Source organism: Triticum aestivum, chromosome 1D, assembly GCF_018294505.1.
Source record: "Triticum aestivum cultivar Chinese Spring chromosome 1D, IWGSC CS RefSeq v2.1, whole genome shotgun sequence".
NCBI lineage: Eukaryota > Viridiplantae > Streptophyta > Magnoliopsida > Poales > Poaceae > Triticum > Triticum aestivum.
Window position 1 is genome coordinate 75,624,782 of NC_057796.1, and position 57,183 is coordinate 75,681,964.

At 48.5% G+C, this 57,183-nt stretch overlaps 2 protein-coding genes and 1 long non-coding RNA gene across 7 annotated transcripts; 1 reads left to right on the forward strand and 2 right to left on the reverse strand.

Annotated features, from left to right (window-relative positions):
• Window positions 1–1,978: 1,978 nt before the first annotated feature.
• LOC123180391 (putative F-box/FBD/LRR-repeat protein At1g78760) lies at window positions 1,979–12,117 on the reverse strand. 3 transcript variants are annotated; one of them, XM_044592437.1, is made up of 5 exons: window positions 11,025–12,117; window positions 10,810–10,944; window positions 9,365–10,702; window positions 2,732–2,866; window positions 1,979–2,621 (listed from the first exon to the last, which is right to left on the reverse strand). In XM_044592437.1, exons 1-3 carry the CDS (start codon window positions 11,493–11,495, stop codon window positions 10,301–10,303), a joined length of 1,008 nt encoding a protein of 335 aa, XP_044448372.1. In that variant the 5' UTR covers window positions 11,496–12,117; the 3' UTR covers window positions 1,979–2,621; window positions 2,732–2,866; window positions 9,365–10,300. The 3 variants fall into 3 exon arrangements, with proteins under 3 accessions (XP_044448372.1, XP_044448371.1, XP_044448370.1); XM_044592436.1 differs by lacking the exons at window positions 9,365–10,702; window positions 10,810–10,944; window positions 11,025–12,117 and adding an exon at window positions 3,076–7,199; XM_044592435.1 differs by lacking the exons at window positions 9,365–10,702; window positions 10,810–10,944; window positions 11,025–12,117 and having other exon boundaries at window positions 2,732–7,199.
• A 14,245-nt stretch (window positions 12,118–26,362) lies between these two features.
• Window positions 26,363–28,253, reverse strand: LOC123180393 (uncharacterized). Its single transcript, XM_044592438.1, has 3 exons — window positions 27,433–28,253; window positions 27,218–27,352; window positions 26,363–27,110 (listed from the first exon to the last, which is right to left on the reverse strand). The coding sequence occupies exons 1-3, from the start codon at window positions 27,925–27,927 to the stop codon at window positions 26,709–26,711; spliced, it is 1,032 nt and encodes a 343-aa protein (XP_044448373.1). The 5' UTR covers window positions 27,928–28,253; the 3' UTR covers window positions 26,363–26,708.
• An 8,449-nt stretch (window positions 28,254–36,702) lies between these two features.
• On the forward strand, window positions 36,703–39,795 carry LOC123180394 (uncharacterized). 3 transcript variants are annotated; one of them, XR_006490979.1, is made up of 7 exons: window positions 36,706–37,291; window positions 37,490–37,721; window positions 37,805–37,902; window positions 38,138–38,264; window positions 38,902–39,023; window positions 39,176–39,279; window positions 39,366–39,795. It is a non-coding gene; the product is annotated as an uncharacterized lncRNA (long non-coding RNA). The 3 variants fall into 3 exon arrangements; XR_006490980.1 differs by having other exon boundaries at window positions 36,707–37,291; window positions 38,944–39,023; XR_006490978.1 differs by having other exon boundaries at window positions 36,703–37,291; window positions 38,138–39,023.
• Window positions 39,796–57,183: the final 17,388 nt, after the last annotated feature.

Here is a 57,183-nt window from a genome sequence, read left to right on the forward strand (position 1 = left end):
GGGCGCCAGTGGGGTGTGGGGGCGTGGTAGAAAGAGAAAGAAGAGACCGCATGGGGGAGTTAAGTGTTCGCTGACCTTTACCGTGAGTCTGTCGGTGCGGATCTTGGTAAATGTATGAGACCTAGATCTAGGGTTTACACCTTTTCCGAGAGTCACGCTCGGTAAAGGATAAAACCTAAGATCTAGTTTACGTTATCCGAGAGCATCACTCGAAAATGCCACACATACCAAGAGCTGCACTCGGAAATGACACTCCTCCCTCATCTGTGCAAGCCCTAGGCATGCCACAAGGACATCACAAATGTTTTCCATGCCGCTACGGGGCATGATTTCATGTGCCGCCTTGCTGATCTGCAATTCCCGGCGATGGAACCCTAGCAAAGCAATAAATTTCTCGAATATTGCACGCGTCCCCGAAAAATGCGAGGCCGTGGCACATGCCATGCGGTTGCCCCCTATTAGAGCACGAGAAGTTTCGAGGCCAACGAAGCAACAGGACCAGCACTTCCTGCACAAACCGGACACGTTCCCTCTCGGTACCCAGATACTAGCTCGGAGACGGTGCGGTTTACAAGCGACCTTAGGGGAGGCTTACTCGAAACGCATCCAAACTTTTACCACACCCTACAAAGGCCCTATGATGACACCGTGTCAGATTCCGAGCAATCCTACCATCGTACGATTTTCCAAGGATTTCAACGATTGCATCAGGAATGACACCGAGGTACTTTCGGTAACCCGGTGGCAGGGCATATGCCCCTTCCTCGTTTGTGCAAGGTCTAGGCATGCCACAAGGACATCACAAATGATTTCCCATGCCGCTACCGGGCATGATTTCATGTGCCGCCTTGCTGATCTGCAATTCCCGGCGATGAAACCCTAGCAGAGCAATACATTTCTCGAATATTGCATGCGTCCCTGAAAATGCGAGGCCGTGGCACGTGCCATGCGATTGCCCCCTCTTAGAGCACGAGAAGTTTCGAGGCCAATGGAGCAACAGGACCAGCACTTCCTGCACAAACCGGACACGTTCCCTCTCGATACCCAGATACTAGCTCGGAGACGATGCGGTTTACAAGCTCAGGGGCCCTGTGATGACACCATTAATTAAAAAAATACCGGCATCCACCATTAAGAAGATGGCCAATCACTTTGAATGTTCTCTGCTAGAGATAGGTGAACATTCAAAGTGATAGTCCATCTCCTTAACAAGAGTGTAATGAATACCGAAGCTTCCTGCATCTGGACTATCCCACTATTTAAACAGGTTTTGTTGCTTGTCTCTAGGCGAGGTGGGACTAAACTTTGATGGTGGCCTTATCATTACCAAGAGCCACTGTCAGCAACTGCTCGTTTACCGAGAGCGACTCTCGGGTAACTATTGGTCTGCCGAGAGCTCCTCTCGGTAAAGGTGTGGATCATAAATTTAAAAAAACACCGCCATCCTTTTTTAGAATACGACAGCCACTATGAATCTTCTCTGTCCGGAACATGAAGATTCATAGTGACTATACGGACTCTTACTAATGAAGACCGAAGCTTAATGCGGTTGGACTATTGAACTATTTAACAGGTCTTTTTGCTAGTCGCTAGGCTAGGTGGGACTAAATCTTTGCCGAGAGCCACTCTCGGCAACTGTGACCGTGCCGCCGAATGTGCCATGTGGCAAAACTTTACCGTGTGTGACCAGATGGCCCTCGGCAAATAGTGCCTTTGCTGAACATAGCCTGTTTGCCGAGCAATACTGTCGGCATTATCATGTGTTTGCCGATTTATTCCCTTTGCCGAGTGCGGCTCTCGGCGTTCGTTACTGTGCCGAGTGCCCGTGCTTTGGCTCTCGGCGAGGACGCCGACACCTGGCGTATACAAAAATTCCTGTAGTGCGTAAACACTAGGTGAATTGTATCAACGGGGACCAAGGGTGCAATGGCAACATAAAGTAAGAGACTAATAGTACTAGGTTTACTTTCCACAGTCATTAACTCGCAGTAAAAATAAATCACATACATTCTGGTAAAAAAGAAAGGATAGTTCAATTATCAAAACAAGCATAAAACGCCGATTGAAACTAGCAAATTCAAACACAATCATGCACTGTTGACTAATACTTAGAATTAACTAGGTTGCATCCATGCTCTTCCCTTTCAGACGGAAGACAACACAATCATCAGGTACATAATTCATGAACGAAGCAACCAAAGAGATACGCCATTGACAGATCACAGATATGCTTCTGAAAGAGTATCTACCCGTCTAAAACAACAACAGCTGAACGGGTCGGCAACGGATAAGTCCTCGGTATCCAAATAAGTGTCCCAACAAGAAGAACCACTTCTGAATTTGAATACAGTGTCTGGCGAAGGTCTTGTTTCCACTTCTAGCAGCGTGAGTTGATGAGTCATCCATTTCTTGTCGATGTCAATTTTCTTACAAACTCCAAATTTGATTTCCTTTACCACTTTTGCATTCGAAACAAAGAACTTGGCAAAGCCAACATCTTCCTCACCACCTTTGTAATTCTTCAATACCAATACTTTGAGATGGTTCTCAAGGCATTTGATTGGATCTAGTGGATCATACTGACGCACATTTTTTATCTCTGCCTTTACATATTCATCCCACTGGGAAAGAACATAACAAACATATGTTAAAGTAATTACAAACTATAGTTTATTAGATGAGAATCAAATACTCATTATGAGATTTATAGCAAAGAAAGATGAATACTTACAATGACATAGAGCTTTTCCAAGCAGGGAAAGCATCTAAGGATGTCAAGAACTGCATCCAAAGCAGGGTCAGAAAACTTGAGAGCCAAAACCTTTACGGTGCTTATTGAGTTTTCCGAGATGGATGGGATCAATCCCTGAAGAAAACAACGGAGTTTTGAGAAAACTTCCTCTCATAAAAAAAACTTCTAGAAGTGAGAATTCCATTTAATTAAGAGCCTACTAGAGACTAATGCAGCTGTTACCTAGAAGACTATATTAGCAATTTCAATTTATGAGATGCGGGGAGACAAAAGGCCCAACATCTGCAGCTTAGGTGCGCTAACAACCCGGATAATCTCACTACCTGAGCCTGGCGAACGTAACAGCAACCTTTCAAGGCGAGGGGCCTCCATAATGACCAATTCTCCCTCGCCTTCAAACAAACAAGAGATGACAATGATCCTGAGAGTTGGCGAGCATATGCGGAGGCAACCTACATCACGAATCTCCGACAAGTATAAGTTCTCCAAGACATGGCAGCCAGAGAGCACCCCGGAGAAGACATCATCGGAGATGGAAACGCGCCATAGGTGGAGCTGCCTGAGGAGGGGGAAATTCAGCGAAGGTGCGATCTCCTTTGGGAAATCACAGGAGCCAATCCTGGCCAATTGGAGGGTTGGTGCTAAGCGCAGCACCGACGGTGGCAGCGGATAGCGCTTCTCCTTCTCAGACTGTCCAGACGAATATTCTAAGAGCGAGAAGACGATATTGAGTTCCTGGAGGTTGTCCAGGAGCGGGGAGTTGAACCAGCGCTCGAGCTCAGCGGCTTCCTCGGCGTACCTTTTTTCCTCCCTGTGGAGGCGGATGCGGTCGAAAGCGAAGCGGCGGGCCGGGCCAGGGTGATCGCAGAGGATCCTGGAGACGAGGGAGAAGCGCCCGAAGTCGTTGGAGCAGAGGTCGTGGGAGGCGTCGAGGTTGAGAGGCGCTGAGCGCCAGAGAGGACGCCATCTACGGGCGACGGCCTGCGACCAGACGCCGTACTTGGTGGGGAGGAGGGAGACGATGGTGGCGAGGATGGCATCCGGAAGATTGTTGATGAGATCGCCGTCGCAGCCGCTATCACGTGCCAGTTTGTGTGACCTGGACCTGGACCCAGCCGCTTCGTCAGATGCGCGCCTCTTGCGTGCTGGGGGCGCCGCAACCGCCTCATTCTTCTCGGCAGCGGGTCGCGCCGCCGCTGTTTCCTTCATGTCCGGCGAGTAGAGAGACGAGATTTGAGGCAGGAGCGGGGAATTTGGGTAGGGTATTGGTTCCAGCTTCCAACGATGGCACATTCCTGCTCGGCTTGTTGGGCTGGACCGGGCCTGGTTGTTTTTTCTTTATCCAAAAAAAATTGGCATCTTGCGGGTCTCATTTAAAATATATATATATATATATATATATATATATATATATATATATATCATTGCTGCTTATGAGTGTCTACATTTCATGAGGAGAAATAAGGTTGAGAGAAACAGGCATTGTGCCATGAAGCTTGATATGATGAAGGCATATGACAGGGTTGAATGGAATTATTTGAGAGCGATTATGCTTAAGCTGGGATTCACTGAGAGGTGGGTTAACATAGTTATGGACATGGTAACATCAGTTTCATTCTTAGTCCTTTTTAATGGTCATAAGCTGATGAATTTAACCCTACACTGGGTATCCGTCAGGAAGATCCTATTTCACCATACCTCTTTTTGCTGGTAGCAGAGGGCCTTTCATGCCTTTTGAAATCCATATTTCAATCATCTAATCTTGGTGGCATTAAGGTGGCCACATCGGCTCTGCCGGTGAACCACTTGCTATTTGCAGATGACAGCCTGCTGTTTTTTAGAGCAAATACAGAGGGAGCTGAAGAAGTTTCTCACCTTCTGGAAACATATGCACTTGCTTCTGGTCAGAGAATAAATAAAGATAAATACTCTATATTTTTCAGTAAAGGATGTCCTGAAGGAGTGAGGGCGGCAATTAAACAGATTCTGAATGTCCCAAATGAACAGTTGAATGAGAAGTATCTTGGGATGCCTACAGATGTGGGGGCATCAAAGAATGGGGCATTTAAATACCTCAAGGACAGACTATGGAGCAAAATAAAAGGATGGATGGAGAAATTATTATCTGCAGCTAGAAAGGAAGTCTTGATAAAATCAGTGGCTCAGGCTATACCAGTTTACTCCATGTCTTGTTTTAAACTCCCTCGTGGCCTATTACGGCACCTAACTTCTATGATTAAAGCTTTTTGGTAGGGTAGCAAGAGAGGCAAATGAAAACCCTATTGGGTATCTTGGGACACTATGAGCATGCCAAAGTACATGGGAGGACTTGGCTTTCGAGACTTTGAACTTTTTAACTTGGCTTTGTTGGCTCGACAGGCTTGGAGGATACTTGAGAACCCTGAATCATTGAGTGCTAGAATCCTGAAATCGGCATATTTCTCGAATACTGATTTTCTATCAGCCGCAGTAGGCAACCACCCGTCACAAATTTGGAGGGCAGTAATTGAGGGAAGGGATACCTTGAAACAAGGACTGATCGGATGGGGTTTCGAAAACAATGGCATCTTCTCTATACGCTCAGCTTATCGGACGATTGTCGCCACAAAAACCAGGAGAGAAGATTGGCTGGATCAGCGAGCGGGGCCTTCAAACACAGCGGCAGTTGAAAAATCTTGGGAATTCTTATGGGGAGTAACAGTGCCGGCCAAGATAAAGGTTTTTCTGTGGAGATTGGCGCAACAATCTATTCCTACTGAGGATGTCAGAAAACATAGGAAAATGTCCACAAACGATTTATGCTCTATATGTGGTATGCAGGACTCTTGGAGGCACAGCTTAATAGAATGTAATATTGCCCGCTGCGTATGGGCTCTTGTCAATCATGAGCTGCTGGAACATATGATCGCCACGACTGAACCATCAGCAAGAAGTTGGCTGTTTTCCATGTTTGAGGTTTAAACCATGAAGAACTACCCGGATGACTGTGACATTGTGGACAGTTTGGTATGCTCGCCGAAAACTGATACATGAAGGTATAAACCAAAGCCCCCTGTCAACTCACCTTTTTGTTACTCGCTTTATAGCTGAACTGGATCAGCTACAACAGCCAAGTGAGCCACATGTGATTAGAGCGCCAAGAAGTGCACCAGCGAGAGTTTGGCAACCACCACCGGAAGGAACTGTGAAAATAAATGTAGATGCAGGCGTTTCAGAGGACCATGGAGTGGGTACAGCTGCGGCCATTTCAGGGATCAGAGCGTCAACTGTTTGGGCTCGTCCATATTGGTGATCCAAGGGCTTTTTGAACCGGCTGTTCTAGAAGCGATCGCTTGCAGGGAAGCTCAAGCGTTGGTGTTGGACCTTGGTGAAAATCAGCTTTTCATAGCTTCAGACTGCAAGCAAGTCGTGTCTTATATCCAGCAGAAAATAGGAGGCGAAGAAGGAGGCATCATCAGAGAGATTGCTGAAACTACAAGTCTTTTTAATTCCTGTTCTTTCAATTTTGAATCTAGGATTTCGAATTTTGAAGCCCACAAGCTAGCTAGATAGGGAGACACCTGTGGTTGAGTGTCCCGCATGACACCCTTGTAATTCCCATGAACATCCTGCATAATCAATAAAGGCTAGCTACCCTTTGCTCAAAAAAAAGTTTAAAATATATATATGCCGGGCCCGGTAGGGCTGGATTAACGAGCTGCTCGGTTCGTTCGGCTCGTTATCTTTAAGCTCATTATCGTTAAGCTCGTTATCATTAAGCTCGCTATTATTAACGAGCTAAAAGCTCTATTCGACTCAGTTCGTTATGGGCTCGTTATACTCACGAGTGTTCATGAGTGCTCGTTAAGGTAATAAACAAAACAGAAGAATTCTATGATCCCATAGAAAATTCATAATGGAATTAAATTAAACAAGAACATCAAGGTAATAAACAACACAGAAGAATCCCATGATCCCATCAAAAATTCACAACAACATAAATTAAACAATGACGTTTGGTTCGTGGCGGCTGGCTCCTGGTTGACTCTAGGGTCTCCTGGTTGCTAGCTCCTAGGTCTAGAAGAAGAGTCGAAGTGGGCTGGGGTGGTAGGCCCCTAGGCTGGGCTAACTAGCAACTCTTTTGTTAGTGGACTGATTTGAACTAGGGCTCTCATGTCAAACTTTTGAAAATTAGTGAGCTAAACGAGTTAGCTCGTGAAACTTGTTTGCTTGCTCATTAATATCGTTAATCTTAATGTCGGGTGGTAGGTGCGACATATGCCAACGGGTGGCTTATCATTGTGGGTGCCAATAAGACGTCGCCGGTGCTTGGAAACGGGATGAGGCGAAGACATGCACGCCGGCGGATCTTACCCAGGTTCGGGGCTCTCCGAGGAGATAACACCCCTAGTCCTGCTCTGCGGGGTCTCCGCATGATCACTATATCAGGAAAAGTAGCTACAATCGCTCCTAGAGCTGTTGGGTTCAAGGGAGAAGAAGAACAAGGCTAGCTCTTGCTTCTCTCTCTCTATGGTGTGTGTGCTATGCTCAGAAGCCAACCCTTTGCATGGGTGCCCCGGGGGGTTTATATAGGCCTACCCCCCGGGGGTACAATTGTAATCCGGCTGGGCACTGGTCCCAGCCGTCAGTGTCTATGCTCGCCGGCTTCTCCGCCGGCTGTTGGGGCCCGCCGACTAGTGGGTCCCGCCGGCTGCCGGCCTCTTGGTCGACAGGCCGGCCCCACCGCCTAGGATCTTATCGGCGGCTGCTTACTGTAGCCTCGCCCCTGATGACGAGGGCTTTGTTGAGGTAAGCGTGGCTACAGTGGGCCACCTCGAGGGCTCTCACTGTAGCCTTACCTCGTCTTGTCTCCTTAATGAGGCACATGCTTCGAGGGAGGGGTAGCCGGCTTCTGGGGGCCGGCTGCGCCCTTGGCCGACTGGGGGAGGCCGGGCCGCCTTCGCGCCTCTCTCTGGCTGAAGGGGCCCGCCGCCCGTGGGTCGTACTGGCGTCTGCCGTGGGTGATGTCGAGGCTAGCATGGCTACAATGCCGAGCCGGACGGGAGATGGCCGTCCCGTACGGCGTCCTGTGGCCATGCCTGCCTCGGGTTTCGGGGGTAGTGGGCCGCACTGTGGCCACATCCCGTCTTGTCACCGTTATGTGGCGTAGCTTTGGTGGTTGCGGTCTTGGCCGGCTTCTTGGAGGCGGCGCTCTTCGAGGCCGGCTTCTGGGGAGTCGGCATGCTTTACGGCCGGCTTCCTGGAGTCGGCCACCCCGTGGTTATCCTGGGGGGAGGTTGCTGAGGCTGGGTCGCCTTCCGTGAGTCGGCTTCAGAGGTAGCCGGCCAGGGAAGGTGGTCCAATGCTTGGAGTGCTTGAAGGCCCAAAGGCCTGATAATTTTTTGGAAGAGCCAGGGGCAGTCGGTTAGGCTACCCGTGGCCATTTACTCAGACACTTAACAACTAGTGCCTAGTAGATAGACGGCATTTTGTTTGTTATCAGCCAAGTTAATATCCTCCGTCATCTCAACCACTATGAACAAGGTTGATATTGGCTCTAAAATATTCATCTGCATCATTGAGGGCTTGGCGAAGACGTTGACGACCTTGTCTGCTGACCTCACAAAACGGACTTCCAAAGCTCCAAGTGCGACCTTCTACCGGACAAAGTGGAAATCCACTCCAATGTGTTTAGTGCGTGGTTGTCTGACATCACAAAACGGACTTCCAAAGCTTCAAGTGCGACCTTCTCCCGGACAAAGTGGAAATCTCCTCCAATGTGTCTAGTGCGTGCATGAAATACTGGGTTGGCAGCTAAGAACGCAGCACCCAAATTATCGCACCATAGAACGAGAGGACTTGGCCGGGGGACATGAAGTTCTTGTAGAAGCGACTAGAGCTCCCCCTCCTCACGATCATCCCCGACGAGATCCTCTTGCCACTGCAAAGATTACCAACTTTTTCTTGCGCATCTGCCAAGGGTGGCTTCAACTCGGTTGTGTCGACCTCGCTACTGTCTGCTTCCAGAAGGCCATGCCACTGGTCTCTTCCACCGCCCTTGCAGGTACAATGCAAGGTCGCCTATGCAAGGTACAATGCCTAGCGCGCAGAGAATGAATCAACCCTATTTCTCAGTTTCCACTCCCTGGTGTGGTGTGTACCGTGCTTATGTTGTTTCTCCCGATATCATCATATTAATATTCTTGTTACCATGTTATTTACACTGTTCAGAAGTTCTTATTCTCAGAAATCAATTACCAATAGGTTGCACATCCGTAGGATTGCTGTAGTTATACAATAGATTCCATTGTGCGATGAAAATCAGAGTTTATCATACTTCTGACATCAAAGTTGAGTTAGAGCTCGTGACTGGAAGAATTCTGATCACGAATTCAGTTTCATATTGATGGACATAGAACCGGGGGCCTTAAGGCTTCTAGAGTTATAAAGCAGTGAAAGCTGTTAAAAAAACTGTTGTAATAAAAAAATGTGAATAACTACTGTAATTCAGTTGCTTCTACCTATTTATCCTGCATCAATCACCGGAGCCTATATATGATAGATCAATTATCCAAAACCGGTCGGCTTGTACGATTAAGACACTGATTGGAAAAAATTGTAAAAGTAGGATACCTCAGTACACTGTTTTGCACATTGTAATGTCAGAGAGATAGAGCTCCTGATGTCAAAGTATATTACTGTAATTAGTTTGTGCATGATGGCTGGGAAAAGGAACCGCAGAAGGCGAATGTATCAGGAAAGGCTGACTATACGGGAGCAAGAAAAACCCAGTCTACAAAGACAACGACCAAGGCGAAGAAATCCTGTTAGACTTGCTGAGAAACTGGGATATATATACTTACCAGCAGAGACGACTAGCAATATCTTGTGACTCATCCTAGTTTGCTTCCAGAATAGTTATTGATGAAGAGTATGTGATATGCAAATAACACTTTCAAAGGAAAACCGGACCAAGCAGAAATGGCATGAACAATTATCTCTCTAGATTATGGTTTTGGTAAGATCCCCATCCCTTGTGTATTTTTCCAATTTCAAAATTTAAAAAGAATACTTCTGGACTTTTAAGAGAAAAGGGCTTTATTCCACCTATGCAAGAAGTTGCACTGCCGTTACATTGTCCTGAAATAGTGAAATATAGCATTCATGTGTGAGATCAAACGAGGAAATAAGAATGTGATTGCTAGTGAATGCATGTAACCTTATAACACTAAAATACTAGATCAATTGCATCATTCCATCAACAGGGACCAAGTGTGCAATGGAAATATTATAGTAACAGCACTAGGTTTACTTTTCACAACCTACTAGCTCACAGTATAAGAAACTCACATACGTCTGGGTGAAAAAGAAAGGATAATTAGTCTTCAATACAAGCATGAAGCGCTGATTGAAACTAGTAAACTGTTAACACAAGCATGCACTGCTAACTGAAACTAGAATAAACTAGGTTGCATCCATACTCCTCTCTTTCAGACAAAAGACAGCACAACCATCAGGTATCAACGTAATCTGCAAACGAAGCAATCAATGAGATAGGCCATTGACAGATCACAGATATGCTTCTGAAAGGGCGTCTGCCCTATCTACAAAACAATAGCTGAAAGGGTCGGCAATTGACAGGTCCCGGGTATCCAAACTGCCAAACCAACTAGCAGAACTGCTTCCAAATTTCAATCGGGCGTCTTGAGAAGCTCTATTTTCCGCTTCTAGCAGCATGAGTTGGTCGGTCATCCATTTCATGTCAATATCAATATTCTTACACACTCCAAAGTTGATTTCCTTTACCACTTCCGCATTCAAAACGAAGAACTTTGCAAATCCAACATCTTCCTCACCACCTTTGTAATTTATCAGCACCAGTACTTTGAGATGGCTCTCAAGGCATTTGATCGGATCTAGTGGCTCATACTGACGCACATTTTTCATCTCTGCCTTCACATAATCGTCCCACTGGGAAGGACGTAATAAACATATGTTAAAATTTTGCTAACTAGGCATTATTAGATGAGAATGGAATATTCAGTTTGATATTCAAAGCAAAGAAAATGAATACTCACAATGACATAGAGCTTTTCCAAGCAGGGGAAGCATCTAAGGACGTCAAGAACTGCATCCAAATTAGGCCTCGAGAAATGGAGAGCCAAAACCTTTACAGTGCATATTGGGTTTTCAGACCTGGATGGGATCGATCCCTGAAAAAAACAATGGAGATTAAAAGAACTCTCGAAGTAACAATGCCAGATAAGAGTCTGGAGATTGATCCTGCTGTTACCTTGAAGACTATATTAGCAATATCAATTTCTGAAATGCAGGGAGACAAAAGGCCCAACATCTCCAATTTAGGCGCCCTAAGAACCCGAATAATCTCACCGCCTGGACAACTTAATAGCAACCTTACAAGGCAAGGGGCCTCCTTAATGAGCAATTCTCCTTTGCCCTCAAACAAATAGCTGATGACGATGATCCTGAGACTTGGCGAGCTAATGCTGAGGCAATCAACATCACGAATCTCTGACAGATATAAGTTACCCAAGACACGGCAGCCAGAGAGCACCACAGAGAAGACATCCTCAGAAATGGAGACCCGCCATAGGTTGAGCTGCCTGAGGAAAGGGAAATTCAGCGAAGGTGCAACCTCTTTTGGGAAATCGCAGAAACCAATCCTGGCAAACTGAAGGGTTGATGCAACCGCGGAGCACCGACGGTGGCAGCGGATAGCGCTTCTCCTTCTCAGGCTGTACATACGTATATTCCAAGAACTGAGACATGCCGGGCTTTAGATTGCTTACTGGTGGTGACGCAGAAGTTTGATGGAAGTCTCACCTACCGCCCGACCTCTCACCTCACCTACCGTGCGTAATGGCGCCGCAACCACCGCCATTAATGGCCACGCGGGCTTATCTAGCCTCCCTTCCCTTCCCACGCCATGGTTATCCTGGGGGGAGGTTGCTGAGGCTGGGTCGCCTTCCGTGAGTCGGCTTCAGAGGTAGCCGGCCAGGGAAGGTGGTCCAATGCTTGGAGTGCTTGAAGGCCCAAAGGCCTGATAATTTTTTGGAAGAGCCAGGGGCAGTCGGTTAGGCTACCCGTGGCCATTTACTCCGACAGTAGTCCCCGAAGCTGATTGGGCTTCGAGGTTGGGTAGGAGTTGAGAAGCTCAATCAGCTTCCTATCTTGACAAGTCGGCAGCTGGGAGCCGGCTTTGGTTAGACGCGCCGCCTTGGTCAAAAATTCCGGAGTCGGAGGGCGGGAGCTCGCCAGTGCGTGCACCGGGCCGCGGGCCGGCCACTTGCCGTCTGCGAACCACGTGGCCTCTCTTGGCCAAAAAGCCTGCCATCCCACGCGCGCGACGGGACGTCACCGCAGGGCGGGGGCCCGCCACGTCCACGCCCGGGCCCAGGCGTGGATTCTCTGCAGCCCGAAACCGCCCGCACGTCTCCTTGCGGCAGTTTCGGCACGCCTTTAGGGCGTAATAATCGCGAGGCGTGGGGGAGTGGGTGCAGTTAATCCCACGTCTCACCCCACATCCGGCCTCCCCGGCTTCACCTCGCGAAGCTATAAGTAGGGGGAGAGGGAGAGCAGCAGGCTCTCGCACGCTCCTCCCCTTCCACCATCTTCTTCCTCTTGCCGTTTCTTGCAACAGCGCCTTGCCGCCGCGCTCTTCCACTGCTCGTTCCTCCGCCGCCGCACTCGTTTTCACCATGCCTCCCGCCACGGAACAATATGGCGGGGATTGGGACGGCTCCAACGTCCACGAGGATCACGTCGAATTCCTCCGCAAGACGCGGCGGCTGCCCAGCGCGGACAAGGTGGAGGTCCGTCTCGCGCCGGCGAAGGAGCTTACACCGGAGCCGCGGGAGGGCGAGCGGGTGGTCTTCCGCTCGCATTTCTTGCGCGGAATCGACCTGCCCGTGAGCGCCTTCTTCTGCTCTTGGCTCGAGTTCTACCAGCTCCAGCCGCACCACCTCACCCCGAACGCGGTGGGCTGTTGTCTGCCTTCGTCACCCTGTGCGAAGGCTACCTCGGCGTCCTCCCCACCCTCGAGCTCTGGGGGGAGTTCTTCCAGTCCAAGCTGGGCACGCGCACGCGGGGCGTGCCGGCTCAGACTGGCGCCTTCATCGCGGGGCGGAGGGTGGCTGCCGACAACCCCTTCCCCATCATCACGCTGATCCAGTCGGTGAAGCTATGGCAAAAGTCGTATTTCTATGTCAGGAGCATCGCCCCGCAGGGCGACTACGTCAACCTGCCGGCTTACGTAGCCGGCCCACCGGAGGGCAGGCGGCCCCAGTGGTCCTACCGGGCCGTGACTCTGACGCCAGCTGGATCCGCAGCCGTCGCCCGAGTGCGAGCGATGACCCAGTCGGAGGGCTTGACGGGGCCCGACCTACTGGCCGCCTTCGTCACGCGTCGGGTACTTCTGCTCCAGAGCCGCCCTCATCTGATCTGTCAGATGAGCGGCCAGCTCGATTCGAGCCGGATGTGCACCAAGGACATGCCGCACGCGGAGGTTGCCTATATGGTGAACTACCTCGCGAACTGCAAACTCTCCGAAGAGTGGCAGTTCGGCAAGGAGCCATATAGCCGAGCCAATCCACCGCCCACGGTATGTTCTCCTCGTCTCTTCTTTTTCTCTTAGCTTTGTCGCCGAGTTCCTTTGGCCGACTCTGACTAGTCGGCTTGTCTTCGACAGAGTCCTCTTCTTCGGCCTGCCAGCGGGTCGGATGCGGAGCGCCGATTCGTCCCCGACCGGACGCAGCACGACCTGGAGGACCCCGACTTGGGGGCGGCCGCTATGGACGACAACACCGAGCCGGGTGGTGGCCAAGCCGGCGGCGAAGCAGGCGGCTCCGGGCATGGAGTCACCTTCAACGACTGGCCGGACGACGATGAGGCCGAAGTCGTCCCGCGCCGTCGGCCGGCATCTGGACACGGCGGGGGTTCCTCCGCTGCACCGCCTGCTCGGGGCGGCGGGCAAAATCGTCGCGCCGCCCAGGGTTTGTTCGGCAGTCGGACGAAGAAGCCCAGGGGTGGGGCGGCGGCGACTAGGCGGGAGGAGGCGGCCGCGAAGGCGGCTCGCTTCCGCAAGACGGTGAAGCAACCACAGACGGTGTCGGTGTAAGTTCGAACTCTTTTGTGTACTCTTTTTTCTTTCTTTTCTCTGGTGGTTCCTGAATCCTTGTCTTTTTCTCCAAACAACTAGAGCTCCATTGTCGCTTGAGCGGGCGGCTGCCGCCTCCGTCGCCGAGTCGCCGAGGGGGTCTGGGAGCACCACTCGCCGCGTGGACCCCCGTGCCGACCTTCAGGAGGCGACAGAACGGAACGCGCGGGAAGCGCGGGAGGAGCGCGAGGCGCGGGAGGCGGAGGCACGGAAGGCGGCCGCCGCCCAGGCGGCGCAGGAAGAGGAGGCGGCGAAGGCGTGCGCCGACGCCGCAGCCAAGGCCCAAGCGGAGGCTGCAGCTGCGGCGGCGGTGGCAGAGGGGGCCTTGTTGGTCACCCCACTGCGCGTCGCAGCGCCTGGGACCCCGGAGCCCTCGCCAGAAGGAGCCAGTGGCGACCAGCCAGGGCTGGAGAGGGACAACGACGTCGTCATCCTGGAGAGGGCGCCGGTGCCGACCCCGCCGACTGGGGCCGCTCAAGGCGGTCGGCCTGATCTGCCGCCTGCGCAGTCGGCGGGGGGCGAGCCGGCCGCAAGGACTGAGCTGGCGGTCCGGATGCCGCCGAGCCGGCGCGCGGGGAAGGCTGCGTCAGAGCCACAGAAGGCTGCGTCGGAGCCGCAGCCGGCCGCGGGCTCCAGCTCGTCGGCCCAGGATGTGAAGGTGGCCAGCGCTACCTCGGGGTGGACGCCGGGCGAAGGGACGGCCGTGATGAACGTGGCCGTGCAGGACGTCCGGACCAGGCTCCAGGCCCAGGCTACGGCGCTGAGGCAGTATACCGACGAGTTCCTTGTGACGCGGGCGGCCATCCGGGTTAGTCTTCTTATCTTGCTTCTTCTTGATCTTGATTTCTTCCGTGGGGGTGCGTCAGCGCACCCACTGGGTGTAGTCCTCGAGTTCCGAGTCGGCTGCTGAGCAGGCGGCTTGGAACTTCTTAGTGGATTTGGCTTTGCTATTCTTGTTCTTACTTCGATCTTCTGTCTATCTTGCAGGACTACCACAATCTTCGTGCGGCCGCCTTCAACTCCCAGGCTCGGGAGCTGACCCAGAAGACCGCCGACCTTACTGAGAGCCGGGGTACGTGCTTTGTTCTTTATCTCACGTGGGGGCGCGTCAGTGCACCCACTGGGTGTAGTCCCCGAGATTCGGGCCGACTGCTGAGCGGTCGGGTCGGATCTTCCTTGACGACTTCCTCTTACTGTTCTTTCTTTTTCTGCCGTCTCTGCAGCGGCCAACGCCGGTCTGAGGGCACAGCTGGGAGAGTCTCAGACTGCCCTTCGTGCCAAGGATGTCGAGCTCGCCGCCTTGGTGCAGGAACGCGACCGCCTGGCCAAGAAGTTGGCCGACCAGGAGGAGGGCCACAAGGCGGCTCTGAAGGCGGTGCAGGACCGCGAAGCCGCCCTCCAGGCCGAGTACGAGATGGAGGCGGCTGGCTGGGCTGAAGCAAGGCAAACTCTGATCACTGGCTATGGTCAGATCGAGGATCTGGTAGATGGTAAGCCGCCTACTTCTTCGTCCTTTCTAGCCATCTGCCGCTTTTGGCTCGTTTTCTGACTTGGTGTTTTCTCTTCTTTCTTTTTACTTTCTTGCGCAGAGTACTTTCCTGGCTATTCTACCGCCGCCAACCAGATCATCGAGGCCCGCCGCCAAGCGCGAAGGCAGGCTGGCTTCGAGATTTCGCCAACCGCCGGCCGTTCGCTGGAGGAGCAGCTCTTGGCGATCCAGGCCCGTCTCCAGCCGGCTCACCGACTGCTCTGCTGTCTTCAGCGCGCCGAGGCGCAAGTACTGGCCGCCCTCTGGCCCGGCCAAGTGGTTCCTCGCACCCCCAGTCGGACCGCCGATTGGCTGGAGGTGGCAGTCGGCCGCTTCGAAGCCTGGAAGGCCTCGGCGGCTCGGTCCGGCGTCCGGCGGGCGCTGGAGTTCGTCAAGGCCTGGTATCCCGGCCTGAGCCTGGATCAGCTGACTACCTGGCGGCAGCAAGCCGACACGGAGCTGGAGCCGGCGCGGCCGGCTATCATCCGGCGGGCTTCGGCGATCGCCGACTACACCGACACCAGCGTCTTCACCCCTGAGGTAGATGACAATGGTGTCGCCCAGCCGGAGGAGTGGTTCGGGCTGAACCCGGCAGACGGTGAAGACTCGGCGGAGGAGAACGACTCCAGCGACGAGGGCGAAGAGGAGGAGGAGGAGGGTGAAGACGCCGAGCCGGCTAGTGGAGCAGCCGACCAGCCTCAGCCTGACCGTGCCTCCAGCACCACGTCACGCGCAAGTGCGTCGCCCGCCACTGGTGGTGACCAAGCCAAGACCCGCTAGGCGGCCACTCCTTCAGCTGGCGACGCCGTCTCCACCGACCAGCTCGGCTCCCGCACCGCGCCCTAGTCTAGTCTGCCATCTTTTGTTTTCCTGTCTTGTCACTTTTGGAACAATATTCTGTTAAGTCTGCACAATTCCACCCACTGGGGGTGTATTCGAACTTATGTCCGTAGCCGGCCTGTTGGGGGCTTTATATGTATATATAACTTATGCATGCATTTGGCTTTTCCTCGTACTTTGCTTTTCATCCTTCTGATGTTTCCTTTGCCGCCCTTCCTTGGTTGCCGCCTCCCCAGTCAAACAGTTGCTCTGCAATCTGTAGCTGGAGGAGTGCTTGGCCAATTGGTGGAGGGAAGTACTCTAGCTTTGCTGGACTAGAGCTAAGTGTTTAGGAAGCCGGCCAGCCGGCTATTCTGATAGCCGGCAAGCGTGGTTGGAGGCCGTCTTTTTGCTATATAAGTTCGTTGGTCCTTAGCCGTTTTTCGTGTGGGCATCCTTTCTGCCTTGCCTCTTGCTAGTTGGACAGTCGGTTCTTCGAGCTGCGACTTTCAACAAGAGAGGACTCGGGAGCTGGCACACTACTTGTCTGACTTCAGGTAGAACTTTTAATATAGCTCAAGGCGGCCAGTCCCCGGGCTGACTAGTCGAACCCGGTGCCTAACAAAAAATCAAATGTAATAATACATTCATGGGTATGACACTCGTCATTCATGGATAAACAAAGGCAGTCCCCGAGTACTGTTCGGGGGGCCTGTTGGTTCGTACTTAATACAAAAGGGTAGCATGACACATACTGCTTTCAACTATAAAATCTTCTCAGGAGGTTCGCATTCCATGGTCGTTCCGACTCCTTGCCGGAGTCGTCTCTCTTGCGTGCTCTTGGTTTTTGCGCGTCGATCAGGTAGTAGGAGTCGTTGCCTAGTTGATGACGAAGGGGCCTTCCCAAGGGGCCGAGAGCTTGTGCTGGCCAGCTGTTCGCTGGATCAGCCGAAGCACAAGGTCGCCCTCTTGGAAGGATCTTGGCTTGACCTTGCGGTTGTGGTAGCGGCGCAGCCCTTGCTGGTAGATGGCGGACCGGCTGAGTGCTAACAGCCGGCCTTCTTCCAGTAGGTCGACGCCGTCTTCTCTTGCTTCCTTGGCCTCCTCCTCCGCGTACATGGTGATCCGAGGCGAGTCGAACTCGATGTCTGTTGGGATGACAGCCTCGGCACCATACACGAGGAAGAATGGAGTGAAGCCGGTTGACTTGTTGGGTGTAGTGCACAGACTCCAGAGGACAGCCGGCAGCTCATCGAGCCAGTAGCCGGCTGATCGCTCCAGTGGTACAACCAGTCGGGGCTTGATGCCGGAGAGGATGAGTCCATTTGCTCGCTCGACCTGGCCGTTTGATTGCGGGTGGGCAACGGACGCTAAGTCCAGTCGGATGCCTTGCGTCGCGCAGAAACGTGCCAGTGCTCCTTTGGCGAAGTTCGTGCCGTTGTCGGTGATGATGCTGTGCGGCACGCCGTACCGAGTAGTGATGTCAGTGATGAATGTCACGGCAGTCGGCCCGTTCAGCTTCTTGATCGGCTTTGCTTCGATCCACTTTGTGAACTTGTCCACAGCGACAAGTAGATGCGTCAAGCCGCCGCGGGCTGTCTTGAAAGGGCCCACCATGTCCAGTCCCCAGACGGCAAAAGGCCAGGTGAGGGGAATGGTCTTGAGTGCAGAAGCCGGCAGGTGTTGCTTGGAAATAAAAACTTGGCTTCCTCTGCAGCTCTTGACTATCTCTTTAGCATCTTCCAAGGCAGTCGGCCAAAAGAAACCATGGCGGAAAGCCTTGGCCACAAGTGATCTTGAGGCTGCGTGGTGGCCGCATTCGCCTTGGTGGATATCCTTGAGGATTGCCACTCCTTTTTCTGGCTCAACACAACGCTGGAAGACTCCAGTGACGCTGCGCTTCACAAGCTCTCTGTTGATTATTGCATATGCTGCGGCTCGTCGTTGCACTAGTCTTGCTGAGATCTCATCAGCCGGCAGCTCTCTGCTGACTAGGAACTTGAGGATGGGCTGGGCCCATGATGGAGCTGTGACTTCTTCTTCTGTTAGTGTAGCCACCATGACTCGGGTGGGTGGGTTGGGTGGCGTGGAGTTGGAGTCGGCCACCGCTTCTTGTGTCGTTGCAGTCCCCGGGCCGGGTGCGACTACGGCAGTCCCCGGGCCAGTTGTCGAAGTCCCCGTGCCGCCTGCGGGGTTCCTCCAGTCGGATCCGGCTGCATCTGGCGCAGGCGGTACGAAGATAGAGTCCGACTCTGGAGACGGCTTGATGGACGGCTTGAGGAGGCGCTGGAGGGAGACGCCAGTCGGTATGGCTTGTCGGGTGGAGCCGATCCGTGTTAGGGCATCTGCTTGGTCGTTGTCGGCCCTTGGTACGTGAAGGAACTCGCACCCTTCGAAGTATCCGCTGATCTGCTGGACGAGGAATCAATAGCTTGCCATGTTCGCGTCCTTGGCGTCCCAGTCGCCGAACGACTGCTGGACCACCAAGTCTGAGTCGCCGTAACACAGGATCCGGCGTATGCCGAGCTCTTTGGCTAGCCGGAGCCCATGTACGAGCGCCTCGTACTCGGCCACGTTGTTGGAGGCGGCGAAGTGGATCTGCAGTGTGTACTTGAGCTTGTCGCCTTTGGGAGAGGTGAGGACGATGCCGGCTCCCAAGCCGGTGCGCATCTTGGACCCGTCAAAGTGCATCCGCCAATGGGTAGAGTCGGGAGCCGGCGGTAGGTACTGGGTCTCGGCCCAGTCGACGAGGAAGTCGGCCAATGCTTGGGACTTGATGGTGGTGCGGGGTTGGTAGAAGATCGTGTAGGGCGCCAGTGCAATGGCCCATTTAGCCACCCGGTCGGATGCATCCTGGCTGCCTATGATCTCGGCGAGCGGGACGGTGCACACGACCGTGATGGGGTGCTCTCGGAAGTAGGGCTTCAGTTTCTTGGCGGCGAAGTATACCCCATAACACATCTTCTGGTAGTGCGGGTAGTTCTGCTTTGAGCTGGATAGCACTTCGCTTAGGTAGTACACCGGCCTCTGGACTAGCTGGGCTCGGCCTTCTTCCGGGCGCTGGACCACAACAACAATACTGACTACTCGGCTAGTCGCAGCGATGTAGAGGAGCATGGGCTCCTTTTCAGTCGGCGCTGCTAGGACAGGCGGAGTGGTCAGCATTTTCTTCAACTCATGGAAGGCTTGGTCGGCTTGGTCATTCCACTCGAAGTGAGTGGACTTCTTCATGAGTCGGTACAGGGGGAGAGCCTTCTCTCCTAGTCGGCTGATAAAACGATTCAGGGAGGCCAAGCAGCCGGTGAACTTCTGCACATCTCGCAGTTTGGTGGGAATCTCCATCCTCTCGATGGCCTTGATCTTGACGGGGTTGCACTCGATGCCGCGTTCGGAGACCAGGAAGCCTAGCAGCTGGCCGGCTGGTACTCCGAACATGCACTTCTCGGGGTTGAGCTTGATTTGGAATCGGCGCAAGTTGGCGAATGTTTCTCTGAGATCTTCCAGCAGGGTACCGCGCTTCTCTGTCTTCACCACAATGTCGTCTACATAGACGTGGGCATTTCTGCCGAGTTGTTTCAAGAGGCATTTCTGCATGCAACGCTGAAAAGTGGCACCGGCATTCCTCAAGCCGAATGTCATAGTCAGGTAGCAGAAAGCTCCAAAGGGTGTGATGAAGGCAGTCTTCAGGCGGTCAACCGGGTCCAACTTGATCTGATGGTACCCTGAATAGGCATCCAAAAACTCAACAGCTCGCATCCGGCTGTGGAGTCTATCACTTGGTCAATCCGTAGCAGAGCAAACGAATCCTTGGGGCAGGCCTTGTTCAGGCTGGTGTAGTCTATACACATACGCCACTTGTTATTCTTCTTTAGAACCAGAACTAGGTTGGCAAGCCACTCTGGAAAGAACACTTCCATGATAAAGCCAGCGGCAAGGAGCCGGGCTATCTCTTCTCCCACGATTCTTCGCTTCTCTTCTGACAGTCGGCGGAGGGGTTGCTTGACCGGCTTCGCATCAGCTCGGACATGTAATCTGTGCTCGGCGAAATCCTTCGGGACACCCGGCATGTCCTTTGGGGACCATGCAAAAATGTCTCGATTCTCACGGAGGAAGTCGACGAGCTCGCCTTCCTATTTACTGTCCAAGTTCGCCCCAATGATGGCGAACCTCTCCGGGTTCTCCGGGTCCAGAGGTATCTTCTTTGTCTCTTTGGCAGGCTGGAAGGAGCCCTGCGCATCACAATCTTTGGGGTTGGGGGACAGGGCCGGCTGCTTGCCGGCCATGGCCACAACCCGCTCCAACATCTTCTTCTCTTCTGCCACCACGAGGGACTCGACCAGTCGGCTACTGGCCATGGCACACTCGATGGACTTCTTGTAATCGCCGGCTACCGTGATGATCCCCTTTGAGCTCGGCATCTTCATCTTCAGGTAGGCGTAGTGGGGCACAGCCATGAACTTGGCCAGAGCAGGTCGGACAAGCAAAGCATGATAGGGGCTCTCCAAGTCCACTACCTCGAACCAGATCGCTTCCCGGCGAAAATGATCTTTATCTCCAAAGAGAACATCCATTTTAATCTTGCCGATTGGGGAGCAAGACAAGCCGGGGACAATACCATGGAACACGGTCCGGCTCGGCATAAGCTGCTTCGCTTTGATGTTCAGCTTCTCCATGGTATCGCGGTACAGTATGTTGATACTGCTTCCGCCATCTATCAGGACGCGGGAGAATCGGGCAGCTCGCCTCTCCGTCGCGAGGGTGACATCCAAGACCATTGCATAGGAGCCAGGAGAGGGCATCACCTCTGGGTGGTCGGCCTGGCTCCAGCTGATTGGCTTCTCTGACCAGTGCATGAACTCGGGGGCGCTAGAGGCGACTGCATTAACTTCTTGGTGATGTCGGCGCCGACTGCGCTTGTCGTCGGCTTGACTGGTAAAGACGACGTAGGCGGCGTGCTCTTCAGGGAATTCGTCTTGGATGGCGCCGACCGCTGGCCGAGCCGCCGGCTGCTGAGGGGCTGGAGGCGGCGGGCCGGGAGGCGGAGGCGGCAGCAACCCTTCGCCCTTGGAGATGCGGGTGAGCCAATGGCATTTTCGGGTCGTGTGGTTGGACGGCTTCGCGCCGCCGTGGAACTTGCAGGGGGCGTCGAGAGTCTGCTCGTAAGAGAAAGCCGGCTGCCAAGCCGGCCTGCCACCCTTCTTCTTGGGAGCGGGCCGCTCTTCGGGCTGCTCATCTTCAACGGTGGCCACCTGCCGACTGGTGGAAGTCGGCATGGGGGCCTTGCGCTTGTGATCGTTCTGGTAGGGGCGCCGATTAGGGTCGCCAGCCGGCGTCTTGGGAGCCGGAGCAATCACCTTTCCCGAGGCGTCTACTCGAAGCTCGGTCTTCATCGAGGAGTCGGCCGTGGCGTACTTGTCCGCCATGACCAGCAACTCGTCGAGGGTAGCCGGTTCGTCGCAAAGGAGTCGGTGCTTGAGGAGGGTGCCCTCTCGGCACCCGGCGGTGAAGTACTCGATGGCCTGAACCTCGTGCACCCCCTCGCAGGAGTTGCGGAGCTCGGCCCACCGCGTGAGGTAGTCGCGGGTCGACTCGTTGGGCCCTTTGACGCAGAGGGAGAGCTGGCGAGGCTTGGGAGGCCGCTTGTAGGTACTGGTGAAGTTGCGGACGAAGACTTCCGTGAAGTCCAGCCAACTGTTGATGCTGTAGGGCTTGAGGCTGTTGATCCATGTGCGCGTCGTGCCTTGCAGCATGAGGGGGACGTACTTCACGGCGACGCGCTGATTGCCGTTGGCTATGCTGACAGCCGTGGAGTAGTCGATGAGCCAATCCTCCGGCTTCACTGAGCCATTGTACTTGGGCGTGTCTCTGGGGAGCGAGAACCCTTTGGGGAAGGGCTCGTCGCGGATGCATGGGCCAAAACATGGCGGGCCGACATCGTCTTCTTCTTCTAACGCCAAGGATCGAGCAAGGCGGTCGATCCGGTGGCGGGCGTCGTTCTCGCCGACTCCTTCTCGGCAGCCGAGTCGGTCACCAAGAGTCGGGTGCGTGATAGGCGGCAGGGTGAGACGTCTTTCTCTTCGAGGCAGGGGAGGAGGCAGATTTCCTTGGTGCTCCACCGCTCGCGGGCGGCCTTCCGCGTCGCGCTCGATGGTGATGCGAGTCCGGCTGCGGCTAGCAGCCGGCTCCTTGTCTTTCTTCTGGCGGGCGCCGCTCGCAGTTGGCGAGCGGGATGTCGCGGTGTGCTCCCGGCGCGAGGGATGACTATCAGCACGGGCGCCGGCTTCGTGCCGTTCTGCAGCCGCGTCGATCAGCTGCTGGATCCGTCTTGTCATGTAGGGGAGCTCATCGGCTCCCAGCCCATTGAGCTCTTCTGCGGCCGCCTGAGCGGCTCGCAGATTCTCGAGCGGGGTGGCGTAGACGGGGCGATCTGCCCCCAGCATGCTGGCGACGGCCGCGCCGCGCTTCTGGACGAAGCCGGCTCGGGCCGCTAGGCGGCGGCGTACCGAAGGCGGCGCGGTCGACTTCGCGCTGGTGGGCCTCGGTGAGGCGTCTCATGGAGGCTATCTTCTGGCCTTCTGCGATGAGGGTGAGGTGGCGTGCCTCCAGGGTCTCGGCGTCGGCGTCGGCCGGGATGGGGACGGAGAGGTCGTGCATTGCCGCTTGCAGGACGTCGTGGACGTTCTCGCCCGAGTTGACGACGTGGCTGATGACCAACACTTCGGTGACAGCGCTGCTGCCGCTGTCAGCTCGAGGGAGAGGATCGTCGAAGACCACCACGTCGGAGGGGTAAGCATCGAGCGATGTCGTGTCGGAGTCGACGAGCATCGGGTCGGTGGAGCCGACCGACTCCAAGTCTGCGGCAGGCTCGCTGGAGACGTGAAGATGGTCGAGGAGGCTTACGAGGCGGCTCTCGGGGTAGTCCGTGCCTGCGTCGGACGCAGGCTCGTCGGAGATGTGAGTCTCGCCGAGGAGACCGGCGAGGCGGCTCGCTGCGCAGGCGTCGTCGACGCCCTGCAGCGCGTCGAGGCAAACGCCATCGGGCGCAGCAGGCTGGCTGCGCTCGCGGGGGAGGAAGAGGGTTCCCGTCCAGCACAGGTCTCCGGACGACGGTGCACCTGGCCCCACGGTGGGCCCAAATGTCGGGTGGTAGGTGCGACATATGCCAACGGGTGGCTTATCATTGTGGGTGCCAATAAGACGTCGCCGGTGCCTGGAAACGGGATGAGGCGAAGACATGCACGCCGGCGGATCTTACCCAGGTTCGGGGCTCTCCGAGGAGATAACACCCCTAGTCCTGCTCTGCGGGGTCTCCGCATGATCACTAGATCAGGAAAAGTAGCTACAATCGCTCCTAGAGCTGTTGGGTTCAAGGGAGAAGAAGAACAAGGCTAGCTCTTGCTTCTCTCTCTCTATGGTGTGTGTGCTATGCTCAGAAGCCAACCCTTTGCATGGGTGCCCCGGGGGGTTTATATAGGCCTACCCCCCGGGGGTACAATTGTAATCCGGCTGGGCACTGGTCCCAGCCGTCAGTGTCTATGCTCGCCGGCTTCTCCGCCGGCTGTTGGGGCCCGCCGACTAGTGGGTCCCGCCGGCTGCCGGCCTCTTGGTCGACAGGCCGGCCCCACCGCCTAGGATCTTATCGGCGGCTGCTTACTGTAGCCTCGCCCCTGATGACGAGGGCTTTGTTGAGGTAAGCGTGGCTACAGTGGGCCACCTCGAGGGCTCTCACTGTAGCCTTACCTCGTCTTGTCTCCTTAATGAGGCACATGCTTCGAGGGAGGGGTAGCCGGCTTCTGGGGGCCGGCTGCGCCCTTGGCCGACTGGGGGAGGCCGGGCCGCCTTCGCGCCTCTCTCTGGCTGAAGGGGGCCGCCGCCCGTGGGTCATACTAGCGTCTGCCCTGGGTGACGTCGAGGCTAGCATGGCTATAGTGCCGGGCCGGACGGGAGATGGTCGTCCCGTACGGCGTCCTGTGGCCATGCCTGCCTCAGCTTTCGGGGGTAGTGGGCCGCACTGTGGCCACATCCCATCTTGTCACCGTTATGTGGCGTAGCTTTGGTGGTTGCGGTCTTGGCCGGCTTCTTGGAGTCGGAGCTCTTCGAGGCCGGCTTCTGGGGAGTCGGCATCCTTTACGGCCGGCTTCCTGGAGTCGGCCACCCCGTGGTTATCCTGGGGGAGGTTGCTGAGGCTGGGTCGCCTTCCGTGAGTCGGCTTCAGAGGTAGCCGGCCAGGGAAGGTGGTCCAATGCTTGGAGTGCTTGAAGGCCCAAAGGCCTGATAATATTTTGAAAGAGCCAGGGGCAATCGGTTAGGCTACCCGTGGCCATTTACTCCGACACTTAACAACTAGTGCCTAGTAGATAGACGACATTTTGTTTGTTATCAGCCAAGTTAATATCCCCCGTCAATCTCAACCACTATGAACAAGGTTGATATTGGCTCTAAAATGTTCATCTGCATCATTGAGGGCTTGGCGAAGACGTTGACGACCTTGTCTGCTGACATCACAAAACGGATTTCCAAAGCTCCAAGTGCCACCTTCTCCCGGACAAAGTGGAAATCCACTCCAATGTGTTTAGTGCGTGGTTGTCTGACATCACAAAACGGACTTCCAAAGCTTCAAGTGCGACCTTCTCCCGGCCAAAGTGGAAATCTCCTCCAATGTGTCTAGTGCGTGCATGAAATACTGGGTTGGCAGCTAAGAACGCAGCACCCAAATTATCGCACCATAGAACGAGAGGACTTGGCCGGGGGACATGAAGTTCTTGTAGAAGCGACTAGAGCTCCCCCTCCTCACGATCATCCCCGACGAGATCCTCTTGCCACTGCAAAGATTACCAACTTTTTCTTGCGCATCTGCCAAGGGTGGCTTCAACTCGATTGTGTCGACCTCGCTACTGTCTGCTTCTAGAAGGCCATGCCACTGGTCTCTTCCACTGCCCTCGCAGGTACAATGCAAGGTCGCCTATGCAAGGTACAATGCCTAGCGCGCAGAGAATGAATCAACCCTATTTCTCAGTTTCCACGCCCTGGTGTGGTGTGTAACGTGCTTATGTTGTTTCTCCCGATATCATCATATTAATATTCTTGTTACCATGTTGTTTACACTGTTCAGAAGTTCTTATTCTCATAAATCAATTACCAATAGGTTGCACATCCGTAGGATTGCTGTAGTTATACAACAGATTCCATTGTGCGACGAAAATCAGAGTTTATCATTCTTCTGACATCAAAGTTGAGTTAGAGCTCGTGACTGGAAGAATTCTGATCACGAATTCAGTTTCATATTGATGGACATAGAACCGGAGGCCTTAAGGCAGGCTTCTAGAGTTATAAAGCAGTGAAAGCTGTTAAAAAAACTGTTGTAATAAAAAAATGTGAATAACTACTGTAATTCAGTTGCTTCTACCTATTTATCCTGCATCAATCACCGGAGCCTATATATGATAGATCAATCATCCAAAACCGGTTGGCTTGTACGATTAAGACACTGATTGGAAAAAATTGTAAAAGTAGGATACCTCAGTACACTGTTTTGCACATTGTAATGTCAGAGAGATAGAGCTCCTGATGTCAAAGTATATTACTGTAATTAGTTTGTGCATGATGGCTGGGAAAAGGAACCGCAGAAGGCGAATGTATCAGGAAAGGCTGACTATACGGGAGCAAGGAAAACCCAGTCTACAAAGACAACGACCAAGGCGAAGAAATCCTGTTAGACTTGCTGAGAAACTGGGATATATATACTTACCAGCAGAGACGGCTAGCAATATCTTGTGACTCATCCTAGCTTGCTTCCAGAATAGTTATTGATGAAGAGTATGTGATATGCAAATAACACTTTCAAAGGAAAACCGGACCAAGCAGAAATGGCATGAACAATTATCTCTCTAGATTATGGTTCTGGTAAGATCCCCATCCCTTGTGTATTTTTCCAATTTCAAATTTTAAAAAGAATACTTCTGGACTTTTAAGAGAAAAGGGCTTTATTCCACCTATGCAAGAAGTTGCACTGCCGTTACATTGTCCTGAAATAGTGAAATATGGCATTCATGTGTGAGATCAAACGAGGAAATAAGAATGTGATTGCTAGTGAATGCATGTAACCTTATAACACTAAAATACTAGATCAATTGCATCATTCCATCAACAGGGACCAAGTGTGCAATGGAAATATTATAGTAACAGCACTAGGTTTACTTTTCACAACCTACTAGCTCACAGTATAAGAAACTCACATACTTCTGGGTGAAAAAGAAAGGATAATTATTCTTCAATACAAGCATGAAGCGCTGATTGAAACTAGTAAACTGTTAACACAAGCATGCACTGCTAACTGAAACTAGAATAAACTAGGTTGCATCCATATTCCTCTCTTTCAGACAAAAGACAGCACAACCATCAGGTATCAACGTAATCTGCAAACGAAGCAATCAATGAGATAGGCCATTGACAGATCACAGATATGCTTCTGAAAGGGCGTCTACCCTATCTACAAAACAATAGCTGAAAGGGTCGGCAATTGACAGGTCCCGGGTATCCAAACTGCCAAACCAACTAGCAGAACTGCTTCCAAATTTCAATCGGGCGTGTTGAGAAGCTCTATTTTCCGCTTCTAGCAGCATGAGTTGGTCGGTCATCCATTTCATGTCGATATCAATATTCTTACACACTCCAAAGTTGATTTCCTTTACCACTTCCGCATTCAAAACGAAGAACTTTGCAAATCCAACATCTTCCTCACCACCTTCGTAATTTATCAGCACCAGTACTTTGAGATGGCTCTCAAGGCATTTGATCGGATCTAGTGGCTCATACTGACGCACATTTTTCATCTCTGCCTTCACATAATCGTCCCACTGGGAAGGACGTAATAAACATATGTTAAAATTTTGCTAACTAGGCATTATTAGATGAGAATGGAATATTCAGTTTGATATTCAAAGCAAAGAAAATGAATACTCACAATGACATAGAGCTTTTCCAAGCAGGGGAAGCATCTAAGGACGTCAAGAACTGCATCCAAATTAGGCCTCGAGAAATGGAGAGCCAAAACCTTTACAGTGCATATTGGGTTTTCAGACCTGGATGGGATCGATCCCTGAAAAAAACAATGGAGATTAAAAGAACTCTCGAAGTAACAATGCCAGATAAGAGTCTGGAGATTGATCCTGCTGTTACCTTGAAGACTATATTAGCAATATCAATTTCTGAAATGCAGGGAGACAAAAGGCCCAATATCTCCAATTTAGGCGCCCTAAGAACCCGAATAATCTCACCGCCTGGACAACTTAATAGCAACCTTACAAGGCAAGGGGCCTCCTTAATGAGCAATTCTCCTTTGCCCTCAAACAAATAGCTGATGACGATGATCCTGAGACTTGGCGAGCTAATGCTGAGGCAATCCACATCACGAATCTCTGACAGATATAAGTTACCCAAGACACGGCAGCCAGAGAGCACCACAGAGAAGACATCCTCGGAAATGGAGACCCACCATAGGTTGAGCTGCCTGAGGAAAGGGAAATTCAGCGAAGGTGCAACCTCTTTTGGGAAATCGCAGAAACCAATCCTGGCAAACTGAAGGGTTGATGCAACGCGGAGCACCGACGGTGGCAGCGGATAGCGCTTCTCCTTCTCAGGTTGTACATACGTATATTCCAAGAGCTGAGACATGCCGGGCTTTAGATTGCTTACTGGTGGTGACGCAGAAGTTTGATGGAAGTCTCACCTACCGCCCGACCTCTCACCTCACCTACCGTGCGTAATGGCGCCGCAACCACCGCCATTAATGGCCACGCGGGCTTATCTAGCCTCCCTTCCCTTCCCACCCCGCCCCATCGCATCCCTCCCCTGGCGGTCGCTCTTCGTCAGATCCCACGGCCCAGTCGAGCGAAAGAGATGGTGGGGCGTGCGAGAAGGGGAGCAAGGGCGCGGCGGGTGCGCCCCAGTCACCAGGTGGCGGCGCCGATGGCGGCCCAGCCGCCGGTGCCGGTGTCATAGTTTTTTTTGCCGGAAATCTTCCGATCAATTCATCTTCAATCATGGCAGTACAACAAATACCAAAAATAATAAAAATTACATCCAGATCCATAGACCACCTAGCGACGAATACAAGCACTGAAGCGAGCTGAAGGCGAGCCGCCGTCATCGCCCCTCCATCGTCAGAGTCGGGCACAATTTGTTGCAGTATACAGTCGGGAAGTCGTCGTGCAAAGGCCCCACAGGACCAGTGCACCAGAACAGTAATCGCCACAGATGAAGAATAACATAGATCAGAAGGATTCAATCTGAAGACACACGAACGTAGACGAACACCAATGAGATCCGAGCAAATCCACCAAAGATAGATCCGCCGGAGACACACCTCCATACGCCCACCAACGATGCTAGACGCACCACTGGAACGGGGACTAGGCGGGAAGACCTTTATTCCATCTTCAGAAAGCCGCCACCATTTCGTCTTCCTGAGTAGAATACAAACCCTAACAAAATTGAAAGAAACGACTAAAAATTAAGCCCTCCCGCCGGCCCTTGTTAGGATCCACCGCGCCTCCATGGCCCTAGGGCTACCAGAGGCGAGGCGGACCTGCGTTGGAGCCGGCGAGAGGCAAAAACCCTAGCTGCTTTTTTAGGAGGAAGAGGCAGCGGTTGTGGTAGTTGCCGGTGACCGAGCGGGGGACGCCGGAGGCGCATGCGGAGATGATTCGTGTGTTGAGGGAGTGATTCCCGAACCGCAACACCTGGTCAGCGACCCTCATCAAGGTCGTCCAGCACGCGACGTTCGAGGAACACGCGCGGTTCGCCGGCGACGATGGGGGGATGGATTACGAGCTCATATTCTGGGCCATTCAGGAGGCGGAGTCGGCGGATCCGAGGCAGGCGGCGAAGTGGGCGCGATTCTGGACAAGGAACCCATCGCGGCTCAACATCCGGCCCTCGGCGGTGGTGCAGATCGCCAACATACCACCAGAGTATCTGCCGCCGGGGACCGTCCTGCCCAGGGTCCCCTGATTCGGGGGGAGCCCGGTGCGCATGCCCCGCAGGACTTCCCCAACCTGTGGGCAAGGCGTTGGAGAGGCGAGGCGTGCTACCTCGACCTCCCACCATGGTTGGGCGACCGCGGGGAGATCCAACATCTCCCTGGTAAGGTGAGGAAAATCCGATCCAAATCATGCGCTCATTCGAGATACAGTGGTGAATTGAGTGATAATTTGGTTGATAAGGTTGATAGGGTTATCCCTTGTGAGATTATTCGCGATTCCACACTCAATTTTCCTAAATCAGTAAGAGATTCTTGTGAATCTCCGGGTCCGACGAGCTAACTCGCCGCCGGTGAGCTCACTTCTACGAGAGGGGCAGGATTGGGTTTGAAGCTGAGGGTCCCATAGGCGGGGCCGACCCCAAATCCATCACCGTCAATTTTGGGACGTGTGGTCAGAAAGAACGCGGGCCGTAGAAATACGCCTTCCAATTCTGTTAACGGGGATGGGGAGGAGGTGGCGGATTTTTATGGCCAACTCTGGGTGGTTCCCTCCCCGAGCCGCCGTCAGCGCCTACATATAGAAAGGCAGGCACCACCAAACCCTAGTTTCGCGATCCCCAAATTGTTTTGGGTTAGGAAAGATCTGTTCAGTGCTAGAAATTTCACAACACAAGATTGTTTCCCGGTTCAGGCGGTGGGGAGATTTGATCCGACTCCTGCTATCTTCAAAATCTCCACCGAGAGGCTAGGGTTCCCTAGAACGTTTGTTGAAGTGGTTAAAGGAGCGATGGATCGTGGACAGGGTGGGCAGCGGCAACACCGGCCGCCGCCGGTCAAGAAAACTGCTCCACAGGACGGGAAGACGACTGCCCCGGCGACTGGAGGTGTTGTTCCGGTGGCTGGCGCTGCCAAGCCGGTGCAGCAACCTCCCAAGCAGGCTGGTCGTGGGATCCAGCAGCAGCAGCAGCAAGTGGCTGGTCCTGCAGCACCAGCTCCACCTCCTCCTCTTGCTACTATTGTGCAAGATCTGGATCCAACGTATAAGGAGATAACTTGGTTCAACTGTAGCTGGCCAGGTCACTATGTAGGAAACTGTATTGAGCCAAAGAAGTGTTTTATCTGTGCGGGGGGGCATAATGTCAACAACTGTGCTGCCTAGGCTAAACCCCATCCTACTGTGACATACTTTGGCAGTGCAGCGGCTGGGCTTGGGTTTTATCATATTGATGTGCCCACTGCATCAGAATCAAGCTGGCTTAACTACAAAAATTGTGCCGTGCTCAAAGTGGTGAAGGGTGAGGTGTCTGCCTCAGAGTTGTTGATTCAGTTGAATGGAATTTTTTGCAAAACAAAGATTGGCCTTGGCAGATTAGGGATTTGGGAGAGAAGAAGTTGTTACTGAGATTCCCTCCATGGAAAAATGTAGAAGACCTGATCGAGTTTCTTGCATTTGAGCTGCCAATTGAGAATGGGTAGGAATGCTAGATGAATTTAGAGGTCTAACTGAAGCCTGGGTTCAAATTGAGGGGATTCCTCCCAAGTGGTGTGCTTGGAAGGTTTTTGCCCAGATTAAAACATGTTTTGGGATCCTAGTTTATGTGGACTGGAATGGCATATTTAAGAGCTTCTATGAGACCATCAGAGTGAAAGTGGCTTGCAAAGACCCCAGGAAAATTCCTTTTGAGAAATTAGTTGAAATCAAGAGGAAGATGTACATTCTCTTCTTCATTGTGGAGGGATTTGAGCAGATGGGGGAAGACTCTGATGGTGATGATCCGGACCCAGATTTGGATAACCTGGAAAAGGAGAATGATGATAACAATGAGGATATGTCAAATAAAGATAAGTCTGAAGGAGATGATATGGAGGAACCTATTGATGAGCTGGACAAGGCAAATTTCTCTCCCAAAAATACCTTTGCTGCAAACTCAAGTCAGTCAGTACCACAGAAATCTGCTTCTGCAGTTGAGTTTCACCCCCCTAATATGTTGGATATTATTCATGAGGACTTTGTGGAAGAGGTTAGGAACAAAACCCCTGAGAGATTAGGGGACAAAGATGCGGAAAATGAAAAAACCACTCCTGCAAAACCCTCTCTCTCTGCAAGATCCGATTCCTTGTCAGTGCACCTGGATTACTGTTCTAAGCAATTAAGCGGATTTGAGATGGTAGAAACTGATGAAGAGGAGGAAGATCTGGTGGATGAAATGCAATGTCTCCCTGAGGACCTAGCAACAGCAATGGGATCTGTTAAGAGATCACTGCTGGAAACTCTGGATAGCGTGGAATCAGTGCAGAAGAAGAAGCCAAGTGTCAAGAATTCTCCTGTCTGGGGCCAGTACTTGCAAGCAAACCGACAACTAGGAACCATGGAAACATCAAGATCATGGACAAAGCTACTGCATATATGATGAGGAAAAATTTGGAGATTCCTAATACTTTCAAAGGTAAATCATTTGCTATCCTGGACCTAATGTACTTGCCTTAAACACTGGCAAAGTTGATTTATGCATTGGTAGTAGCACCCAAGAACAGGAAGTTATTATCAAGGATATGATTGATGATGAAAAAACTCGTTGCCTTAAGTTTGCTGACAAAAATCTGGAGATTTTTCTCTCTGATAGTTTAGAGTTAGAGGATATGGTCGATCCTGATGCCAAAAATCTTAGCAGTGACTTTCTCATTAATGGTGCAGATGGCACTGTTGGGCCATTAATGGAAATCCCTACCCTGAATACGAAGAAAAAGCCTTATGTCTTGTCACACTCGTTTAAAATTAGATGATATGGGCCTTTTGGAACATTCGGGGAATGGGTCAAACTGGTAAAAATCAGTGCCTAGGTGATTTTATTACTAATAATCATGTGGATTTTGTGTGTTTCTTTGAAACCAAGAAAGAAAACATTGATAGTCACGTCCTCAAATATATCTCTGGTAAAGACGATTTTTTGTGGCATTACTTACCTGCTGTGAATACCGCTGGGGGATCCTTGTGGGTCTGAAAAATGATCTATTTGAGGTGATAGGATTCATCAATAAAAAGTTTTGTGTTGTTACTACTGTTAAGAATAAGAGTGATGGATTTCTATGGCATTTAGTGGCTATTTATGGCACGTCTTACAATGAAAGTAAGTTAGAATTTATTGTTGAGCTTCATGACACTATGGAAAACCTCACCTACCCAGTTCTGCTGGGAGGAGATTTCAATTTGTTCAGTTCGACCGATGATAAGAACAATGGGATCATTAATAGCCAGTTTTCTTATCCGTTTAATGATTGGATTAATAAATGGTCCCTTATGGAGATCAAGAGTGCCAATAGGAAGTTTACTTGGAGCAACAACCAGAATAATCCTATTTTTGTCACGATAGATAGAATTTTTACTTGTGGTTCCTGGGATATTAAATTCCCTCTTTCTGTGGTGACCGCACTCCCACGTGTTGGGAGTGACCATACACCATTGCTTATAGATACGGGTCCTCGGAGGGTTACCTCCCCAAAGATGTTTCGGTTTGAGAAATGGTGGCTTGACCAACCTGATTTCAAAGACCTAGTGCATAAAATCTGGAATACCCCAGTTCCTGGCAAGATAGCCATGGATATATGGATGAACAAATGTAGACTTTTCAGGAAAAAAGTAAAAGGCTGGAGTATTAATATTGAGGCAGGCATCAAGAAAAAAAGAGAGAGCTTCTACTTGAATTTGATATCCTTGATGTTTTCTCTGAGAGAAATCAAATTAATGATGTAGACAGAGATAGGATGGAAGAGATTAAGAAGGAACTAGCTGGTATCTGGAGTAAAGAAGAGACTGCTTTTTGGCAGCGCTCCAGAGCTCGAAGGATTATTGATGGTGATAAGAATAATGCATACTTTCAGGCTGTGGCTAATCATCGACATAGAAAAAACCACCTTTCTGAACTAAATGGAGATAGTGGTCCTGTTTATACTACCAAAGAAATGCTAGAAGTGGCTACTTCCTTTTATAAAAACTTGTTTGGTGCCGAAAAGAAACCTAATGTACATCTCGGCCCTTCCTTCTGGGAGGAAGGTGACTTGGTCACTAGTGAAGAAAATGAACTTCTCCAAAGAAACTTCTCTGAAGAAGAAATTAAGGAGGCGATTTTTGGTTCGTACGCACATGGTGCTCCTGGCCCGGACGGTCTATCCTTCCTTTTTTACCAAACCTTCTGGGATGTGATCAAAACAGATTTTATGGCGTTACTTAGGGACTTTGAGGTAGGTAATCTAGACATGTAGGGATTGAACTTTGCTTTGATTGTTCTTATTCCTAAAGAACTTGACGCCAAGGATATGAAGAAATTTAGACCAATCAGCTTGAGTAATTGTGGGGTGATTTTTTTTCTAAAGCTATGACCAATAGGGTCTCTCCTGTTGGTCGTAGATTAATCCCATCTAACCAAACTGCCTTTATCAAAGGTAGATATATTTTGGAGAGTGTTGTAATGGCACATGAAGTAATTCATGAGGTTAAGAAATCTGGATCTCAAGGTTTAGTCCTCAAGTTGGACTATGAGAAAGCCTATGATTGAGTCAACTGGGAATTTCTGTTTGAAATGCTACAGTCTAGGGGGTTTTGCCCCAGGTGGATATCTTGGATTAAATGTACATTGATTAACAGCACATTTGCTGTGAGAATTAATGATACTAATGGTAATTATTTCATTGGGGGTAAAGGGCTTAAACAAGGGGACCCACACTCTCCTCTGTTGTTTAATCTGGTAGCCGATGTGTTTACAAAAATGTTGAAAAAAGCTGCTTCCCAAGACCTGATCTCTGGGCTTCTGCCCAATGTAATTCCAGGGGGTGGTAAGCCTGCAATATGCAGACGATAATATCCTCTTCTTGGAAAACTCTATTCATAAGGCCAGAAACTTTAAATGGTTTTTATCCTGCTTTGAAACCCTCTCTGGATGAAAATTAATTTTCATAAAAGTGATTTGATGATGATAAATGTGGAGGATGTAGTGGCTAATGAATTTGCTCAGATTTTCTGTTGTAAAAAAGGATCTTCCCTATTAAGTATTTAGGTGTGACTTTGCACTATCACAAATTGAAGAGGGAGGATCTCCAGCCCATCATTGATAGGATTATAAAGGACATATCTGGTTGGCTTGGGAGATATCTCACCTATAGGGGGGAAATTATCTTGTTATGTGCTTGTCTGATCAGTATCCTTGCTTATCTTATGTCTGTCATTAATTTCCTAAATGGGCAATTAATGCCATCAACTCCCAAATGGCACACTTCTTTTGGGGAAATGTTGGAGACCAACACAAGTATCATCTAGCTAATTGGGGCCTTGTTACTAGGAGAAAAGAATATGGAGGTCTGGGGATACCCAACATCAAAGAGTATAATATGGCTTTACTAGCTTCTTGGGGGGAAAGGTTTTTTGATGATTCTGATTCAGATTGGAAGAAGATCATTAGTCATAAGTATAGAGTGAACTCTCCCAATCTCCTTTAGGCAAAAGGTGATGTGGGCTCTACCTTCTGGAAGAGCATCACCTAGGCTCTAGCTGCTGCTAATTTTTTTTACAGATGGAGATTGGGCAATGGTGAACTAATAAATTTCTGGCTTGATACCTGGGTGGGGGAGTGTTCTCTGAAGGTACAATTCTGGGACCTTTTTTGCATTTGTAACCAAACGGAGTGCACTGTAGCTCAGGTGTGGGACGGATACGACCTTAAGTTGACTTTTAGGAGACGTGTTGATCAAGGTGGCTTGGATCGATGGAAACAGCTGCTTGATGTTGTTCAGCAGTGTTCTCTGGCAGCCGAGTCTGATATGCCAATTTGGTCTTTGGAGTCTAATGGTATATACTCAGTAAATTCTTTCTATAAAAACATCAAGTTTGGGGGAATAGCTTCTGCTATCAGGGATGACCTTTGGAAAATTCTCTGCCCTCAAAAAATTCATGTGTTCTTATGGCTCTGTGCCCACAACAAAATCCTAACTAGGGATAATCTTGCTAAAAGGAGAGAGGTGGATGATCCTTCATGTCTCTTTTGTGCTGAATTTGAAATTTTTCAACATTTGCTGTTCGACTGTATGGTGGCTCAACATGTGTGGGGCTTTGTATCTGATTTCTTTGAGATTGATAAAATAGCTAACTTTGAAAACATTTTTGCTTTCTAGCGTGCGCATAAGAAGAAACCTGTGCTGAATATGGTAATCGCTGCTACCTTGTAGAGCTTGTGGAGACTAAGAAACAAATTTTGTTTTTAGGGGCAGAAATGGAGAAACATGAACTGCATTCTTGCAAAACTAAGCTGTTATTTACACCAGTGGAAGGTTCTCTGCAACGATGCTCAAGCAACCCTGCTTCAAAGATGCATTCTTCTGTTGGACAAGCGACGTGGAGAACTGATGCGAATTGCATGGAACTGAGGCGCAGAGGGGACGCATGAGATGGAAAGAGGAGAGGCTGAAGCTGATGAAGATCTAACTTCACTTGTTTTTCTTTCTTTTCGCTTATGGGCCCTGTAATAAAAGATAACGTAGGATTTATTCATGCTGTGTGGAGAGAACTTCTTCTCTCGAGCTCTGGGTAGCGTATTCTCTTGGAGAGTAGCTTTATTTCCTTGGTCAGTGTAAGACTATTATGTGACTGCTTTGTTCTGCTTCAATCTATAAAATTGGGGCAGGGGGCAACCCCTTTTGTTCAAAAAAATATTCCAAGAGCTGGAATTCGATATTGAGCTCCTCGAGGTTGTCCAGGCCTCAGGAATGGAACCAGCTCTCGATCTGAGCGGCATCCTCGGCGTACATTTTTTTTGCTTTGTGGAGGCAGATAAGGTTGAATGCAAAGCGGTGCGCTGGGCCAGGGTGATCGCGGAGGATGCCGGAGACAATGGATGTGCGCTTCAAACTGAAAGGGTTGGTGATGAGATCACCGGCGTCAAGGTTGAGAGGGGAGGAGTGCCAGAGGGGGCGCCATCGGCGAGCGATGCCCTGCGTGCGGGCACCATCCTTGATGGGGAGGAGGGAGATTATGGTGCCGAGGACGTCATCGGGAAGTTTACTGATGAGATCAGCATGGCTGATGAGATTCCCGTCGCTGACCAGCTTATCCTCGCGGATCCGCTTCCGCGGCCTGCGCCCGGCGGTTCCGGCGGGCGCGCGCGCCGCTGCCGGAGCCTCCGCCACCTTCTTCTTGACCGCGGGACTCGCCGCCACCGTCCTCTACACCGAATTTTTTATTAATTTAAAACAATGCAGAGGCTAGCCAACTTGCTTGGAGAATGCTCCCTCGATCAGTTCCTTTGCTGGCCGTTGGATCTGGCCATCTAGAGTGTCTGAGCCGTGGGATCTTTACCTGCTGTTAAACCCAATTTCACCTCGTGGTCGTTTTTGCCGTCCAATGACTGGTGGGCTCGCGCCGCGTGTTTATTGGCTGGGTCGATCGATCTCGGGTGGAAAAGGCTTTCGCCCAATCCGCGCGCGCGCTCCGCTCCCAATCCTAGTCGCGGGGTTGCTGCGCCAGAGCCACACCCGCACCAACCCTAGCCGCCACACCTCTCCTTCCTCCCTCGCTCGACAGCGCCGCACCCATCCCTCCTTGCTGCTCGTCCGGATAGCCGCCGGCCGCCGCATCCCTTCTCCCCCTTCCTCCTCCTTCCTCCTTCCCGCTGGTGCCGACGAGCGCGACCACGCCCTCCTCCGGTCCTTCCTCCCCCCCGCAGCCAGGAGTCGAGCCCTCGTCGCGAGGAAGCCACGGAAGGAGGAGCTCAACCGGGCGTCGCCGGCTGGAGAAGGAGGAGAGCCGCCGCGCCACCACCCTCCTCCGGTCCTTACTCCCCCCCGCAGCCCCAAAAGCTCTGCCGGTTCTTTCGGCGAGATCCACCGTCTCCTGAGGTCCTTATCCACCCCAGCTCGCGAGGAAGCCTCGGGAGGAGGCGAGCCCTCGTCGCGAGGAAGCCGCGGAAGGAGGAGCTCAACCGGGCGTCGCCGGCCAGAGAAGGAGGAGAGGCGCGGATGCCTGCCAGGGAGGCGGATCGGCTCGTCTCCGCGGCTGGAAAGGGCTCGGTGGTAAGTTTGGCTTGTTCTCATTTCTCAGCGAGCCCTGCTGGGATTATTTGTAGACTTCCTTGCTGAACCCTACAGGGAGCAAACGCATTCCCAGTTTGCTTCCAGAGGATAAGGCAGGGGAAGAGGTGAACCTGCTTGCTCTTCATTGATTCCTAAATAAATATCTAATCTGTAATATTTTGTTATATCTCTGCTCAGTTACAATTACAACATGGGGCTTCAAGTGTCTATTACTGTGGAACACCAATATCCGTGCATTTTAGTTACGACCAAGTGCCACACCAATGAATGTGAATGTCTGTTCAAGTAATAAGTATCCATGGCAGCATGTTGTGCTTTGTCGGCACATTCTTGCATGTGTGAGGTCGCAGATGAAGAAGCACCGAATGCTCATTATATTCTCCTCTGCTCTGTTCTTCAATAGACATATGTAAGATGTACCTTATTTCCTGGTATTTCCTGAGATTCTGGACTGATTTTTTGACAGTGACTATTATGTAAAAATGTTTTCAGTTGCTGTTTAGTATGGATGCCTCCATGGTTGCATAGGCATCCATGGTTCTGCAAGGAGGTTATCTACGCCGTTCTGTTTTCTATAGATGTCTAATTAGGTAAGCAATCACACATGGTCCAGTTACTTGTTTGTTTCTTTTGATCATCTTGATGTTGAGTTGTGGGTTTACACATTTTTCGTTGAAATGTTTATATGTGTATCCAGTTGTTTTTGGATGGTCTATGATTTTGGTTGTGTTTAGTTTACACATCTCTCCTGAGGATCTTGCTACCCAGCTGTATTGCTATATTTCCTATAATACGGAATTAATTGTGTTTGTACTGTTTTGGCAGCCCTAACAGATAGACAGAGGTCTCTACTGGCTCAGAATACTTGACATGAGGCACGTGTAAAATTGATTGTCTCTGGTTACTCTCGTGATCTGTATCCAGAGGGCAAGTCAGGTCTTGGAATGCTGAGGTGAGACTTTCCATGGCCTTTGTTTTTCTTGTTGGGTGGATTACACGTTACTTCCTTGGATGTTTAAAGATTATTATATCCTTGCTCCCCTTTTTATCGGCAAGCATTCTCTCATCTTCTGGTAATTTGAGTAAGATGCAACACACTAATGCTTTCTTAGTCTGGTTTGTTCTTGCAAAAAATAATTGAAGTGTGCAGACAGGCAGCATGAAAACACTAAAGAGAAGTTTCATACGTACTAATAGCTGGAGTGATTTCATACCTGTAGTAACCGTCTTAGAATAAATAAGTTTCAACTATTTCTAAAGATATTAGACCATAAGATTATTCTTAAGTAAAGATGTTACATGCTTCTGTTTCTGCAATATGAGTATATGATTTCATTTTCCTTCTTTCCCAGTTATAAATTTATTGGCATCAAAGTAGAGCTTCAGGTTTATGGTTCAGTATATCATTGCAAAGTAGTTTATGGCTCAGTATATCACTGCGGGTTCCTTACACCGTCAAATTTCAATGTTTTTGTATTTTTGTCGATGGAACCATGTTCTTTGACTATAAAGTAGCAGAGATTTCTTTTCTTATCAATTCTAATCCCTTTTTGATGCATTGTTGGTTTGCTATCAAACTCTCAAAAAAGGAAAAACAACTTTACTCTGGTTTTTTGAGAACCTTCCTGTAGAGGACCTCGACAGAGACAAATATGCGGTCAAGGATATATTCGATGGATTTTCATGCCAAACTTGGAGGATATTTTTGCAGGTTCATTGCTTGCATTATTGTTTTCTTACTTTCTGTTCTTCAAGACAATATCTTCCTAGCGTTGCTCTATATTTTAATCCATCTTTTTGTTCTTTGGATTATCATGGCGTACTCATCCTGTCTAATCCAAGCAAGGGCCTTCATGTTTGCAGATAGTTTGGTACTCTCGTGGTTATTTTTGTGGTGATTTTCCTTCTATTCGTTACTTGGTAACCATCTACTGCAACTCAGCTATTGTCCAGATGCTGACCTTATGGTGAGTGGTTGATGGTGCATGTTTTCCTATTAGTTTCTCTCTATGCCAATGTCTGAATTTTATCTCCCCGTTTTGCATTTCTACAGGCCTTCCATTCTCACTATGATTCCCCGAGATGCGCTATTAGTAGGAATCCACTTTCTAATAAAAATTTGGCAGTCAACTTGAAAAGAGTCATTTATCTAGCTACAACAACCTTCCTTGCTTTTGCAAATAATACTTTATGGTTGACACTATAGTCTATACCTGCCAAATATTTACACGTTAGTATAACCAGAAAGTCAGATGATCGTTCCATGTTGGTTAGCCGTGATAAATCAAATTTCTAGAGTAGCAGATGATTCGTGTCAGGTTTCTTTTAGAGATTGAAATATGTCTTGACTCTGAAATAAGTAGTACAATGTCAAGTTCTGCATAGGTGAAAGCATACTGTGCAAAACCGGACAGCCTTCTAAAGCTCTGAAACTACTATTTGTTTTTGTTTTTTGCGGTTAACTACTACTTGTTGTGTGATCAGTAACTCTTTTTATACTCTGTATATGCTTTCTACTTACTAGGAAAAAATGCATGAGAACGATGGCCTAGAGGATGTGAATTGCACTGAAATATATGCAGGTTTCTTGCCAAACTAACTGCCACTATTATATTTCCTGGCGAACTTTTTAGTCTGTACAGTTGAATAGTTGGAAGTTGTTTTCTACTATCTATAGAGGTTTTATCCAAACTATTAGCTGCCTGACTTGCTTTTTCAAAATACACCGTCCTGATAGACATTTCCATGGGATGTTAGAAAAATATATGTGAATTTGCATACATTTTCTAAATTCCTATCTTTACTTATCCATGCTTCCTCATAGATAAATAGCAGGCTCAACAAAACATCAAAACACATAAACTCATAATACCGATCGTCACCGAACGTTAAGCGTGCGGACCCTCGGGTTCAAGAACTATGTAGACATGATCGAGACACATCTCCGGTCAATAACCAATAGCGCAACCTGGATGCTCATATTGGCTCCTACATATTCTACGAAGATCTTTATCGGTCAAACCGCATAACAACATACGTTGTTCCTTTTGTCATCGGTATGTTATTTGCCCGAGATTCGATCGTCGGTATCTCGATACCTAGTTCAATCTCGTTACCGGCAAGTCTCTTTACTCGTTCCGTAATACATCATCCCGCAACTAACTCATTAGTCACAATGCTTGCAAGGCTTATAGTGATGTGCATTACCGAGTGGGCCCAGAGATACCTCTCCGACAATCGGAGTGACAAATCTTAATCTTGAAATACGCCAACCCAACAAGTACCTGGAGACACCTGTAGAGCACCTTTATAATCACTCAGTTACCTTGTGACGTTTGGTAGCACACAAAGTGTTCCTCCCATAAACGGGAGTTGCATAATCTCATAGTCATAGGACCATGTATAAGTCACGAAGAAAGCAATAGCAACATACTAAACAATCGAGTGCCAAGTTAACGGAATGGTTCAAGTCAATCACATCATTCTCCTAAGGGTGTGATCCCGTTAATCAAATGACAACTCATGTCTATGGCTAGGAAACATAACCATCTTTGATCAACGAGCTAGTCAAGTAGAGGCATAGTAGTGACACTCTGTTTGTCTATGTATTCACACATGTATTACGTTTTCGGTTAATACAATTCTAGCATGAATAATAAACATTTATCATGAGAATAAGAAAATAAATAATAACTTTATTATTGCCTCTATGGCATATTTCCTTCAGTCACCCACTTGCACTAGAGTCAATAATCTAGTTCACATCGCCATGTGATTTAACACCAACACTTCACATCACCATGTGATTAACACCCATAGATCACATCGTTATGTGACCAACACCCAAAGGATTTATTAGAGAATCTAGTTCATATCGCTATGTGACTGACACCCAAAAGTACTAAGGTGTGATCATGTTTTGCTTGTGAGAGAAGTTTAGTCAACGGGTCTGCCACATTCAGATTCGTATGTATTTTGCAAATTTCTATGTCAACAATGCTCTGCACGGAGCTACTGTAGCTAATTGCTCCCACTTTTAATATGTATCCAGATTGAGACTTAGAGTCATCTGAATCAGTGTCAAAACTTGCATCGACGTAACCCTTTACGACGAACCTTTTGTCACCTCCATAATCGAGAAACATATCCTTATTCCACTAAGGATAATTTTGACCACTGTCAAGTGATCTACTCCTAGATCACTATTATACTCCCTTCCTAAACTCAGTGTAGGGTATACAATAGATCTGGTACACAGCATGGCATACTTTATAGAACCTATGGCTGAGGCATAGGGAATGATTTTCATTCTCTTTCTATCTTCTGTCGTGGTCGGGCTTTGAGTCTTACTCAATTTCACACCTTGTAACACAGGCAAGAACTTTTTCTTTGACTGTTTCATTTTGAACTACTTCAAAATCTTGTCAAGGTATGTTCTCACTGAAAAAGCTTATCAAGCGTCTTGATCTATCTCTATAGATCTTGATGCTCAATATGTAAGCAGCTTCACCGAGGTCTTTCTTTGAAAAAACTCCTTTCAAATACTCTTTATGCTTTCCAGAAAATTCTACATCATTTTCGATCAACAATATGTCATTCACATATACTTATCAGAAAGGCTGTAGTGCTCCCACTCACTTTCTTGTAAATACAGGCTTCACCGCAAGTCTGTATAAAACTATATGCTTTGATTCACACTATCAAAACGTACATTCCAACTCCGAGATGCTTGCACCAGTCCATAAATGGATCACTGGTGCTTACACACTTTGTTAGCATCTTTTGTATTGACAAAACCTTCTGGTTGCATCATATACAACTCTTCTTTTAAGAAATTCATTAAGGAATGCAGTTTTGACATCCATTTGCCAAATTTCATAAAATGCGGCAATTGCTAACATGATTCGGACAGACTTAAGCATCGCTACGAGTGAGAAAATCTCATCATAGTCAACACCTTGAACTTTGTCAAAACCTTTTTCGACAAGTCTAGCTTTGTAGATAGTAACACTACTATCCGCGTTCGTCTTCCTCTTGAAGATCCATTTATTTTTTATGGCTTGCCAATCATCGGGCAAGTCAACCAAAGTCCACACTTTGTTCTCATACATGGATCCCATCTCAGATTTCATGGCCTCAAGCCATTTCGTGGAATCTGGGCTCATCATCGCTTCCTCATAGTTTGTAGGTTCGTCATGGTCAAGTAACATGACCCCCAGAACAGGATTACCGTACCACTCTGGTGCGGATCTCACTCTGGTTGACCTACGAGGTTCGGTAGTAACTTGATATGAAGTTACATGATCATCATCATTAGCTTCCTCACTAATTGGTGTAGGAGTCACATGAACAAATTTCTGTGATGAACTACTTTCCAATAAGGGAGCAGGTACAGTTACCTCATCAAGTTCTACTTTCCTCCCACTCACTTCTTTCGCGAGAAACTCCTTCTCTAGAAAGGATCCACTATAAGCAACGAATATCTTGCCTTCGGATCTGTGATATAAGGTGTACCCAACTGTCTCCTTTGGGTATCCTATGAAGACACATTTCTCCGATTTGGGTTTGAGCTTATCAGGATGAAACTTTTTCACATAAGCATCGCAACCCCAAATATTAAGAAACGACAACTTTTGGTTTCTTGCCAGACCAAAGTTCATAAGGTGTCGTCTCAACGGATTTAGATGGTGCCCTATTTAACGTGAATGCAGCTGTCTCTAATGCATAACCCCCAAAAGATAGTGGTAAATCGGTAAGAGACATCATAGATTGCACCATTATCTAATAAAGTACGATTACGATGTTCGGACACACCATTACGCTGTGGTGTTCCAGGTGGCGTGAGTTGAGAAACTATTCCGCATTGTTTCAAATAAAGACCAAACTCGTAACTCAAATATTCTCCTCCACGATCAGATCGTAGAAACTTTATTTTCTTGTTACGATGATTTTCCACTTCACTCTGAAATTATATGAACTTTTCAAATGTTTCAGACTTATATTTCATCAAGTAGATATACCCATATCTGCTCAAATCATCTGTGAAGGTCAGAAAATAACGATATCCGCCGCAAGCCTCAACAATCATCAGATCGCATCCATTGTTCCGGAGAACGGAGTCTTTAGTCATCTTGCCCATAAGGCATGGTTCGCAAGCATCAAGTGATTCATAATCAAGTGATTCCAAAATCCCATCAGCATGGAGTTTCTTCATGCGCTTTACACCAATATGACCTAAACGGTAGTGCCACAAATGAGTTGCACTATCATTATTAACTTTGCATCTTTTGGCTTCAATATTATGAATATGTGTATCACTACGATCGAGACCAACAAACCATTTTCATTGGGTGTATGACCATAGAAGGTTTTATTCATGTAAATAGAACAACAATTATTCTTAACTTAAATGAATAACCATATTGCAATAAACATGATCAAATCATATTCATGCTCAACGCAAATACCAAATAACACTTATTTAGGTTCAACACTAATCCAGAAAGATGATGATCATATCAATCTTGGAACCACTTCCAACACACATCGTCACTTCACCCTTAACTAGTCTCTGTTCATTCTGCAACTCCTGTTTCGAGTTACTACTCTTAGCAACTGAACCAGTATCAAAAACCGAGGGGTTGCTACGAACACTAGTAAAATACACATCAATAATCTGTATATCAAATATACCTTTGTTCACTTTGCCATCCTTCTTATCCGCCAAATACTTGGGACAGTTCCGCTTCCAGTGACGAGTCCCTTTGCAGTAGAAGCACTTAGTCCCAGGCTTAGGTACAGACTTGGGCTTTTTCACTTTAGGAGCAACTTGCTTGCCGTTCTTCTTGAAGTTTCCCTTCTTCCCTTTGCCCTTTTCTTGAAACTAGTGGTCTTGTCAACCATCAACACTTGATGCTTTTCTTAATTTCTACCTTCGTCGATTTCAGTATCGCGAAGAGCTCGGGAATTATTTTCGTCATCCCTTGCATATTATAGTTCATCACGAAGTTCTATTAACTTGGTGATAGTGACTAGAGAATTCTGTCAATTACTATCTTATCTGGAAGATTAACTCCCACTTGATTCAAGCAATTGTAGTACCCAGACAATCTGAGCACATGCTCACCGGTTGATCTATTCTCCTCCATCGTGTAGGCAAATTACTATCAAAGGTCTCATACCTCTCGACACGGGCATGAGTATGAAATACCAATTTCAACTCTTGGAACATCTTATCTGCTTCGTGGCATTCAAAACATTTTTGAAGTCCCGGTTTTAAGCCGTAAAGCATGGTGCACTTAACTATCAAGTAGTCATCATACCGATCTTTTTTCAAAACGTTCATAACGTCTGCATCTGCTCCTGCAATTAGTCTGTCACCTAGCGGTGCATTAAGGACATAATTCTTCTATGCAGCAATGAGGATAAACCTCAGATCACGGATCCAATCCGCATCATTGCAACTAACATCTTTCAACTTAGTTTTCTCTAGGAACATATAAAAAATATACGGGGAGCAACATCGCGAGCTATTGATCTACAACATAGATATGCTAATACTACCAGGACTAAGTTCATGATAAATTAAAGTTCAATTAATCATATTACTTAAGAACTCCCACTTAGATAGACATCCCTCTAATCATCTAAGTGATCACGTGATCCAAATCAACTAAACCATAATCGATCATCACGAGAAATGGAGTAGTTTTCAATGGTGAACATCACTATGTTGATCATATCTACTATATGATTCACGCTCGACCTTTCGGTCTCAGTGTTCCGAGGCCATATCTGCATATGCTAGGCTCGTCAAGTTTAACCTAAGTATTTTGCGTATGCAAAACTGGTTTGCACCCGTTGTAGATGGACGTAGAGCTTATCACACCCGATCATCACGTGGTGTCTGGGCACGACGAACTTTGGCAACGGTGCATACTCAGGGAGAACACTTTTATCTTGAAATTTAATGAGAGATCATCTTATAATGCTACCGTCAAACAAAGCAAAATAAGATGCATAAAAGATAAACATCACATGCAATCAATATAAGTGATATAATATGGCCATCATCATCTTGTGCTTGTGATCTCCATCTCCGAAGCACCGTCATGATTACCATCGTCACCGGCGCGACACCTTGATCTCCATCGTAGCATCGTTGTCGTCTCGCCAACTATTGCTTCTACGACTATCGCTACCGCTTAGTGATAAACTAAAACAATTACAGAGCGATTGCATTGCATACAATAAAGCGACAACCATATGGCTCCTGCCAGTTGCCGATAACTCGGTTACAAAACATGATCATCTCATACAATAAAATATAGCATCACGCCTTGACCATATCACATCACAACATGCCCTGCAAAAACAAGTTAGACGTCCTCTACTTTGTTGTTGCAAGTTTTACGTGGCTGCTACGGGCTGAGCAAGAACCGTTCTTACCTACGCATCAAAACCACAATGATAGTTCGTCAAGTTAGTGCTGTTTTAACCTTCTCAAGGACCGGGCGTAGCCACACTCGGTTCAACTAAAGTTGGAGAAACTGACACCCGCCAGCCACCTGTGTGCAAAGCACGTCGGTAGAACTAGTCTCGCGTAAGCGTACGCGTAATGTCGGTCCGGGCCGCTTCATCCAACAATACCGCCGAACCAAAGTGTGACATGCTGGTAAGCAGTATGACTTGTATCGCCCACAACTCACTTGTGTTCTACTCGTGCATATAATATCTACGCATAAAACCTGGCTCGGATGCCACTGTTGGGGAACGTAGTAATTTCAACAGTTTTCCTACGCACAGGATCATGGTGATGCATAGCAATGAGAGGGGAGAGTGTGTCCACGTACCCTCGTAGACCGAAAGCGGAAGCGTTAGCACAACGCGGTTGATGTAGTCGCACGTCTTCACGATCCGACCGATCCAAGTACCAAACGTACGGCACCTCCGAGTTCAGCACACGTTCAGCTCGATGATGTCCCGCGAACTCTGATCCAGCAGAGCTTCACGGGAGAGTTTCGTCAGCACGACGGCGTGGTGACGGTGATGATGATGCTACCGACGCAGGGCTTCGCCTAAGCACCGCTACAATATGATCGAGGTGGAATATGGTGGAGGGAAGCACCGCACACGGCTGAGAGATCAAGAGATCAATTGTTGTCTCTATGGGGTGCCCCCTGGCCACGTATATAAAGGAGTGGAGGAGGGGGAGAGGGCCGGCCCCTATGGCGCGCCCTGAAGGAGTCCTACTCCCAGTATTCCCCCACTAGTAGGAAAATGGGCTTTTACCCCGGTTTGTAAGGGCCTTTAGTCCCAGTTTTCGAACCGGGACTAAAGGGTCGTTACTAAAGCCCTAACCCTTTAGTCCCGGTTCTTACACGAACCGGGACAGAAGGTCCTCCACGTGGCCGCTGCTGCCAGCCCAGGCAGGGGGGCCTTTGGTCCCGGTTGGTGCCACCAACCGGGACCAATAGGCAGGGCCTTTTGTCCCGTTGGTGGCACCAACCGGGACCAATAGGCAGGGCCTTTTGTCCCGGTTGGTGGCACCAACCGGGACCAATATGCATCCACGCGTCAGCATTTCAGGGACCAACTGGGACCAATAGGCAGGGCCTTTCAGTCATGTTGCCCATGTGGTATGATTTGCATGTCTCAAGTGATTCAAAATCAAGTGAGTCCAAACGATCCATCTGCATGGAGTTTCTTCATGCATATATACTAATAGACATGGTTCGCATGTCTCAATCTTTTCAAAAACGAGTGAGTCCAAAGATCCATCTACATGGAGCTTCTTCATGCGTTCTATACCAATATGACTCAAATGGCAGTGCCATAAGTATGTGGTACTATCATTACTATTTTATATCTTTTGGCACGAACATGTGTATCACTGCGATCGAGATTCATTTTAGGTGCAAGACCATTGAAGGTATTATTCAAATAAACAGAGTAACCATTATTCTCCTTAAATGAATAACCGTATTGCGATAAACATAATCCAATCATGTTTATGCTCAACGCAAACACCAAATAACAATTATTTAGGTTTAACACCAATCTCGATGGTAGAGGGCGCATGCGATGCTTGATCACATCAACCTTGGAAACACTTCCAACACATATCGTCATCTCACCTTTAGCTAGTCTCCGTTTATTCCGCAGCTTTTATTTCGAGTTACTAACACTTAGCAACCGAACCGGTATCTAATACCCTGGTGCTGCTAGGAGTACTAGTAAAGTACACATTCATATAATGTATATCCAATATACTTCTGTCGACCTTGCATGCCTTCTCATCTACCAAGTATCTAGGGTAGTTCTGCTTCAGTGACCGTTCCCCTCATTACAGAAGCACTTAGTCTCGGGTTTGGGTTCAACCTTGGGATTCTTCACTAGAGCAGCAAATGATTTGCTGTTTCATGAAGTATCCCTTTTGCCCTTGCCCTTCTAGAAACTAGTGGTTTTACTAACCATCAACAATTGATGCTCCTTCTTGATTTCTACTTTCGCGGTGTCAAACATCGCGAGTTGCTCAAGGATCATCATGTCTATCCCTGATATGTTATAGTTCATCATGAAGCTCTAATAGCTTGGTGGCAGTGACTATGGAGAACCATCACTATCTCATCTGGAAGATTAACTCCCACTCGATTCAAGTGATTGTAGTACTCAGACAATCTGAGCACATGCTCAACGATTGAGCCTTTCTCCCTTAGTTTGCAGGCTTAAGAAACTTGTCAGAGGTCTCATACCTCTTGACGTGGGCATTAGTCTGAAATCCAATTTCAGTCTTTGGAACATCTCATATGTTCTGCGACGTTTCAAAACCGTCTTGTCGCCACAATTTTAAACCGTTAGCATCACACACTGAACTATCACGTAGTCATCAAAACGTGTATGTCAGATGTTTCGTAACATCTACAGACGACGCTCGAGGTTCAGCACACCGAGCGGTGCATTAAGGACATAAGCCTTCTGTGCAGCAATGAGGACAATCCTCAGTTTACGGACCCAGTCCGCATAATTGCTACTATCAACTTTCAACTAAATTTTCTCTAGGAACATATCTTAAACAGTAGAACTAAAGCGTAAGCTATGACATAATTTGCAAAGACCTTTTGACTATGTTCATTATAATTAAGTTCATCTGATTATTTAATGAACTCCCACTCAGATAGACATCCCTCTAGTCACCTAAGTGATACATGATCCGAGTCAAACTAGGCCGTGTCCGATCATCACGTGAGACGGACTAGTCATCATCGGTGAACATCTCCATGTTGATCGCATCTACTAGACGACTCATGTTCGACCTTTCGATCTCTTGTGTTCCGAGGCCATGTCTGTACATGCTAGGCTCGTCAAGTCAACCTAAGTGTTTCGCATGTGTTCCGAGGCCATGTCTGTACATGCTAGGCTCGTCAACACCCGTTGTATGCGAACGTTAGAATCTATCACACCCGATCATCACGTGGTGCTTCGAAACAACGAACCTTCGCAACGGTGCACAGTTAGGGGGAACACGTCTCTTGAAATTTTAGTGAGGGATCATCTTATTTATGCTACCGTCGTTCTAAGCAAATAAGATGTAAACATGACAAACATCACATGCAAATCATAAAGTGACGTGATATGGCCAATATCATCTTGCGCCTTTGATCTCCATCTTTAAGGCGCAGTATGATCACCTTCGTCACCGGCATGACACCATGTTCTCCATCATCATGATCTCCATCATCGTGTCTTCATGAAGTTGTCTCGCCAACTATTACTTCTACTACTATGGCTAACGGTTAGCAATAAAGTAAAGTAATTACATGGCGTATTCATTGACACGCAGGTCATACAATAAATTAAGACAACTCCTATGGCTCCTGCCGGTTGTCATACTCATCGACATGCAAGTCGTGATTCCTATTACAAGAACATGATCAATCTCATACATCACATATGTCATTCATCACATCCTTTTGGCCATATCACATCATATAGCATACCCTGCAAAAACAAGTTAGACGTCCTCTAATTGTTGTTGCATGTTTTACGTGGCTGCTATGGGTTTCTAGCAATAACGTTTCTTACCTACGCAAAAGCCACAACGTGATATGCCAATTTCTGTTTACCCTTCATAAGGACCCTTTTCGTCGAATCCGATCCGACTAAAGTGGGAGAGACAGACACCCGCTAGCCACCTTATGCAACTAGTGCATGTCAGTCGGTGGAACCTGTCTCACGTAAGTGTACGTGTAAGGTCGGTCCGGGCCGCTTCATCCCACGATGCCGCCGAATCAAGATAACACTAGTAACGGCAAGTAAATGGACAAAATCGACGCCCACAACTACTTTGTGTTCTACTCGTGCATAGAAACTACGCATAGACCTAGCTCATGATGCCACTGTTGGGGAACGTATCAGAAATTCAAAATTTTCTACGCATCACCAAGATCAATCTATGGAGTAATCTAGCAACAAGGGGAAGGGGAGTGCATCTACATACCCTTGTAGATCGCCTAGCGGAAGCGTTGCAAGAACGCGGATGAGGTAGTCGTACTCGTTGCGATTCAGATCGCGGTCGATTCCGATCTAAGCGCCGAACAACGGCGCCTCCGCGTTCAACACATGTGCAGCCCGGTGACGTCTCCCACGCCTTGATCCAGCAAGGAGAGAGGGAGAGGTTGGGGAAGACTCCGTCCAGCAGCAGCACAACGACATGGTCTTGATGGAGGAGTGTGGCACTCCAGCAGGGGTTCGCCAAGCACTGCGAGAGACGAGGAGGGAGAGGGGTAGGGCTGCGCCAAAGAGAGAGATGTTCTCGTGTCTATGGCAGCCCCAAACCCCCACTATATATAGGGGAAAGGGAGGGGCTGCGCCCCCACCTAGGTTTCCACCTCTAGGGGTGGCGGCCAGCCCTAGATGGGACTTGGAGGGGCGGCCAAAGGGGGAGAGGGGGGGCGCACCACTAGGTGGGCCTTAGGCCCATCTGAGCCTAGGGTTTCCCCTTTTCCCTTCTCTCTTCGCCTTGGGCCCTGGTGGGGGGCGCACCAGCTCACCTGGGGCTGGTCCCCTCCCACACTTGGCCCACGCAGCCCTCTGGGGCCGGTGGCCCCACCTGGTGGACCCCCGGGACCCTCCCGGTGGTCCCGGTACGTTACTGATAGCACTCGAAACTTTTCCGGTGACCAAAATAGGACTTCCCATATGTAAATCTTTACCTCCGGACCATTCCGGAACTCCTCGTGACGTCCGGGATCTCATCTGGGACTCCGAACAACATTCGGTAACCACGTATATCTATTCCCTATAACCCTAGCGTCATCGAACCTTAAGTGTGTAGACCCTACGGGTTCGGGAACCATGCAGACATGACCGAGGCGTTCTCCGGTCAATAACCGACAGCAGGATCTGGATACCCATGTTGACTCCCACATGTTCCACGATGATCTCATCGGATGAACCACGATGTCGGGGATTCAATCAATCCCGTATACAATTCCCTTTGTCAATCGGTATGTTACTTGCCCGAGATTCGATCGTCGGTATCCCGATACCTTGTTCAATCTCGTCACCGGAAAGTCTCTTTACTCGTTCCGTAACACATCATCCCGTGATCAACTCCTTGGTCACATTGTGCACATTATGATGATGTCCTACCGAGTGGGCCCAGAGATACCTCTCCGTTTACACGGAGTGACAAATCCCAGTCTTGATTCGTGCCAACCCAACAGACACTTTCGGAGATACCTGTAGTGCACCTTCATAGCCACCCAGTTACGTTGTGACGTTTGGTACACCCAAAGCATTCCTACGGTATCCGGGAGTTGCACAATCTCATGGTCTAAGGAAATGATACTTGACATTAGAAAAGCTCTTAGCAAACGAACTACACGATCTTGTGCTAGGCTTAGGATTGGGTCTTGTCCATCACATCATTCTCCTAATGATGTGATCCCGTTATCAACGACATCCAATGTCCATGGTCAGGAAACCGTAACCATCTATTGATCAACGAGCTAGTCAACTAGAGGCTTACTAGGGACATGGTGTTGTCTATGTATCCACACATGTATCTGAGTTTCCTATCAATACAATTTTAGCATGGATAATAAACGATTATCATAAACAAGGAAATATAATAATAACCAATTTATTATTGCCTCTAGGGCATATTTCTAACAGTCTCCCACTTGCACTAGAGTCAATAATCTAGTTCACATTGCCATGTGATTAATACCCAAGAGTTTACTAGAAATCTAGTTCACATCACCATGTGATTGTAATGAATCCAACACCCATGGGGTTTGTTCATATCTCGCTTGTGAGAGAGAGGTTATTAGTCAACGGGTCTGAACCTTTCAGATCCGTGTGTGCTTTACGAATATCTATGTCATCTTGTAGATGCAGCTACCACGCGCTACTTGGAGCTATTCCAAATAACTGCTCTACTATACGAATCCGGTTTACTACTCAGAGTCATCCGGATTAGTGTCAAAGTTTGCATCGACGTAACCCTTTACGACGAACTCCTTTTCACCTCCATAATCGAGAAAATTCCTTAGTCCACTAGATACTAAGGATAAGTTCGACCGCTGTCAAGTGATCCATTCCCGGATCACTATTGTACCCCTTGACTAACTCATGGCAAGGCACACTTCATGTGCGGTACACAGCATAGCATACTGTAGAGCCTACGTCTAAAGCATAGGGGACGACCTTCGTCCTTTCTCTCTCTTCTGCTGTGGTCAGGTCTTGAGTCTTACTCAATACTCACACCTTGTAACACAGCCAAGAACTCCTTCTTTGCTGATCTATTTTGAACTCCTTCAAAAACTTGTCACGGTATGTATTCATTTGAAAGTACTATTAAGCGTTTTTGATCTATCCTTATAGATCTTGATGCTTAATGTTCAAGTAGCTTAATCCAGGTTTTCCATTGAAAAACACTTTTCAAATAACACTGTATGCTTTCCAGAAATTCTACACCATTTCTGATCAACAATATGTTAACAACATATACTCATCAAAAATTCTATAGTGCTCCCACTCACTTCTTTGGAAATACAAGTTTCTCATAAACTTTGTATAAACCCACAATCTTTGATCATCTCATCAAAGCGTTCATTCCAACTCCGAGATGCTTACTCCAATCCTTAGAAGGATTGCTGGAGCCTTGCATACTTGTTAGCATCTTTCAGGATTGACAAAACCTTCTGGTTGTATCACATACAACCTTTCCTCAAGAAAATCGTCGAGGAAACAATGTTTTGACATCCTATCTGCAAGATTTCATAAATAATGCAGTAACTGCTAATATAATTCCAACAGACTCTGAGCATCGCTACGAGTGAGAAAGTCTACCGTAGTCAACTCCTTGAACTTGTCGGAAAACATCTTAACGACAAGCCGAGCTTTCTTAATGGTGACACTTACCATCATTGTCTGTCTTCCTTTTAAAATCCATCTGCACCCAACAGCCTTACGACCATCAAGTATTTCTTCCAAAGTCTATACTTTGCTTTTATACATGGATCCTCTCTCGGATTTCATGGCCTCGAGCCATTCGTCGGAATCCGGGCCCACCATCGCTTCTCCATAGCTCGTAGGTTCATTGTTGTCTAGCAACATGACTTCCAAGACAAGACTACGTACCACTCGAAGTAGTATGCATCCTTATCGACCTACGAGGTTTGGTAGTGACTTGATCCGAAGTTTCATGATCACTATCATAAGCTTCCACTTCAATTGGTGTAGGTGCCACAGGAACAACTTCCTGTGCCCTGCTACACACTAGTTGAAGTCATAGTTCAATAACCTCATCAAGTCTCCACCATCCTCCCACTCAATTCTTTCGAGAGAAACTTTTTCTCGAGAAAGGACCTGTTTACTTCCAGATCTGAAACAGGAGGTATACCCAACTGTTTTGGGTATTCTATGAAGATGCATTTATTCGCTTTGGGTTCGAGCTTATCAGCCTAAAACTTTTTCACATAAGCATCGCAGCCCCAAACTTTTAAGAAACGACAACTTAGATTTCTCTAAACGGTGTCGTCTCAATGGAATTGCGTGGTGCCCTTTTTAAAGTGAATGCGGTTGTCTCTAATGCCTAACCCATAAACGATAGTGGTAATTCGATAAGAGACATCATGGTATGCACCATATCCAATAGGGTGCAGTTATGATGTTCGGACACACCATCACACTGTGGTGTTCCAGGCGGTATTAATTGTGAAACACTTTCCACAATGTCTTAATTGTGTGCCAAACTCGTAACTCAGATATCTCTATGATCATATCATAGACATTTTATCCTCTTGTCACGACGATCTTCAACTTCACTCTGAAATTACTTAAACCTTTCAATAATTCAGACTTGTGTTTCATCAAGTAAATATTCTCAGCATCTACTCAAATCATCCGTGAAGTAAGAACATATCGATATCCACTGCGTGCCTCAACACTCATTGGACTGCACACATCAAATGTATTACTTCCAACAAGTTGCTCTCTTGTTCCATCTTACTGAAAACGAGGCCTTTCAGTCATCTTGCCCATGTGGTATGATTTGCATGTCTCAAGTGATTCAAAATCAAGTGAGTCCAAACGATCCATCTGCATGGAGTTTCTTCATGCATATATACCAATAGACATGGTTCGCATGTCTCAATCTTTTCAAAAACGAGTGAGTCCAAAGATCCATCTACATGGAGCTTCTTCATGCGTTCTATACCAATATGACTCAAATGGCAGTGCCATAAGTATGTGGTACTATCATTACTATTTTATATCTTTTGGCACGAACATGTGTATCACTGCGATCGAGATTCATTTTAGGTGCAAGACCATTGAAGGTATTATTCAAATAAACAGAGTAACCATTATTCTCCTTAAATGAATAACCGTATTGCGATAAACATAATCCAATCATGTTTATGCTCAACGCAAACACCAAATAACAATTATTTAGGTTTAACACCAATCTCGATGGTAGAGGGCGCATGCGATGCTTGATCACATCAACCTTGGAAACACTTCCAACACATATCGTCATCTCACCTTTAGCTAGTCTCCGTTTATTCCGCAGCTTTTATTTCGAGTTACTAACACTTAGCAACCGAACCGGTATCTAATACCCTGGTGCTGCTAGGAGTACTAGTAAAGTACACATTCATATAATGTATATCCAATATACTTCTGTCGACCTTGCATGCCTTCTCATCTACCAAGTATCTAGGGTAGTTCTGCTTCAGTGACCGTTCCCCTCATTACAGAAGCACTTAGTCTCGGGTTTGGGTTCAACCTTGGGATTCTTCACTAGAGCAGCAAATGATTTGCTGTTTCATGAAGTATCCCTTTTGCCCTTGCCCTTCTAGAAACTAGTGGTTTTACTAACCATCAACAATTGATGCTCCTTCTTGATTTCTACTTTCGCGGTGTCAAACATCGCGAGTTGCTCAAGGATCATCATGTCTATCCCTGATATGTTATAGTTCATCATGAAGCTCTAATAGCTTGGTGGCAGTGACTATGGAGAACCATCACTATCTCATCTGGAAGATTAACTCCCACTCGATTCAAGTGATTGTAGTACTCAGACAATCTGAGCACATGCTCAACGATTGAGCTTTTCTCCCTTAGTTTGCAGGCTTAAGAAACTTGTCAGAGGTCTCATACCTCTTGACGTGGGCATTAGTTTGAAATCCCAATTTCAGTCTTTGGAACATCTCATATGTTCTGCGACGTTTCAAAACCGTCTTGTCGCCACAATTTTAAACCGTTAGCATCACACACTGAACTATCACGTAGTCATCAAAACGTGTATGTCAGATGTTTCGTAACATCTACAGACGACGCTCGAGGTTCAGCACACCGAGCGGTGCATTAAGGACATAAGCCTTCTGTGCAGCAATGAGGACAATCCTCAGTTTACGGACCCAGTCCGCATAATTGCTACTATCAACTTTCAACTAAATTTTCTCTAGGAACATATCTTAAACAGTAGAACTAAAGCGTAAGCTATGACATAATTTGCAAAGACCTTTTGACTATGTTCATTATAATTAAGTTCATCTGATTATTTAATGAACTCCCACTCAGATAGACATCCCTCTAGTCACCTAAGTGATACATGATCCGAGTCAAACTAGGCCGTGTCCGATCATCACGTGAGACGGACTAGTCATCATCGGTGAACATCTCCATGTTGATCGCATCTACTAGACGACTCATGTTCGACCTTTCGATCTCTTGTGTTCCGAGGCCATGTCTGTACATGCTAGGCTCGTCAAGTCAACCTAAGTGTTTCGCATGTGTTCCGAGGCCATGTCTGTACATGCTAGGCTCGTCAACACCCGTTGTATGCGAACGTTAGAATCTATCACACCCGATCATCACGTGGTGCTTCGAAACAACGAACCTTCGCAACGGTGCACAGTTAGGGGGAACACGTCTCTTGAAATTTTAGTGAGGGATCATCTTATTTATGCTATCGTCGTTCTAAGCAAATAAGATGTAAACATGACAAACATCACATGCAAATCATAAAGTGACGTGATATGGCCAATATCATCTTGCGCCTTTGATCTCCATCTTTAAGGCGCAACATGATCACCTTCGTCACCGGCATGACACCATGATCTCCATCATCATGATCTCCATCATCGTGTCTTCATGAAGTTGTCTCGCCAACTATTACTTCTACTACTATGGCTAACGGTTAGCAATAAAGTAAAGTAATTACATGGCGTATTCATTGACACGCAGGTCATACAATAAATTAAGACAACTCCTATGGCTCCTGCCGGTTGTCATACTCATCGACATGCAAGTCGTGATTCCTATTACAAGAACATGATCAATCTCATACATCACATATGTCATTCATCACATCCTTTTGGCCATATCACATCATATAGCATACCCTGCAAAAACAAGTTAGACGTCCTCTAATTGTTGTTGCATGTTTTACGTGGCTGCTATGGGTTTCTAGGAAGAACGTTTCTTACCTACGCAAAAGCCACGACGTGATATGCCAATTTCTGTTTACCCTTCATAAGGACCCTTTTCGTCGAATCCGATCCGACTAAAGTGGGAGAGACAGACACCCGCTAGCCACCTTATGCAACTAGTGCATGTCAGTCGGTGGAACCTGTCTCACGTAAGTGTACGTGTAAGGTCGGTCCGGGCCGCTTCATCCCACGATGCCGCCGAATCAAGATAAGACTAGTAACGGCAAGTAAATGGACAAAATCGATGCCCACAACTAGTTTGTGTTCTACTCGTGCATAGAAACTACGCATAGACCTAGCTCATGATGCCACTGTTGGGGAACGTATCAGAAATTCAAAATTTTCTACGCATCACCAAGATCAATCTATGGAGTAATCTAGCAACAAGGGGAAGGGGAGTGCATCTACATACCCTTGTAGATCGCCTAGCGGAAGCGTTGCAAGAACGCGGATGAGGTAGTCGTACTCGTTGCGATTCAGATCGCGGTCGATTCCGATCTAAGCGCCGAACAACGGCGCCTCCGCGTTCAACACATGTGCAGCCCGGTGACGTCTCCCACGCCTTGATCCAGCAAGGAGAGAGGGAGAGGTTGGGGAAGACTCCGTCCAGCAGCAGCACAACGACATGGTCTTGATGGAGGAGTGTGGCACTCCAGCAGGGGTTCGCCAAGCACTGCGAGAGACGAGGAGGGAGAGGGGTAGGGCTGCGCCAAAGAGAGAGATGTTCTCGTGTCTATGGCAGCCCCAAACCCCCACTATATATAGGGGAAAGGGAGGGGCTGCGCCCCCACCTAGGTTTCCACCTCTAGGGGTGGCGGCCAGCCCTAGATGGGACTTGGAGGGGCGGCCAAAGGGGGAGAGGGGGGG

What these genes read in the sequence shown, in the direction of transcription:
- LOC123180391 (XM_044592435.1), bottom strand. Translation starts at nt 4,045, where the DNA reads ATGTGCCATCGTTGGAAGCTGGAACCAATACCCTACCCAAATTCCCCG.
- LOC123180393 (XM_044592438.1), bottom strand. Translation starts at nt 27,927, where the DNA reads ATGTCTCAGCTCTTGGAATATACGTATGTACAACCTGAGAAGGAGAAG. An exon ending in TTGCTAATATAGTCTTCAAG is followed by an intron (nt 27,353 to 27,432) that starts GTAACAGCAGGA and finishes TGTTTTTTTCAG; the next exon opens with GGATCGATCCCATCCAGGTC. An exon ending in TGGAAAAGCTCTATGTCATT is followed by an intron (nt 27,111 to 27,217) that starts GTGAGTATTCAT and finishes CGTCCTTCCCAG; the next exon opens with TGGGACGATTATGTGAAGGC.